At 31.2% G+C, this 72089-nt stretch overlaps 4 protein-coding genes across 9 annotated transcripts in view; 1 reads left to right on the forward strand and 3 right to left on the reverse strand.

Annotated features, from left to right (window-relative positions):
* Window positions 1–7901: 7901 nt before the first annotated feature.
* Window positions 7902–45308, reverse strand: LOC123014305 (protein embryonic gonad-like). The gene is made up of 3 exons (XM_044413358.1): window positions 45186–45308; window positions 33995–34072; window positions 7902–10010 (listed from the first exon to the last, which is right to left on the reverse strand). Exons 2-3 carry the CDS (start codon window positions 34070–34072, stop codon window positions 9189–9191), a joined length of 900 nt encoding a protein of 299 aa, XP_044269293.1. The 5' UTR covers window positions 45186–45308; the 3' UTR covers window positions 7902–9188.
* A 4314-nt stretch (window positions 45309–49622) lies between these two features.
* LOC123014132 (U1 small nuclear ribonucleoprotein A) lies at window positions 49623–50730 on the forward strand. The gene is made up of 3 exons (XM_044413041.1): window positions 49623–50073; window positions 50167–50414; window positions 50465–50730. Exons 1-3 carry the CDS (start codon window positions 49837–49839, stop codon window positions 50622–50624), a joined length of 645 nt encoding a protein of 214 aa, XP_044268976.1. The 5' UTR covers window positions 49623–49836; the 3' UTR covers window positions 50625–50730.
* Window positions 50670–53529, reverse strand: LOC123014131 (oxysterol-binding protein-related protein 11). 3 transcript variants are annotated; one of them, XM_044413040.1, is made up of 5 exons: window positions 53234–53529; window positions 53134–53181; window positions 52691–53026; window positions 52385–52647; window positions 50670–50877 (listed from the first exon to the last, which is right to left on the reverse strand). In XM_044413040.1, exons 2-5 carry the CDS (start codon window positions 53134–53136, stop codon window positions 50832–50834), a joined length of 648 nt encoding a protein of 215 aa, XP_044268975.1. In that variant the 5' UTR covers window positions 53137–53181; window positions 53234–53529; the 3' UTR covers window positions 50670–50831. The 3 variants fall into 3 exon arrangements, with proteins under 3 accessions (XP_044268975.1, XP_044268974.1, XP_044268973.1); XM_044413039.1 differs by having other exon boundaries at window positions 50671–50877; window positions 53134–53256; XM_044413038.1 differs by lacking the exon at window positions 53134–53181 and having other exon boundaries at window positions 50672–50877; window positions 53234–53528.
* Window positions 53530–68863: 15334 nt separating this feature from the next.
* The window catches only part of LOC123014687 (frizzled-2), a 48474-nt gene continuing 45248 nt past the window's right edge, over window positions 68864–72089 (reverse strand). For all 4 annotated transcript variants that reach the window (XM_044413918.1, XM_044413919.1, XM_044413917.1 and 1 more), the window contains one exon: window positions 68864–72089. This exon is cut by the window's right edge and continues 283 nt beyond it. In XM_044413918.1, coding sequence (XP_044269853.1) covers window positions 70401–72089 — 1689 coding nt within the window. In that variant the 3' untranslated portion in view covers window positions 68864–70400.

The following is a 72089-nucleotide window of genomic DNA, read 5'->3' on the forward strand; positions in this document are numbered from 1 at the left end:
TCTTAATCAATCACTAAGATTGTTTAAGTAATTTAATCAGTCGTGAATTATTACTTATTAGCAATGCCCAATTAGAGATTGGACAATAAAATAACCGCAGTTGTCAAGTTAGTCATTTTCTTACAATAAAGCTAAAAGTTAATATGCTTGAAACAAAACCTTTGGAATATAAAATTTCACTACAAAACGTTCCAGTTTTGTAACCTTCCACTGAGGAATCTGAACCTGTCAAAAAATTTTGTCAAGTATCATAAATTGAAATCATTATCGTACTAGCAGGACCACCTTGTCTTGTAACGTTTTCGTTTTATAGTTGAACCAGAAAAAGCCAATAATTTATTCAAGTGTCAGTTTTATTGTGTAAGCCAAAATTTCATCAGATGATTTAATTTTCTAGTCTAAAAAGGAATCTGTAACGCATACGTGCAGGGGCTATGTCTGGGGGAGCCGAAGGTAAGCTAAGTCGATGAGTAATGTCGCCGCTCCTACAGATCAGGCTGAGAGAGCAGAGCAGATCTTGTAGACCACCAGCATCGTCCAGCCAGACACGGCGTATGTCCTCTGACCCCGATACCATTACAAATACCCGAACATATCTCACGCCGTTATGTGAACCGGCTGTCACCTATCGTGCCATCAAACCTACCATAATCGGTACCATATACAGGACGCATTAACCATCTATAATACCAATACGCACTGTTGGCAAATCGAAAGATGAAACATGGAATTACAAAAATTTAGCGCTGGTGATTGTTGTTTTCCAATATTATACCCTAAACAGAATTTGCAACACTGAAGAGGCTAAGGCTGACTTACCATATCCTGGGGACACTTAATGCAAAACTGTTTCATCAGATGCATATTAATACATAATTTATGTACATACATTAAAAAACACATACTCAACTTTCAATAAACGCGTGTAAGTGGGTGTTAAGAAAAAGGACTTGTGGATACCTACTCCAACTTCTTCTCATGTAAAGGGCAATTTTTTGCAGAATTTTAAATAAATTCTAGGATTACAATGAAATGTTACAGATGAACAGAGCTGAATTTTCAGTTTTAAGTAAGCATGAGTAAATAACAAAAAAATCCGTATCAAATCAGTGATTTCATATTCGGAATCGAATTTAAATTAAAAAGCAAATAAATGCCTGATTCATTTAGGGATTGAAATCTTATTTTCGCAAACGAAATTTTTATGTAAAATGTAAAATTTTTATTTTTACTTAAACGAACATAGAAATATGAGTATTTTTTACCATTTCAGTTTTACAAGAAAACCTTCCAGTGATTTTTGGTTGCAAAATAATATGAATTAACTTAAATATGTACACCCAGAAAAGTTGAAAATGACGTGTCCATAAACCGACCCTCATTATTTGGGCTTTTGGGGTACGTGTAAATAAACATGTATTTAAAAATTTACAAAAATCTACAACGGAAATAGATTTTGTAAATAGAGTTTGTAGGTACTCGTAATTTTTTTTATTCTTCACTGTCAAAATTTACGGTTTTTCTCCCGTGTAAGGAAGTTTTGACACCTCTTTGGCATTTCTCAATAAGAAACATCAGATAATTTTTAACAGTGTAAATTGAATGCTTTATTCCACCTCGTGGATGATAAACCACTCGTTACACTCGTGGCTTAATAACCCACTCGGTGAAATAATGCGTCCGATTTACACTCAAACTCGTAGAATAAATAACTATTACACTTCAACAACAAATTTTTAGAAATTTTTTACTCATAAAATTACATAGGTAAACCTGGATAATTCTAAATGATATGACAAATCATTATTGTTTTCATCAGTTTTTTTATTTTGTTTTGTTTGTACTTGTGCTATTTTTCTCAATTTGGTAGTTCAAAAATTGTAACGATGGAAATCAAAAAATAAAAACTGATAAAAGGTGTAGTTTTTGGTTTATTTTAAAATATAAAAACTTCAAATTAATACTATTTTTTAACTTGTTACATGTAGTTAAGAATGTTAAGATATTTAACTATATAATCATTTTGTTTTCCAAAGCTAACAGCGTTTTAGCTAACTCAAATAATGAGTTCATGCGCGAAAAATTTCTTCTCGCAGTTGTTTCGTACTAAATAACGTAAAGGATGGATTAACTAAAAATTTTTATTACATTCAAATTTTAATATTATTTTGATATTTGACAATGCAAAGTAAATCCAACTTAATTCAACAACTGAATTTAATTATTTAATTTATACAGAGTGCTTTAACTTAAACGTATAATTTTAGGGTATGATAGATTATGCCAAATAATAAGAAATAGTAAAAACAAAACTAAAAAAAGTTTCTTAGTCCCGATTAAAAACACTACTAGACTTTAAAATTTTAAATAATTTGTGCTAATGATTTGTCAATAGCTAAGAGAATCTATTTTCTTTTTTTTGGATGGGATTAAAAGTGGTATTTTTTATTATTGACATTCGATAAAAACAAAAAAGTTTTACTTACCTTATTTTTCATATTTTTTATTTATTTATTAGTGATCACTGATCAATGATCATAATCCTTCATCCCCGAAGTTTATGCATATACTCGTAAGTTAAAACTCACCCTTTATTTAAAGAAAAAGATTTGAAAAAGTATGGCAAATTTTAAGTTTAACTTTATTGCAAGATTTAATTTCAAATACTAGATACTTTTTGTGAAGGTATAGGTACATAATATACATAAATATAAGTAGTTATCAAAAAAATATATACAGTGTGTCACAATTTATCCAAAAAATTTTAACAACGTGTACAATAAATTTACATGTTATAATTAGGTAAAAATTTGATTTCAACTTCGAAAAGTACAACATCTGACATAGCTGCTTAATGAGCTTTGAAACCATGAATCACAAGAAATTATTGACACTTTCTTTTCTTGATAAAAAATCAAGTAGACGTAATGAAAAAAATGTTGAAAACTTCAATATCTTAGAAAATACACCTATTGAAGAAAATAAAAATACTATGGTACGAAGTGTGAACTTAAGACCTATGGTAATATGATCACACTTTCTTACAATGATGAATTTGCAAGTGCAACGATCGTTGGCAGTTAATAAATAGACATCGTCGGTGGCAATATATAGGCAACAATCTAGAGGAAAGATTGTAATTACGAGTATCTTTAGAAAGTCAGCCACAAATGGTAACATCAAAGATGCTACACTTAAATTACTGTAGCATTTCCAAGACGTAAAGCCACAATAATGCACTCGTGACACTTAAATTACCCAGTAATTTTTAATTGCAAGCCAACACACAATAGCTCCATAATTTCCATGATTTTTCTTTGGAAAATTAATATTCTTAACACGCGCATAGAATAATAAAGTTGTGACGTTTCTTCTTCGTTTAGTTGGCAATACTCTCGAGGCTCGGTCTAAAATGGCTATATGAATAAGTAATAAATCCTGCGGCGATTTAGACGCATCGCATAAATAAAATGCTTAGTTACCAAATAGTGTAATCCGCCTGAATAGAAACTGGCGTACCTATAAAGTACGGTAGAAGGATTATCTTTTATTGCTTTATGAATACGGTAATATATTACAATCAAAGCGATGTGTATATGTGAGAAGAGGCCAGTCCACCTTTGGCTATAATATGTCAATCGAGATGAATCTGCGGTTAAAACAGCTCTCCTTAACTGGACACGCACGTTCTCCGCAACCCGCGATGAATGGAACGAAAGTACACACATGCAACCATAAGGAATGATATAAATTGCATATTGGAGATGTGCATCATCCTAGTTAATTGCTTAATCAACTCTGATCACTTCATTACTAAGCACAATCAATTCTTTATTTACATCACGCAACAAAAAACTTACGCTAATAATTGATGGCCGGGCTTATAAATTATTTATTTTTACGCCTATTCAAAATAATTAATTATTAAAAAAATGGTTTTAGACGTACAGCACTGGAAATAAAATATATACTCCTACATAACCACATACCAAGTCTAGCTTATGTCTTTCCCTTGTATACTTCAGTAAAAAGTATATAAAAGCACAAATTGTTTACCTGCTTTCAATCAGTAACTTGCAAAAATAAAAAATGTATACACGTACAGTAGAACCTCGATAATGCTAGCTTCGATGAATCTGACTTTTCTGTAATCCCAGTCACCATTTAGTTTTTTTGAACAGATTCACATAAATCGCGTAATTGTGAAAAAAAGACAAATTGGGCATATTCTTACATTATTAGTTCGATTTTCGAGGACATCCTAGTCCCATTCAACTTGGATAATTAAGGTTCCACTGTACGTGTGTTAGATTTCAAAAGCTTTTGCTCTCAGTCGGTTACAATTTAGTACAACTTATATTTTTAATATACATGATGTACCAGAATGAAATGAGACAACTTAGTTTTCCTACGACACTATAAGAAAGGTGTCAATTTCAAACATGTGTTGACAATTTTATTCATCAGTCAAAAATTCGTATACGTTATTATAACTCACGGTTATGACGTAATGATTTAGTGTTATCAAATATGTTGCTATTTTGTTTATATAGAACGAGCGCTCAGAAGTCTGAAGAGCAAAAAAATGTAAAAAACTTTTGGGCAAATTGTAAACTACAAACGTATTTTGGTAAGTTTATAACACTTTTCATGGGTTTTTCTGTTATATTATTACAATAATTGTCATATCAATAATCTAACCATAAAAGACTTTTTTCAGTGTCGTGGGAAAAATAGTGTACAAAACTCACTGGAAAATGGCTAAGGAACTCGTGGGGCTGGCTGACGTCTCGTGCATGAGACTTCTCACTTGTGCTCGTTATGTAATATACTATTTAGTGATTATAAGTTTGAAAACAAAGTATTTTGAAATTTTATTTGGCAACTCTGTTTTCCATAGAGTGGGTTCAAAAACAGGTAAGTACAAGAAAGTTTCTATATTTGTTGCACAAAAAATAAGTACTGAAACTGAAGTCTATTGTAACTAGGTTGAGTGATTATAAGATAAAATAGAGATGAGCTGTATTTTAAATATTTTTGTAATCGTAATTGCAGTTGTTGAATATTATTATTAATTATTATTAATGAATTTTAAGTTTTCTTTATTTATTTATTTCTGATATAATCTGTACCTATATAAACATTTAGGAAACATTGTCCATAGTAGCCAGATGATATAATAATTTACAAAAGATGTACAACAAAAGATTACAAATAAATTTGTATATCGATTTCTTTAGTTTTAATTAGTTAGACAAATGGCGTCTATTATGTCTTAACGAGTCTTCAAAAGATGCCTATACGGTGGCCGATTACATTGACCGTAATATTCTCTACATGACTTCAGACCTCTTGCTAGCAGGATATATTGTTGTATATTACAATAAGACGGATTAAAAATGCTTGGATTATTTATGGCTCAAACACGTAGATGTATGAAAATGAACTCACAAACTTGCATCATACATTGTTGTGGCAATTATGATAATCGAAGAAAAATCTGAGCGAGATAAAAATCGAAAAGAAATTTGTTTTACAGTAAACATGTAGACTCATTTTTAACACCTGCAGTAAAAATTTTGATTACATTTATGATTTTCAAAGGACATTAATAAAAGATTAAAAAATTGGGTATGCAAAAATAATTTTTGGTTTCTCAATTTAATTTACAGCTAAAACAATATAAAATTTATAAATATGTTTGTTAAAGCATCTACAAATGTGAGACTCTATCAAGAAAAGTCATTAACACATCATTGGAATGGTGATGATTAAAAATTGTTCAAATTTAATTAATTGCCGAGGTGAGTTAGTTGAGCAAATGGTCGTTTCAAGAATTTTCTTGACACCAGTATTTCACTAAATAGTGGCGATTAATATCCTTTAGGTATCCCGAGTATTGGCCGCGGTTGGTCAGACATGGTCACTAACAGCTCGTGTTGAATAGATTACCAATAAAAACAGCCGTGAATAATAATACGAAGCGCTTTTTTTAATTAAGCGTTTTTCTGGTCGTTTCGCAGATTAAATAATTCATAGCACGTGTTTTAGCTCATGTCTAAGCAGATATTCAACGTGCCGAGATAGTAGAAAGGCATCTGGGGACATTATAGCCAGTTTGTTGTCGAAGCACGGTGGTGGTCTAGTGCCAAACATCCATGTATCCAAGTTTTTGTCCTAAATAGCGGTGTCTTGTTAAAACTTTGTCAGTTTATCGGGAAATAATTGTGCAATAGATCAAAGACGGAATTCGATGCGCAGACGAACCGTATGATGTCTTGGCATTTCAATGTCAGACAAAAGAAGTTTTGCGAGCAAAAAATTTTTTACATGTTTCATCACATGAATACTAATTGCAACTAATACCAAACTAGAAGTACTGAATTCCGATAAATGCACACAGCAAACACCAATTACCCCAAACTTGACTATTACAGCCCGTTCCAATGATTTAATTAATATCTATTTAGCATACAAATTTACATAAACCAAACTTATTTTCCAATACTTCAAAAATTAACAAACAACGTTTTCTATACTTTTTCACCAATACTTGACTTGCACGAAAAAGTAAAAACAAACGTACTAATTTGTAATTCGTAAATTTCGAATATTTGACCAAATTATATAAATTAATGTATTTATTTTTATTACGTGATATATAAAAATACAAAAAAATGCATCAAAAGCAACAAACAAGATTTGTACAGCTTCTGCAGTTTTTTCTTTATGGAAAAAAATGGAATAAGGAAGTCTTAGCACATTTCATTTTTAATAAATATAAATTTTGAAGATTATTTTAAAGAAACAGTATATTTTTAAACTTTATCATAAATGAATAAAACTTACTTCATAAAAGAATAAAAAACTCTCAAATTCAACGTAGGTTATTTTCAGTAGGTACTATTTTCTCTGATTTGGAATAACATTCCTTTGCTTTCTCCTCTTTAGCTTATAATAAAAAGTTTTGTGATTGTTTGCAGTTAATTTCAATCCATTGAAATTTAAAACACCCAGGAGGTATGCACATAAACGAACACATATTTTGTTTATTCAGAACAATAAGGCTTGTTGTTATTTTGCTGTGCTCCTTTGCTGTAAAATTTTTATCGCTTAAATTTTAAAGTTGATACGACCAACTTTTAACAAGTAATAACTTAGGCGTTATCACGTAAAAAATATGATAAAAATCGTTTAGTTGAAGCTTTTAATGTCGGTACAGCACTATAATCCTGAAACACCGTTTTATTTTTCCACGTAATGTTGCAGGTCAGCTTTCAAACGTAAAGTTCAATATTTTTATGCGCGGCTTGAGATGAGTATTCCTAACATCGCGTGAGCACAGATATGTAGTTGATATAAAAGACATGTTGGTATCGGTCGGTGTGGGCGCAGAACAACTGTAGCGTTCTGCCACCCAAGGTGTTAGGGTCACGCAACACCACTGACCCTTTATTTGGTGTCATTTCACACCCAAAACCTAAGTTTTTATTGAATTTCAAGAATTCAACGGCTATGTTAATGGAATGCGGATGATACGAAAATTCTGTTTCATTTCGCGCTTTATCTTTTTTATACGCGTATACGCACATAAATAACCCAAATGATACAACATTTACGTTATTTTCTTAACATATTTCGACCACGTTTTACGAGTTTTCGCCTTCACAATACGAAAATTTTTATATGAAACGTCATAAAATAAAGGCTCGTTTTAAATTTTATTTATAAAAATGGGATCAAGATAATTTTAAAATCGTACTAGAAAACATACTTTTTATTACTTGTAATATTTTAAAAAACTTTTAAACAAACGCAAGTTGAATAAGAAACCGTTAATTACTCTACTTTTAATCGTGTTGAAAAGTTGGTTTAAGAAGTAAATAAAACACAGAGAGGAATTCTTTTTGTAAAACATAACATTTTATTTAAAGCAAAAATATAAAATTATATAACATTATAAGGCACATTTTTACTGGCCGGATACATTTTAATACTTAATTGATACAATATAAGTAGTCTGGCAATTTATACATCGTTATAAATAAAATGTACAAAAAATAATGCTATGAATTGTCTACCCACAACTGACCTTTAACATAATATAAATACATACTTCAATAAATATCTACTGTTCACAGAGAAATAAACTGCTTCCTATTAATCAGTTTGAGAAAATAATTCTGAATTGCAGCATCATCAGGTACTAATTTATAACAATATTATTCGAATTGTTCCCAACATTAGGAATGTTCATGGAAAATTTCTCACATAAGATCCCTAGAGTAGCTTTATGTACAAAAAATTATATATTACTCTTTTTTGAATATTTACAAATTGTCGAACACACATTGTAAAAGTAAAGATTTTATTGCAATCAGAAAAAGACAATGGCATCATATTAATGATTTTTTTTAACAGTTACAATGTAGGCAGGTATATTGTTTGAAATTTTAAATTAAAAATTAGTCTGCATAAAAAACTCTTCAAAAATTCATTGATATTCATTTTAACTATTATGTCGTTATGGTAAAATATTGAATTGCATTGACAAACTTAAAGTACATTATTAAGACCCGTTTACATTAAATACAACAAAAATTTGTTTTAGTCCTGATTTTTACATTTTATATAAAATTGTATATTATCAAAATTTACTTTGTGTATACATTTTCTATAAAAAATAACATGTTTTGACACATTTTAATGCTTTGTATTGTATCGACACTAACTGTAAATGTTTCAAAAACAACAAAATACATTTTAAGTTGTGAACAACTTCAGATAAGTATTAAAATAATCAAATTATTTCACATACTGTTCAACATAGGTATTTTTTTCTTAAAAAGATAAAACAAATCACAAAAATTCATAAACTGGCCTTGTTGAAATAACTTTCAAGTCACAAAATTACTAAAACTAAACACTTAATTCAAGGAATTCCATTAATTGGCGCCAAAATGCTTGTCATTTGAAAATAAAATGGGTGCAATATTAAGACTTGAAGTTTAATATTGCATTTTATTCATTACAGGCCAATAGAGGCTTTGCTAGAGTTCATGGCTGGTTTATTCTGAACAAAAACAAATTTGAGCATAAACTTTCGATTCAAGATACTTCGAAAGGAACTATTAGTTTAATACAAATAACAAAACAAGGACTAAAATCACAACCTGCATGGAATGAATTCAGTTAGAGACATCTGTAGTTTGTCTATCTAAAGTCAAGTCTAAAGGCACAGGTTTGAGTGGCTCGTCGACACCAACGTCTATACAAAGTTCTTGATCACTATCGGAAGACGGTAGCGTCGTCACCTTGGGCGGGCTCTTCACCGATAAGTCGATGGGCTCGACCTGGTCGGGGGCGGCGGCAGCGGGGGTGATGGGCCCGCGGGCCCAGAGGTCCCTCCAGGCCGAGGGGTCGTTGAAGCCTTGCAGCGGCGGCAGCCACTTGGGCAGGAATCCTCCGCTGGGCGAGATCGATGGGAGCGAAGCCGGCGACACGGAAGGAGCGTTTACTAATGCACTAATAAATTTCCGCCTATCGAAACATTCACTATCACTCGCCGGAGATGGCAGTTTTTTCACGGAAAAGTAATCACGATCACTGGACGGTTTTATGTAACTAAAGGCACTGGAAGAGCGGAGCTCGTCCTCGGGGTCGGCCGACGAGGCGCCGCTGTCCGATTCCGAGCTTTTGGTCTCTCTGGAGGCGGTCCTGGGGGCCGCGCTGTGGAAGAGGGGTGTCAGGTAGGGGTGCGGACGAAGGAGGTTAGCCGCCGCCGCCATGTTGGCGCCGGCTTGCTGCTGCTCTTGGAGGAGGCAGTGGATTTTGAACCAGTTTGATCGACGACCGTAACGAGATCCACTTTTCGACATACCGACCAAAAGGCACTTTCTTAAGCGGCATGCTTTGCAAGCTGTCCGATTTTTTTTGTTGATCACACATTCGCCGTTGTTTTTGCATTCCGATATTGAGCTGATATTGTTGTACGTTCGGCCGAAGAAGGACTGCAACAAAGACAAAAAGTTACTGATTTGCTGAAACTGATTTGTGAATTATATCACTACATATTTAAGCCTGAAAGGGACCACATATCATTGGGGTATTTTTAAAGTACACAACGTGATACAATCTTTGCTTTGGAAACTGAAACGGGCTTGTTTCCACTCGTGCTACTCAGAACTTTTCAATTTATTCACTCCTTTAATACTCATTTCTGATGATAACAATTGTTATAGTACTTTTATTCAGAAAGAACACCATTAATCTAGTTTTTAGAGATATTGATTCATAAATTTATAACAGGTATTTATCATAAATATTTATGATATTTGTTATAATTGTAAATGTTATTAAATCTAATATGATTTTCATTAAGTAATTTTTATTCTTGTCGGTGTGTTTTTATATAAATACAAATAATAAACGATTAGACTAGCCATTACAGAGCTACAACTAAAAAAATGTGCTTGCAAAGTAAATAAAAATTCTAACAAATTTAATTCCAAAATACATTTTTAAAATTTTTGAGTAACTACTTATTGATTTTTAAAAATCCGGTAAGATTGAAATAAGCTCTTCTTTCAATATATAATTTTTTGCTGGAAGAAATTCCAAATGCTCGAAACCTTGAAAACTCGTATGCAACATACAAGGGCAATTTTGCATGTAGTTGCTTGCTCATTGCCTTTACTAAAAACATGGAAACATAGCATCTATGCATAAAGAAAATGTTAAATTTCAAGTTTTAAGTTCCATCTTAAATACACTATTTCAATGAATTATTTTTGTAAAAACAAGAGATCAAGACCACCCAAATAAAAAAAAAACATTTAGAATTCAAATATTCTGAATCTGAAGCATAAATTAGTTTTAAGACCTACATCATCAGAAGTATTTTGTTTCAGCATCATTATAACAACAGTAGAAAGCAAATTTTGTACAAATTATGAGTGGTATCACAAGAAGCAAAACTTATAGATAAAAATACCAATAAAACAGGTTTTTATTAAATTAAGAAACAAAATTTGTCATGTCTAGTGTTACTTAAAAATTTATAAATCTATTTAAATATGCTACTCACATTTTCAGTTTTTTTCAATCTGCGAAACCTTACGTAAAGTTAGTGTGATTAGATTTTTTGATTTTTTTTAGTTTAATAGTGCAAACAGAAATGTAGTTTATAAACGAATAGTTTGAGTTTATCAATCAAGGAATCAGAAAATAAATACATATCGCTAACAACAGTCCTTTAAAATTATACCTGACTCTCTGTTAAGGCAGTTCTTAAGGAATCTACTGCTAATATTAGACTCGTAATTGGCTAATTAGTGATATCCTTAAACTCAGATAAGATACAGGAAGTCGAATAGCACAAAATCAAATAATCGGGATTCGACTATCTAATGATTCTCCTAAAGAAAGTACTTACACGTTTATAAACACGTAAATAAATTTTGCATCTAGATTATTTGAGATAATTATGAACTGTAAAAATTAACCCTTGCATAAACAAAATTAAAATTCAATTTTTACTACATTATAGAAATGTAGTGATTAATTTAATATTTTTTGCGGTAACATCTGAAATTGAAAGAAAACTATGTGAAAAACACAAACCTCAAAAAGTAGGTACGGTTTAAATGTTCGGTGTAACTTACAATGGAACAGTGTTCTAAATAATCAACTTTAATTTTGTTATAATTGTAGACCTACAAGAAGTGAGTTAATGGTTGGGAAAGATCTACACAAGTCACTCATTTCAGTGATATATTACATTAGATTGCTTTTTTTTATCATTTCTCTACAAAACTTTCATATATCTTGGAGAGAATATAAAAAAGTAAGAGCAACAATAATTTAAAAAAGTTAAAATCAATTAAGTAACTTTTTTTTTCTTTATTTGTAAGAAGAAATAATACTAGATCGTGCCAAGCTGTGACAATAACACTTCCATATTAGATTTTTAGATGCGAAGTTAAGGTGTCATCTTCACACCATTAACGCTCCTCTATAAGGATTTTAATTTTATGAGTTTTTTCAAAGAAAACGAAAACAAGTTTTTTTACGTAATTACCATTATTTTTAAATCCTTAATTACTCTTTATCGATAGTTTATTTATATCTACTTGGAAGAAAATGCGGAAACGGATTTCGTGTAAACTGTTTTATACATAAATCCAGAGAAAATTTTTATACATTGATCAGTCAGGCAAATAAAAAGATATTAGTCCGCAATAAACGGCTGCCATTTCGATAAAATTTTGGTAGGTGTATAGAGTTTCGTGGTTAGGTAGATAACATATTGAATTTCCGCCGTGCACACAATATAAAAATGTATTTTATTGCAGCAATTAAGTGCCTTTCATTAAATTTCTGGATCATTTAAATAAATCTCATGTAAAATAAAATAATTGTCACAATTAATTTTTATTGAAAGCATTTTATTCCCAAAGCTTTAACATGTGGGCGGAATTTATTACAGTAATAATGTAAAATTGGTTTATTAAATTTAAGAATTGAATTATTGCAACACAAGATAAGTCTGTTACCCATTGAACAGCAAATGTAAATAGCGTACATAATCCCATACGTACTTCGCGATAACATCTCCACATCATTAGCGAAGGCAGTTGACGTTAGGTAATAATATTTTTAGTGGATATGTACTGAAATAAAACTCTTTCTTGTCTATCCAACATGAAGGTGATTCGCATAAGTCACGATGTGCTGACCGAATTAGTGGCTTGTACTTTCTACACTCAAGAATCTAGACCTAGATCGAAACCTACTAAGATACGTCATATATTTGCTGGGACAGGTGGATGAGTACGAAGAGACCTCAAAGAAAAGGTCACTCTTCCTTTGAAATATTTGCGTTTTTAAGGCGTGGAAGTGAAGGAAGTTGTCGTCTTTCTTGTTACATGCTGTACTTGGTGAAGCGCAAACATCATCGACTGTTAACATTTCTTAGAGAATTGCGGATGCCACAATAACAACATTATGTCTCATCAAATTGATATGTAGTTTACATTTTAGATGATTTATGTAGCAATGTTACAGGAAGCTACTGCGTCAAAATCTGGAGCAGTTTTGCAAAAAAATATTTGTAAGCTCATTTTTCAACGAGATTTTTTGATTTTCATTCAATATTTCACCTACTAACGTGTGTATAACTTCAAATTTTTCAATAAAAAAGCTGTCTTTAAATAATATTGTTTTGTTTTCTTTAATTTATGGTTTCAAATGAAAAAAAATAAAGAAACGGTATGTTTTAACGATTTTTTATTAATGTTCTATCACAATTAAGTCTATATATGACCCACATTAACCCATTTTTACTCTTCTTAATTCTTGTTTTATAATAAAAACAAAAATCAATTCATAATTTTAGCAATTAAAATTAAACAAAACAAATAAAGTTGCCTACGTGGGATCAAGATATATTTTTCATCATACTTACAATATTTAGGCGTTATGCCATCACTATTACTAAAAATGTTTATTGGTTAGCGTCTTGACAAAATTTGATTCTAAGCTGTTTTATTTATGTAACGACGAGCAATTTCAATACTATGGAAGACTATTTTCAACGAAATATATTAGAAAATTATTAATTCAATTAAACTTTACTGCATTCATTACAGTAAATTTCAAAATAATAAAGGAGCAGTAAGGCGTAATGGTCACCGACATTTCCTGATTCAAAAATAGAGGTAACGGCCATAAAATGTTGTCATTCCAATTGTAATTTAGCGTTTTATGGTTAATTATCTCAGCTATTTTAAATTACTTAGGCGAAGTGACTTTTTATTTTTATTCAGCAGCCATGTCATATATCATCTTTTTATAGGAGAACGTTTTCTAAAACAAACAAAGTTAAAAAATTAATTAATTAAGCGTTTCGGCAATTAGCTGCTACATGGAGCAAAATTTATAACCAAATATAAAAATGTGTTAGAAACGTGGGTATATTACCGATAATATGGCGTAATAAAATCTGAGTAAAATCATAAAGCATAATGTAAGTCATGTGTAAAGTTTATCTGTAGTGCGCGTTTATCACTCGTAAGCAATGCAAGAATGATTATAATATATCACAGGAAACACATAGTTATAAAATAAATTATAGGACGAGTTTAAAACACAATTTTAGTACATCTAAGATTTTACATTTAATGTCTCTTGTAGCTTACTGCAGCGACCATGAATGTCAGCTTTCCGGATGAATTGTAGCCGAAGATAATTGTCGTTGTAGGACACAAACGCATGCAAGGCTTAGATTATCTTAATATACTAAGCTTTTAGCTTTCAATGTTATGATTCATAAAGCAAATGCACAGCCGTTGTAAAACCTTAAATATCTGCAAATGCAGCGCCGCAAAATAATTATTCTCTTTAAAAGCACAAATGAAAAACTAGAAAAAATACAGACGTACAGGTGTCCTCCGATAAAAGCTGCTACATAATCACGGCCGACCAAATAGGCAAAAACATATAATTTACAACCCTCTTAAATATAGATTAATATTTTATGAATGGAGAATGATGGAGAATTTGTGCTTGATTCAGTTTTAAAAATTGAATTCTTTCCTTTTATGATTAAAAATAAAACGCGTTTCGCACCTGTAGGTGTGCTGCTTTTTTCAGGAGGCTAAAGCGGTTCTAATGACTTTCGAGAGGAGTTACAAGTGGAATAATTATGCAGTTATATAATGCGTAATAATAATGTTAAATCGAAGATAAACTGATTACAAAATCGCACAAACTGTTGTAATATGAACGGGGCTGTGGCCCGCATAGGATCCTGCACAATACGGTTCTTTCACGCCAGTTCCCACGACCCGGACAGAGACGGCTTCATTCTGTTTTGCGTGGGTCAGACGGCAACGACACAAAATACTTTCATTTCCACCTGATCGGTCACAATTATAAAAGTTTTAAGGTCAATTACAACTATTTTAAATAGCAACAAGTCAACAAAAATAATGTTCTATTATATCTGAATCGATAAATCATATTCAAACACCTTCCTATTATTTCGCTATTCTAATTCACTTAAATGAGATCCCCTGAATAATTTTAAAATTAAAGTTGTGTGACCTTTATTTAAAAAGGTTCAATTCAATCTTCACCAATAAATTACAAGCGAATTTATTGAAAACATTAAGATTTTATTTCATTTTTATTGTATTAATTAAATTTAACATTAAATAAGAGAAAGTCAATTTCATAACAACTGAAGTGTTATGCTTTTTGCTACATATTTCATCTTTAATGTAACACCGTTATCTCTTTGACATTATTCAAAATGACTATAAAGTTTCCAAGCAATTTTCAACACCTCGGGTTTCAATTTATCATAATACCACACGAGAAACTTTAAAATTTAATTAACGACAAAATTATTTAAAAGAATCCTTACTACCCACTCGATTGAAAACAGAAAGGATAAGACGCATAATCGAAATATAACAAGGTCAAGGCGTGCTTCACTCTAAATGAAAGCATTTTTGATTCAATGAATGCATCTTTCCAAGGTGAATCAGCTTTATTGAAGCTGAACTGTTGAAGTCTGAAAATGTTATTTATTCAAATGCCTACACATTTTTTAAGTTGATAATTTCAGATAATTAAATGTGTGTAATGGCTAGCAAAGCGTAACAGTGAGGCGTTTCCCAGATCTTATCAGTGAGATTTTAGTTGTTTAAAACGTTTTACAAATTATCATTTGAATACACTGATTTTCTTCAAGAGAGATATGGAAAATGGTATTTTATTTTTGTTAACATTTTTATTGACTCTCTTTTTTAATTTCTTGCTATACTCAAGATGAACAATCCGGATAATTATCCACTGAGCATTTTCTAGTACTTCACCGGAAATTCTATTTTATTTTCAAATTCTTTTGAAAGTACCACCATTCGCTAAAATTAAAACTGAAACATTTTTGCCTTTAAAGCTTTCACATAATTTCCCTAAATTTAGTTAAGTCAAAAAAATTATAAATTAACAAAATGTACAAAATATATACAGAGTATCCCAAAAACATCAGTCTAACACACACCAGTAGATGAATTTTGGTATAAACGTGTCCAAAAAAAAAAACGTTGAAAGATTTCGGGGAGTGGTTTCTATGGATCTAACTACATCCGGAAATGCTTCCTAAAAGAGCGATAACTCGAACTTATATGAAAAAACTTACTAGTGGTTTGCTTTTTTGAAATTAAGGTCCATACACGGTTAAGAAAAAACTCGTATTTCTCAAAAACTGTGCACCGTACAAAAAACACAAGATACATTTTTTGAAGAAAATTACCCAATAAATCCGAATCTGTCAAAAAAATCCAAAAAACTTCTTCCAAAGCAAAATTTTTACGTATTAAATAAATTAACTTTAGTGCCTTCGCCCTTCTACAGTGCGATCAAAAAGTCTTTCTATCAAGTAGGCGTCCTAGTTGAGGACGTATGTTGCATGTCAGTTCGTATGTTATCTAGATGTCAAAAAATTATTTTATAAAAATTAAAACATTGAGCTTAAATTGAATTATTCTGTGAAACGTCTCAAAATATCCTAAAATGAGATTTTGTTGGTGTTTATTCATAAAAATTGTTCACCACGGTTTCCTGTTACAATTTACATAAAAATTATTTTGATATTTCCCATTTGTCATTGTGACATTTTATCTTCTACAGACATACGTTTTAAATTTCTAAGCTTACTTGATAGACAGACTTTTTGATCTCACTGTAGTTAAGGTCCACAATTTTTGTTATCAATAAATTCAACACCAAAAAATTTCTCCGGGCTCAAACTTTTGTGAATTTATATCCATCGGTTATACTGAGATAAAAAAAGCCTTGTGTCCGCCATATTTAGAGGGCTCTAGCTTTCGATCAGAAAGGTCCATAGGAACGTCCAAAACTTTTCAACGTTTGTTTCTGTATACTAAAAAATTAGAAAATAAAAATGGTGACTTTGAAATTAAGTTGGCGGCATTGAAATATAAGGTCAGAAACATAAAGACAGAAGATATTACTACGAAATTGATATCACTCATAGATTAATCAAGTAATAAAAATATTTGATATGTTGTAACAATTCTTTCAGATTTTTCGACAAATGATATTTATTTCTTCTTCTTGGACCTTCTTGGTATGGAAACAATGAACAAAAACACGATTAGCCCGTCACACCAAACTTTTATTTAAAAACACAACGCGAGAATAAAACTTATTCTCACCTGAGGATGACCACTTTGTGGTTGAAACGCGTTGTGTTTTTAAATAAAAGTTTGGTGTGACGGGCTAATCGTGTTTTTGTTCAAATGATATTTATTCACTTAATTTATTACTAAATAAATTGTAAGGAGAACATCACAGCTTTCTGCTTAGAGTTGACTAAGAGAAGTAACAGCGCAAATATACAAAGATTTTCTTTGTTGTACCACTTGTAGTCTTGCCCTAACACCATTTCTCCTTCTTTGAGCAACAATTTAGCGAATTTCGTGTCGTGATTAGTCCCTAGTGGCATTGCTCTACTTCAAGCGCTGCGTTAGTCAATAACTACACCGAGATATAAATTATTGCTGGGAAGCCGTTAGTGAATGATTAATAGCCGGGAGTTGCATGTGTAATATTTCACGATCGAAAAGCAAGTGCAAGGACTTGGGTTTCTCATGACTCGTGATGTTAAATCGACCACGGATACATGGGTACATCATACATTTGTCGTGTTCTGTGTTGGATTCCTCTTCCTCTGCATGTATTATAAAACACGGAATAGTTACAACCTACAAGTTGCAAGATGTTCTGGCAGTCTCCTACATGAGAATACATGAGTCCTCGCCTCTTGATTCACCACTACCGGGCGATCACTGAATCAACCTTAAGCCCATCACGCACTTCCACCACAACAGCTGGCTCCTAACATGATAACAGAAAAGCTGTAATAATTAATGAATAATGAACCGATAAATAATGGTTAAAAGTCGTTATGAAAAGAAACGGATTTAAAACCCGAATCAACACGCATTAAATCAAATTAACATTTCCAACATGTGCATCTGACTCGAGGCGCGATGGAAACACATATTTTGAAACTCGTTCGGTGAACTATGAAATTGACAGGTTCACCTTTCACGTCAGCGGTACCTTTATGTAGAGGCGTATTAGCAATTTTACTGTTATTTTTGACACAAATGAAAAAACGAGTACAGCTATCTCTAAATAAGAGTGAACATTTGAGATACAATTTTTATAACCACTTAATAGCTTCATTGTGAAACAAATAAAATGTCGGCAAAACACATGTTTAATATAGTGTTTTTGGAAATAATTAGAATTACCACGAAACTCAACAAAATTATTTTACTTCGAAATTAATCCATTCCTACAGAGGAATGGAACCGAAGTAGATACGATTTGATAATTATTACTTTCATTAGTTCTAAGACTATTGATTAATCTAACCTACATCTTCAAAAAAAAGATAAATAAATGTTAAAATCAAAATGCTTCATTTAATTGATAATCAACGTAATTTTTACAACTGTTTTTACAAGAAAAAATACTGGAAAAGTACTTAAAAATTTCTATAATGTATTTGTAGAGCTAGGCCCCCAAAGGTGTTAATGCGCCACTGATGATCCATCACCGTCCAGTAATCTAGAACTGTAATCGTGTGAAAAACCACTGACTAGAAGTTTCGCTAAATTTGATCCGTGGTATAATTATGAATTGACTCACACCACATATGCTATTAAAATCCGAAACATTTTCCAATGATCATTTTTCCCAAATCACAGCGAGAGGTGAGAGTATGACCTGGGTCGTCGGGGTCACAATGACCGAGCCTAAATACCACATTTTTATTAGAAAGGTTATTTTAATGAATCCCATATTTTCACCAACTTTACTAAGGTAAAGACGAGCGTACCATATGTGTTAAATATTTATGTGCTCATTCTATACTACCTAGGATAATAAATTCTCAGTTTTTTTTTAAATATAAATTAATAATCTTGGACAAAATAGGCAGTACCGTACAGGTGGTCCAACCTATAAGCCTATAAAAATTTCAGACTAAATTAAAATGCTCATATTTTCAGAGAAGCGTGGAAAAAATATTGTAATAGAAAAACCCAAGAAACCACAATGTAATCACGCATTAAAATCAAAAGTAGAACAATAGCTCCAATAAATCAAAATGCTAATTTATAAATATTCAAAATCTGTAATTTATCGTGTTTCTGTAATGAACATCTTATTACTACATGTGTGCGATACATGTCCATTAAGATTACCCACTTATACACTTCCTAATTAGTAATAAGCATTAACATTCACATGAAGGTCAAAATCACTTTTAATGTGTTTACGTAAACAAAATTATAACCAGGAAATAAATTATTACCAATATAAGTGATGGAGCTGAAGATATGACTGATTAATCATCTCCGTCAGAGGTGAAGTTCAGAAATCAAATTCGCGAAGAAAGCTCGTTCCGTACCTACTAAAATTGTAGCTTTTATGAGGTTTATTACTTTATTTATAGTTTTTTTATTAATGTGAAAATTACATTAGTGTGAAATCTTAAGATAATAAGACACCTTGTGTTGTTTTGCTAAACATTCACTTTTTCTCCAAAACCAGATTTTAATAAATCATAAATTACAAAGTGGATGCGCAAAACAACATTTTTATTAGGTCAAAAAATTAGCAAAATCATCGTTTACAAGTGCCACCTATGATTTCTAAGCCTATTTTAAATATGTATATACATACAATTTACATACTCGTGTATCTTTTTACATAATCGTATTAATTAGTAATTATCTAGAGTACTAATTTTTTAATGAATTTATTAGATTACATTATCATATATTACAGGAGTATATTTTTTTTACATGCATGTTTCAAGTTTCTTTCTAAATACTTACAACAAATTTGCAACAAATCAAAGAAAAAATGTTAAAGCAACTCTAGAAGTAATGAATCTTGGCTAATAATGTCATTAGGATCGTTTCTTAAATTACATGAGATCGCAACAATTTCACAGGATGTAAAGAAAATTCTTGCTAAATCCGTACACGTAACCAAAGCTCAAAGGATTCATTAAACTAATACAACCACAATTAATCTTAATTAGTATCAGTTGTCAACTTAGCAGTGCACTTGACCATTAGAAAGTGAATAATTTCCTACCGGCTTTATAGCGATTTTATTGTGCAATTGTATTCAGTGAGTTGCTTCGCGTAGGTGTCCCTTTTTCAACATAACAAAAGGATTGATGTTTGCTTATTATGCGACGCCATAGTTCCTTTCATATGCATATTCTTTGAATTAAAATAAATATAACACTTTCGCTTGTATTATTATTGGGAATCTAGTGGATATTTATGAGTCATTAAATTCGACATTCTGCAACATTACCTACATCGCAGGATGCTTTGATTGCAAAAATATTTGTTTACAAAGCTGCTCGAGTGATTTGTTTCCTTGTGAACACTCGTTGACACATTTGCTAAACCGCTTTTCAACCGATTGTTTATATTACATACAAGATAAACGTTTTTGTATTATGCTAATGAAAAAATTTCAGAAAATATTACTCCACAAAACTTGTGTTAAAAAAATTTATTCTTGCCCTCAATATTTGTGTCATTAGCGAATGAAACTAATTCAATTTCTAAACTACCCAAAAAAACACAAAATCAAAATAAGTAAAGAAAAACCGAAGTCAAGCGAAACAAAGTTACCCTACTTTACAATTCGCTTCGTGCTAAGGCCGTTCTATTACTTTAATTAAAATAAATACTAATCTATAGATTAGTGGAATAGTCTTCCACTTGTGCCACTTGTGCCGGATATGCCTTGTTCTAAACTTGTTACAGAATATACTATTCTTTTATAAGAATTTGATAAAATAATTTGTCTTCATGGTATATGCTAACTAGTAGCAAAACACTGGGATTTGATTAAAATTTAAGAGTATTTAACTGACTTAGGACTTAGGCTTCTAAGTAATACTTTTTATTTTTATATGTAAATAGATACAGGGGTCTTTAATCTAGTTTGGATATAGATTGAAACAAAGTTTTAGCACTGTGCAAAATATGCATTTTTCTAACGAAATTTGTAGCTTTCTATTTAGAAAATTTTTATTATGGTTCCTAATAAGTAAATTAATCACAAAAATATTTGTTTTAACCAAAAAAGCTTAGCTAAAATATCTGGTATCATTCAGTTTGTTTTGTTTGCTCTATCGTAGATATTGACTACATAAATAAAAGTACTATAGAAATGATCTTCGTCAAAAAAAAAAAATCTAGGAAACTATTAACTCATTTTGTATTTGATAATTGTTATAGCGTGTCTCTGCTAAGAATTTCTAGCTCATTAACATGCCAAATGCAATTTTTGTTTCCTTTTATTATTTTCTCTTTCAACGTTTCAACTATAATTTAAATTGTAGTGATATCGTAGTTTGTGGTACATCAGAAATCTGATTTCAATTTTCTAATTGTGTAATTTGCCTCGTCACATTTCTACAATTTTTACTGCAATTTAAATTTAAAAAAATGTAATATTTTAACGGTTGTAAAATTTTATTTACTGATTGATTTTATATAATTATTTAATTTATATAAATTAATGTTTTGTATAATTACGCAAAATATTTCAAAGTAAGTCAATTTTCATTTTTTGAGAGATTTAATTATTTGTGAATTTAAATTTGTTAGACATGCACATAAATGTTTATTTTGACGTGAAAATATTTGCATAAGTAAGAATGAATTATTTAAATCTGTTAGTTACTTCATACATTATTTAATTTTTTATACCAAAAATTGTTTTTCTTTAGCACTGTTTGAAATCTAGTACGCCTTCATAAAAAATGGTTAATTATTTTGCTTTTACCTTTGATCCATTTAACAAAGATTTAATAAATGATACTTTCAGGTTACAGGTTAATTACATTTTTTAAGGGAAGCCACAAGAGCTAAAAATATAAATAATGGTGGGGGCAGTTATCTGTTAAATCAAATTAGCTTTTCGTTTGATTTAAATTTCAAAATCTCAAGTTAGAAGAGGCGTAAATCAATTAAGAGCTCAGCTGATGATTTATTCCGACAGTTATGTCACTTTCTGAGTGAGTTGTGAAAATGCAGTCAACATGCATTATTCACATAATCCATATTGGACGCGTTTGAAGTGAGTTTCTAATGAGGATTGATTCATAAACAAAAGGAGCGGGGTTAATTACAGACATTAGTGAAAAGGTTGAACTCTACCTGCTGCTCATCACTACATCACCACAATCGACAGGTGCCATGACATGCAATCATTTAGGATTTACAACTCCGTTATCCAGAAAGGTGAAGAACGATGAAGGAAACGATTCAACCGCATTTAACATTAAATACAATGTATTAGAGACGCAGCGGTAATTACAGGGCAAGCGCTAAACGAAAAATTCTCGATTTCAACGATCGATCAGGCAACATTTCGGATGTTAAGTTGAGTTTCCAAACCAGGAACTAATCAATAAAACTTAATTTGTTCCATTGATGAAAGTGACCGAATCTGCGTTTATGCAAATTTATTCAAATTCACGATGACACATTCGATACAATCTGTGATGAGCGCGACATTTCGGAACGTGTTCACGTTACTTAATTACTGGATATAAATTTTCATGTTAATTTAATAATATGTGTACACATGTGTAAACAGTGACGGACCGTCTGACAAGCTCAAATTAATGTTAAGTTGCTATTTCTAAATTGACTGTAATAGACCCCCTGTTATTTCCTCTTAAACTATCATGAGGTAAAGATTTCGACGATGTAGCGGTAAAGTCTGAATTATTAACATCCATGACCTTTTGACTTGTGCGAACTTGGAAATTCTTATAATTAATCGTTATCGGGTGATCTGTGAAACATAATTTTATCGACTTCAGCTAATAAGGTAAATTTATAGCCAGCAGTATTATTGTTAGCAGCACAAGCCTCTAATATACCAATATGAATAAATCATGATTCTATCACTAGCCATAAATTTCTGTTATGATATTTACACCGGTTGCACTTTTGAGCACAAAATCTGCGATTTGTCCTTAATTTACACGAGATTGTTCCAATAACCGCACAGAAGCACGACTTTTATTTTACATCAATGATCTCCATCTGCGCTCGTCAAAATGCGATGGAGAGATGTTAATGAGCAAAATATCGAGCGAGGAACCTTAATAAAGCCACGATAATGAATGAAATTGTTACAATCTTCCTAACAGTAAATCTTTGTTTTATAACAGCAGAGAGAAAAATTCGAACAGCATGAAAATTAATTATGCGTTAAATCAACTCTAACAGTGAACAATATTCACAATTAACGTAAAACCATTTTAACGCGGAGGAATAATTTAAAGTGTAGTGTTTCCATAATTGCTGTAATTAACAGAACGATATCCGTGAAATATGACTGTTTTATCGTTATTGAAACGATTATGAACAGAAGATGGCCTTTATGCAGCCGATTCGTCTTGATTTTTAATGAAAGAGATCATGTTGCTCGTTGTAATAAGCAATTACTCAATATATTATCTGTTTGTATGCAAATGATCAGCTTGCATAACTTCGCAATTAAATATATTGCATTCATGGCATATGCTTTTATAAATTGTCTATTGAAACGTACATCTTGGGGTCAATATAGCGTGTTATGAAATAATAATTCAATAAAACTATGAAACTTATTTGCTGTTGTGAGCTACATTAATCGAGAAATTCATCAGTGAGGGTAATTCAAAAATTAAAAACACACAAATACTCGTACAAGAATTTTTTTTATAAAAGTTATTTTACATCAATATTTGTTCTAAAAGTACACAAACACAAATAGAAAATAATATAAGAATATGTTAAACTATTTCATTTTCTGAATTAATTTCAGTATTTTTTAATATTTTGCACAGGAAAACTAGTCCGGTCAAATTACTCATAAAAATAGTGGTCAAATAACGAAAATTCCGACAGAGCTAAATTTTGGTGGAGACCTTGGGTACACCATTAGAAATAAAGTGTCAAAAGTCCCCATCATCGGATTCCATGTGTGCTAAAAAAGTTATTCGGGGTCAAAGGTCAAAATTTGAGGTTTTTTGATTTTTTTTTCGAAAATGGTAAGTTTAATCAAAAAAGTAGCCCCGACAAAATTTATAAATTTTAAAACTATCTACAAAAATTGTCTTTATACTTTTTTTTATAACTTATAACCATAGAGTAACTAAAACAGATCTTAAAATAATAAGCAGAGAAAGAATTTAAAGAAGAAGCAAAAAATTATGAACTTATCACCAAGTGTCTACAAGCTTTGATGAACACTTTATAAGTGGGTTTTCAAAAAACTAATGATTATTATTATTCGCTTCCTGTCATAATCTTCTCTCTGGTTATAAAGTTCTCAACAAAGGAAAACTGTACGAAATACAGTGGAGCATCGATAATAATCCGCATTTTGATTTTTTCTGAGCAGTAAATTAACTTTTATTTAATGGGTCCACATCAATCCGCGTTATTTATTTAAATATTGGGAAAATGAGTCAAAAGCTTAGAAGATTTTGTACATCATGTTTTGCAGAAACATTTTCATTGCATCTTACGTTTCCAACTTTATTTACAAATTTTTATAATTTCCTACATTGTTCGGATAATACGAAAATCGAAAGGGTTCCAGTTTCATCGAACTCGGATATCAAAACTCCACTGTAATGTCAGCATATTTAAACATTCTTTAATCTTAACATTACAAAAAGTTCCGCAATGACTTGATTAGAGTGACATCATTTTGAAAAATTTTCAAATTTTTAACAAAAATATTATACTACGATGGAAGTTGATGTCCTCCGACCCCGAAAGTGAGATAAAGTAATGTAAGCAGTAATTTGCATTGTTAAAAGATAATGTCGATACCGGTACCTAATGTTAACTCAACTATCTGTTCCGCATGATGTAAATTATGTGCGCCGCTGAAAGGTGTTATACATATCGTGTGAAATACACTTCGACGTGTAGAATAGATTAACATGATCACAATGTCTTTATCTCCATAAACGTTTAATTTGCTGACCTGACCTTAAATATCGTTATTTGGCCATCATGTATAGAAAACGTTCCTGAAAGAATCGAATCGAATGTAATGTGTTTCTCGTGAATTCAAGAGTAATAGTTTTTCAATTGCATAACAGATCCATTTGGTTAATTTAGCGTACCAATAAACTACTGCTTGGTATAAATTATAGGAGGAAAAAAAGAAATGCCTAAAGCTGTAATAGCATGTGTTTCGAATAACATGAGCATGAATATGAAAATGTTGCATAGTCAAAGCTTGAGATGATCTGCTAACCTATTTCTCAGGCTAACTTTCTTTGGGTGGGTGTATGGTCGTTTATCGGTTTTACACTGTTATGTATGATATGTTGTACTGGTAACAAGGACGTAGGCAAGGTATGGGTGTGGAATCTGATTATCTATGATTTAACTCGATATAATATTTTATGTGTATAGCCATCTTCTTCAGAGAGAATAATGCTTTATGTCGAGAGCTTTTAATTATACCAAACTAATTTGTATTAGCAGTTACTTTCGTGAGAACCTAGCACAGCGCAACACCCATAAAAGTCCTCATTTTGTCATAAATATATTGGTATGCGTCTAACAATATGAAGCAGTTAACAACATTTAATTACCTCGACCTTTTGCTCCAGACTCGTCTTTTATTCTCTGCATATAAATGGCCCAAGATAGCGAAATGTCCTCTAATCTAGCAGTCCAGTTTGCATTTCATTTCACTCAAGTGTCCACCTTGCGCGCCAAGAAAGAGCCTTATTGACCGGCCGTTCTAAAGACCTTACACGAAATTCGTGTTTTCTGTGTACAAGAACCGTGACATTTAAATCGCGTAAATAACGTTAGTGTGAATGTCAGAGATGCACCTCTTATCGAATCTTATACAGAGGAACCGGTTCGATAATCTAATACGGACTATAGACTCGTGCCGACTACATTTAGCCTCAAAGAACTGCGTAAATTTTATACTTTATTCATTCAAAAAAGAAAAAAACAACCTATGTTCACGTCGGCTATTAGTTAATCTCCGATTTCACATAATTTAAGCGAAAATTCTTATACTAAGAACTATACTTGTAATAAATCCATTCCAACACAGCGCATTTAAATAAATTTCACTTCTTTAATATAGTGACTTTTTGAATTCCATTAAAATAATTTATTAGCAAAATTATTTCAATTATTGCTATAGAAATTAAACATAGCACTACACTCTCTTATCTAGCTTCCTTAGAACATCATTTAGAACACACAACTCGCAATGTCTAACACTTAGACATTTGATATTTATGGCTAATATCAATTCTGTTAACCGTTATGGTACTTAATGTCAATATTCAATAGTAAAAACGTATTAGGTAATAAAAAAACAAATTAAAAGCATCTTCACTAAAGCTCTCCCAAGTTTAATCAGCTGAGAATGTAGTTTTTCGCGTGGTTTCCATTACCAGCATTTGCTTAGCTTCAGATTGTACACTAGTAAGGTCAAAAAGTAAACACCATTGAGTAATAATTTAATATATTCTGAAAATTGTAGCTTTCAATAGATGTTGAAACATTTGGCAAGTCATTAAAGTCACGTTTTATCTGATTTAGTTTGAGTGTGTTTTCATAAAATTTTAATGAAGCGCTATGGGTTTCATTAACATCTGAAAAGAGCCTACAGATCCAATCAAAGTAGGTGTTCAAGTATTGAGTCATAACCCGAAATTCGCAAGTTGTTTACAAATTTCGAGGACACTTGTCAACTCTGAACTGTTACAAATGTTTTCACAAGTCAATCCATTTTTAGAAGCTATTCTTCGAATCAAATTAATAACACGTATTTTCCACGTTCCCGAGATTGAAAAACCCAAATTTACATAGAGAAAAAAGATATACCTACTCGTAGTTAGGTATCAGTTTGCGCAATTGTTCAGGAATAATGACATAATAGCAATCTAATTGGTATCGCTTTACGAGGTCGTAAAGCTCACCCACCTACAACTTTTGAGATAAATACTCCGAAAGATGAAACTGGAGGAATTAAAAATATAATAATTATGTAGTTGGATAAAAATTATCGTTTTTAAATTTATTAAATATAGATTTGTCCTGATTCGATTACAATCGTAAACTTTTAATAAATCGAACCGTTTTTAAACCGATAGAAGATAACCAAATATAGCATATTGTCCAAGAAGTAGCTTAAACAAGCTTAATCTATGATCAGTTCGGAACAAATCCTTATTGAGTGGATTATAACTCCACAGATTGATCTGTTTTATCTCGGTGCTACTGCTGAATCTGAAGATATTCGATCTGATAGAAAATTGATGAGCACTGTTCATTGTAAACAGTAGCTAATCTCTGAATTCATGCTTCATTCGTCTACACTGAATTGGAGAAAAGGCATGAGCATAAGCGCATCAAACTAAATATAAAATAAAGAATGGAAATTAAATGTTTTTTTTAAGAAATTAGCTTCAATCTATTCTATACTATCGGTTTTATTCCTAATTATCAGATTACTCCTTTTGGTAGAGTATCTTACTAAATCTAGATTTCGACATTTAATTAAAACAATCAATAAATTCTAATGGTAACAAACCAGAAAACATTTACATTGTGAAAATGACAATACTGCCCGAAATATTAATTCCGCAACTATACTTTTTGTAACTATAATGTCATATTTACATAAATATAATTCAATATTTTTACACAAAATCTAGAATTCCTATATTATTTATAGTTTTGGTTTATTATTTCTTCAAGAGGGTTCTTATTACACACAATTTGTAAGTTCCTGTCAGAGAATTGTTCAATATTTTTTCACTAAGAAATATATATCATACAACTCGGTACGATAAAATACCTTGAACTAAAGAGGTCGTAATAGAGTTTTACATTTTTCTTAAAAAACGAGGAAATACAGAAAAATTCCCTAATTTTTTCAGAGGATATTCTGCTTTAATAAAATCATACATTTTCATAAAGAAAATAGTCAAAAAACTTAATTTAAGACTTTTTAATACCGAATGTCCGGAAAGAACGTTGAAAAATTTTGGGGGTGGTTTCCTAGGTTAAAATAAGAAAACAAATTTCTATGAACCTTTGTCTGGAAATGCTTCCTGAGGGAGCTAAAGCCCTCTAAACATTGCGAACAAAAAGCCTTTTCCTTCAAATATCTCAGTAACTGGATTTATAAAAGACTGCATCTAGAGTAATTTTTTGGCTCTGAATCTAATGGTGATATTAAAAATTATGCACCCTAATCAGTGCGAGGGAACTGGAGTCAATCTAACTGAAACGTAAAAATTCATTTTGGAATAGTTTTTTGAATTTTTCGGATTTATTGACTAACTTTCTTCAAAAAACGTCTCTTGTGTTATTTTTGTACGACGCACCGTTTTAGAGAAAAACGATTTTTTTCTTAACCGTGCAACGACGAAAAAGCAACCCACGCAGTGATTTTTTTATATAAGATCGATCTATCGCTCTAACATCCTTAAAAAGCATTTCCGGTCCATAAAAACTTTTTTTCTTATTTTGACTTAAGAAACCACCTCCAAAATCTTTATAAATATCATAAACTGTGTCAATTTTAAAACTTGCAATTGGGAATATCTCTCAACTGAAAAAGTTATTGAGAATCACTCAAATCCGTTTTGGTGGTTCCTAGGAGGAATCAAAATGACATGGTAAGTGACGCACCTCCACCCACCCTTAAATATAACAAAAAAATTAAAAACTAGAGTCTTCGTGTTTGAATAATTGGAAAAACAGCTTTATCAAATTGGCTGTTGTATGCATTTTTGAAAAGCGTTTGTTATGAGCTTTCCAACGATATATCACAAGTAGGGTTGTGCCATTTAAAATTTTCAATTTGGGCTGGCTGTAGCTTCAAGGGTGGGTGAAGGTGCGTCACTTACCATGTCATTTTGATTCCCCCTAGGAACTACCAAAACGATTTTGAGTGATCTCAATAACTTTTTCAGTTCTAAAGATATTGCCGATTGCAACTTTTAAAACTGACTGACCTGTATATACTATAAATTGATTAATATTTATTATAAGACATAACAGAAAAAATCACATTCATCTAATAATATATTACATAACGAGCACGGAAAGTGATAAAAAACGTAGAAGCGGGAAAGTTGCGCACTTTCCTGCAGGTTTTGTACACTATTTTTCCTACGACCATAAATAACTTTTCTCTTTCGAACATATTTTTTTTAACGATTTATTTTTTATAATGGATACAAAAATACGTTGAATAAAAATTTATTTTTTATAATGAATACAAAAAAATACGTTGAAGGAAAAAATACAAAACATTCGAATGTGAATTGTGCGTTAGATTTCTAACACACAGCGCGAAAACAAATCGCACAGGTTTTTGACCTCGAACGATATTGCCACTTTTCGCGCAAATGTAATGATATAGGATTAAAATATACTTTTACCAAAACCCTGTATACTAACTATATCAGACGTAAAGGAAATCATTTCAAAATGTCAAAAGTATCCAAGTTTTATAAATTGCGACTTTTACACCAATGCTTAATTACTTGTAATTATTGATAATAATTCATTTACAAAAGACAGCTTTCCCAGTGGCATTAAGAAATTTTTGTATCGGCTGACGCTAGGAAATTCAATGTGATTTATTACATCTGCTGTTAATGAAAGAAAGTATTATATCCTTTTTCGTTCACTATTTTTACTCTGGATTAGTTACTTACCAAATTATAGTCCGAGTTTTGCTAATTATTGCTTACAAACAATTTCTCCACATTCGTGATTTCATATATGATACGCAACAATGTAAATGACTTGGTATCTATGGCAAAATATTTAACATTGTTATTAAGCCCACGCGTCCGACTGAATCAACATTTATACCAACAGAATTGTATTAAGTTCGAAGAGTGTATCAGGATTAAACAATAAATAATGCCCTGTTAATATTAATATATTCTGCAAGTTCTTATTCGATAATACGATTACGCTTACAGGGGCCGACTATAAACAGAAACAGTTTGACTCACGCTGCTGCTAATAAGTTGAAATATGCGTAATATCTGTCCATCTTACACAAGTTATTGGTTTCCTGCTGATAAAGCAATGATTTATATTTTCTCTAAAAAAATCTGCATATTAATATTTGGGTCTTGTTTTATTTTCTTGTGATTACGGAAACTCCAAACAAATGATCGTGTTATTATTTCCAAAGTCACAGGTAATTTTCTTTCAATAAACATTCCAATTGAAACTAAAATATGATTAAAATTTTAATTAAATTTTTGATAAAGACAGTATCGTCCATACTAAATTGAATTCCACTAGAAACAATATAAATCGAAATTTTCACATCGTGATTTGAAACATCAATCTGACTTATCACTTGTTTAAATTTCTCGCATTTTGTTAATTTTGCATGAAATCACTGGAAATCTATCTACTGATTGGACAAAAAAAAAATCAAAACAGAAAATATTGTCTCAATTATTTATTGAAAACCACTTCAAAAGTATATTTTACAGAACTGAAGTTAAGTATTAACATAAAATGCTGATAATTCAAAATAAGCATTTTCTTAATTATTTAAAATTTATTAGTCTTTCATCGAGCATGCATGAAATATTGGAAAAGCCAATGGTACAATATCTTCATCAGTATCGCCGTTAGTTGTTGAGTAATCCTCCTAAAGTTGAATCAATCACGAGGAAGAGTGTTAATTGCGATGCCTTTGAACCCACAGGACGTCGACGTAGTGTCGTGGTTTATGGCTTTATGGGCATTCGGTTGCGTCACGGATATTAATAATTGTTTCCGTGGTCGCCCGCATACTTAATTTATAATCTAGCGGTTGAGAATTGGGAGCGGTCATTAACGATACATTGTTGATATGTGGGAGAATTACCAATTATAATTGAACTTGCACATTCCAAAATAAAAACGTGGCACACGTTTGTGTAGCATTTATTTACAAATAACAACCTACCAGTCGTCGGTGGTTGAATCTATTGTTGTTACCCACATTTTCTTATGTTTATTCATAAGTATTTAAAAAAGTTTCGTGCAAAAAATGGTAGATATAACAGATTATACCTCTAATAGTACCACGTCCAAATGAAGCTATTTATGTACAGCCAGAAGCAACGAAAGTGTCCGCCTTGCACTGTTGATCCTTTAAATTATAAAATATATAAGAAGATTTATTTTTTGCTGTTAGCGCAACAACCCACACGACATAAAATGTCAAGACAAATCTTTTATTTGGTTATTTAAATCATCCTAAAAGACAAGTCTACATTTTATGTTATAATCTGTGGTTATAGTCTAGAAATATTAAAAATAGGCTACAAAAGCAAGTAAAAAAAGCTTGCTAAACAAATTTTGTATTGCACCTGCCGGAAAATTGTTGTTACCAATAAAATTTACGATATTTTATAATTGGAAGAAATATATAACAAATTTTTGAGCCATGTTCTTAAAAAAATACCTGTCACGATGCTATGCTCATCTCACAGGTGTAGCAACAGCTGCTAAAGCTGCCGAGCTTTAGGCAAATCACTCGTGTATTTGTGGAGGAAATGGTAGTTTTTATAGAAAAAACACATAAACAAATAGATTTATTGTTTTAATCCTTCATATGGCACAAATTACAAACTTTTAAAATCATTTTTCTTCGTAGTGTTTTTCATTAGCTTTTCAACATTTGTGGCACCTATAGGTGGTTGAAGAAAAATTGAGCGAAATTAAACTAAAACAAGAAAGTAAACAATAATAATTCAAATCGGTCGCATGTCATCTGTTCTTCTATTTTCACCCCAGGCACAAACTTTAGAATTAGAAACTTTTTTATTTATTCAAAGTATTTTTTATCAGAAACACTTGGCGGTTTATAAAATTTTTTGACTACTAAATCTGACAAACTAATGTAGCAAACATAAATCAAGATTCTAAAGAATAATTTAATTAATTTATTAGGTATCTTTCGATTTATTTTCTCTAGTTGCGAAACACTTATTCTATGATCGGTTATTTTTCCTGTTATCAATTATACAGAGTGGTTATAAATGATTTTCATCTAGCCAGCTGTGAATTTTCCATGTAAAATAAAAAAATGCCGCTTTACGAAAATAGGGGTACCTACTTGTTGTAATTCAAAATTAAAAAATCGGCGTTTACTAAGCGTCCACTTCAAAAATAGACTTCAATTATAAACTTGTTTTCTTCCAAAGTATACATTATTATCAATTGGTATTGGAAATTAGTTGAAACAATAAAAATTTAATTAACAACAATTTATTATTAATTAATAAGTGACACTAATGACAGAACTAGAGCTTTCAAAAAAGTAGAGCGGCACAAATAAAGTTACATGCAAAAAAATTCCAAAGCTGGTTAGATGAAAATCATTTATAACCACTCTGTATTATAAAAAAAAAGTCCTTTCTAAACTCCTTAATTTTATAGTAGAAAAATATACCTAAAGATTTTTTAAATTTCATATCAACAAAAAAATAAATACGTAACTGAATATCCTTTACACAATATGTATATCTACCATCATATTCTAGAAAGACAAAAAGAACATTGGATCCAGTACATTTATACTTAGTAAAATGTTTTTTGATTCTCTATACAAACATTTTGTATCTTTTGATATTTTATATTACTAATTTGTGTTTTATAAAAACTATCCTGAAGATTTTCTCAGCAAAAAAATGAAACGTCCAAAATACGTGTTTGTGATACTGAATGTAAAGGAGTAAAATCAACGCAGGATATAATAAAAAGCAAAATAGGTTACAATTATTGTGACAAAAATGTGTTAATCAATGTTTTGCCTGCTGTATGTACATAGGCTTAAAAAATGATGTTTATTATATTTTCAAAAATAATAAGACATGGCTTTGTTTATAAAAGCTCTCTAACTCTATATGCATATTATTATTATTTATGTATTTTTTCAGAAACTGTTAAAAAAATAACTGAAATTCTAAAATTAGTTTTCTGACTGGACTATCATTACAAATTTAAACGAGTCATTAATTTTTATCCTTACATTAATATAACCGATGACTATCTATGTAAAATACTTCATTAAACAATTTACACCTAATAATTTACAAATATTATTCGTAATGGTTCATTAATTTAACTAACTACTGTTTGATAATTTTACAAAATGCGTGTTAGAAATTATTAGCCATTATATTACTTGTTTATCAATGGAAAAATCTGACCAAAAAGTGAGTAACCGGTTTTGGATGTTTTATTATAATTTTCGCGAAACGCAATTACACCAAAACAGACTGCTTATTGTTCATAGGATCAACAAAGAGAAAATTTTGAAACAATATAAAAATTGCTAAACGCAAGTCATCATAAGCATAGACAGAGTTTAATGAAAACACATATCGCGCAACATGAATTAAGTACAGTTTCATTAGTGAAGTATCCAAAATTTCTTACACCTAATTACGCTTTCTACTTTTCTTTTGTTGTAGTGTCCCCAGCAAAAAAATCCGAAATATCAAACAGCACATTGATTCCTATTGTTGTTAATTAAATCACCATCTGTTTCGAGTGCATTATTTTACTGTCATCCTTATAACTTTAGAAGCGAGTGTAGTTTAATTATCCTACGTACTTAAAGCACCTTGTCGGTGTTTCTAATTAAAATAATATAATCCTCGGAGATGACAGTGTAATACGCTAGCCTCCAAAGCGTTAATGATTTAATTATGTTAATTTCGGGCTCTTAACTGGACCAAGAATTTCGCGTTGTTTGCCATTTGTCATTTTATTCAGCGACAAGCTCAGCAATTATAAATATGGTAGAATCAAAAGGCGATACTAACCTTGCATCCCTCGCAGGTAAAAGCACCAAAATGGAATCCGGCCGCTGGCTCTCCGCACACCTTGCACAGCTGGTTCATCTAAAATTTGCACATTTTAATTACCAATTTTAACATCACTTACTTGTTTGTGTAAAGACAAATTACGTAAATACATAAAATGTCATTCTCAGAACGAGGACCATTACCCGCGAACGTTTTGCTAATAACCAAACAAATCACATTTATTATTAAACACGTTACATATTCATAAAACCTCTCGAGGAGTCCGGTCAATTTTAACAGATGATTCATTCTTTATTTAACTGAATATTTACAACATATATGGACAAATCGTGTTTTGAAGTGCTCCTCGAGAGTATACAGATCAATAGAAAAAGAGATAAAATTGGTTTTACTAATCTTGTATTTACACATAATACAAAGAAAACTCTACTTGATGGACTTTGAGTGCTTTAATAGCCATAAAAAATGACATAAAGGAAGAGAATCTTTCACTAAATATCGTGTACAGTACTAATCTTAATGTCTTGGTAATGAAACTGGTTTACTGGCTTACTACCTGGTTTCCATTACCAAAAGCAAAAAATTACGTTATTTGTGCGATGACACTTTGCTAGAAACATGTACTGCAACATTTACGCAACATAAATCTGAAATATCCGTTACCGGAAATATTTTTTAGTTAGTTTCTTTTCGATTTTCTCGGTACTTACGTTTATTCAGATTCAAATAAATAACTGAGCAACAATGATGTACATACCTACCTTAAATGTTTTTTTTTATTTGACGAGTACTTCAAAGTTTTTTTTAGACAAATATGAGCCGCTACAGCTTTAGAATAATATCGTGGTCACCAATAACAACAATTAAAATTACATCAAAACAGAGATGTTCCTTAGGTATTCTATTTTTGAGGAACCAAACAAGCCTGTGATTCTCATTTCACATTTTCTGACTCAACATCAATGCTGCCAATTTAATTTCCAAGTCACTTTGATCAGGAACCACATTTGTTACTTCTGCTGATCATTGTTTTCAAAAATGAAATTGATGCAGTGAATATTGAAACTGTGACTACAAGTGCCATCATATTGTTATCTCTAGTGATTCTAAACCTTACTCGCGAATTTATGATGCTCGACAGTGCCCTTAAAGGGTAGAGAGGTAATCTTGCATTTTGCATTTGCTCTTTTTCTATACATATACACAATCTAAGTTTTTTCCCTTTTAAATTCCCTTCCAAGAAAAGAAGTGCGTTTTGTGTATCTATTCTGTTCTACTTTATAAAGATTAAATTAAGTAGATAAATAAATAAGTAGATAAACATTTTTACAAAATTTGATCATTTATTGTATATGACACTCCTCATTTGTACTTTTTCATAAAGTTTTGCTCGCGAGAAACAATTTTTGTAGGTATTTTTTTATTATTTTCTCATCAACTTTTATCGTTTCTTAATATTTTGAGTAAAGTTGATGTTAAATAATATACACTACTCAAAACAAATAAAGGAACAAAAGTATTTCCTAAATTTTTTGATGATTTCTGAAAGGCTGTATCGAAAAATAGTCGTATCTAGATTTTTAAAAAACCATTCTAAGGCTTTAAGCTCAAGTTTTGAGATCTTTCCACAAAACATTTTTCTGTGTAACAGTTTTCATATAAGCGGAGTACATAGCGAGAGAAAAAAAATTGTAATTTGAAATATGTAATGCATCATTTCCATAATTCGGAGAAATAATCAACTCAAGGCTACTTAAGCGGCTAAAACTATAAAGACCTATAATTTTGTTTTTGGTCCACGGACTTGGGAATTTTTTTTAGTTAAATCAATGGATGTGCCGGATAGCCTGTTCATTCGTCACTTTGTCGTTGAGATATCTGACTTTTAATGAAAAAGGGTTCTTTTGTCTTTGATCATCGATATCTCAGCAAACAATTACCACACAGAGAATGTAATGGTAGTTCCAAAAACTGGAATAAATGTCTTACAAGATCCTTTAATTATTTTTTCAAAAACAATTTTTTTCTCTAAAACATTGACTTGAAAGAAAGAAAAAAAAAGTAACTTTCTGCATTGTTTTAGTAAATCTATTATTCACAAATATTGATGGGGAGATTAATGTTTTTAGGTGGTTTTACACCTTAATGTACCCCCATTGCCCTGTAATTTTTTAAGTTGATCCATCAAACCGTTTTCTCAGACCGATTTAGATTAGTTTTGCAAAAGAATTAGAGGAACAGTTGCACACATTGTTTCTAAACATTGCTTAATCTTCATCAAAATAAAAAAAAACAATTTTTTTCGACTTCTTTTACAATTTTGCATTAGTTTGCATTAGTTATTTGCTATAAATAAAAAAGTAAACAAAAATTGTTTTTTTTTTATTTTCATTTTGAAAATTTGTAAAAAAATTCAAGAAACAATACTGATTACTTTTTGAAAAAAAACACAAATTTTTTTTTCAACTTATGCAAAATTGTAAAAAAAAGCTGAAAAAAATTGTTTTTCTCATTTTGACGAAGATTAGACGATATTCGGAAACAATATTACAATTGTACAATTGTTTCATTAATTCCTTTGCAAAACTTTGAACAATTGGTCCGAGAATACGGTGTGATTGATCGATTTTAAAAAGTTACAGGGCTATGCAGGGTATGTATGTACATTAAGCTGTAAAAACACCTTAAAACATTAATCTCCCCATCAATATTTGTGAATACAGGGTAGATTTACTAAAAAAACAATGTAGAAAGTTACTTTTGTCTCTTTCTTTCAAATCAATGTTTTAGAGTAAAAAAAAAATGTTTTTGAAAAAATCATTAAAGGATCTTGTAAGACATTTATTTCAGTTTTTGGAACTTCTCTTACATTCTCTGTGCGGTTATTGGTTGCTGAGATATCAATGATCAAAGACAAAAGGATCCTTTTTCATTAAAAGTCAGATATCTCAGCGACAAAATGTAAGAAAATATAAAAAATGCAAATTAAAGCCAAATGAACAGGCTATCCGACAAATCTATTGATTTAACTAAAAAAAATCCCCAAGTCCGTGGGCCAAAAACAAAAAAAAGTTACAATTTTTTTTTCTCGTGCTATTTCCTGCGCTTGCATGATAACTGTAGCACAAAAAAAATTTTGTTAAAAAAATATCAAAACTAGAAACTGAAGCCTTAGAATGGTTTTTAAAAAATCTAGATACGACTATTTTTCGATGAGATACGGCCTTTCAAAAATCACCAAAAAATTTTGAAAATAGTTCCTTTAATTGTTTTGAGTAGTGTATGTAAAATCTTTGTACATTTCAATTAGCGAATCTGTAGTAATTAAAGCGAATTGAACACACCTTGTTCAAAAAACAGACAAGTTATGACACTTCTTGTTTCAATTTTGATATTAAAGTACACTGCAACAACATTCTTACATAATTATAGTTATAAACATTTATTTAATCATTATTTAAGCAATATTTTTAAAAGTTTTTTGAAAGAGTATCTTAAATTGTGTGTTTTTACATCGGAAACGTACATACAAGCTTTAAATAATATTTAAATTCAATTCATGCTAATTTCGCTCTTTTTAACGCAAACCATTAATTACGCTAATTGCAAAATTTTATTTCACGAATTTTGCAACACAGTTGCAAGTCACTAGGTATTCTTCACCTCCCACGGTAAGTGTTCAGAGGGGAAAACCGGTCAATGGTGTGACAGCGACAAGTGTGCAATCTACCGTTCTAATAAAAACAGTAATTAAATAAAGGTATGTCTGTAATACTTTTGAATCTTTTATCGATGCAAAAATTTAAAACAAGTACTTAAAAGTCAGTAAGAATGACCAAGTCGACTTAAAATTTCCAGTTGGTCAAATGTCTGGTATGTACTTGAATATTACACAATTAAATTAAAATTACTAAATACCACTGTTTCCTAGAAGGACAATATATTAGAAGCAGGAAGACATAAAGTTGGTATTATTGGTGTAATGCTAGGAATTCAAATCAGTAAATTTGTTATACAATTTTCGTGCTACACATTTGTAACCTACTTTTTTTGTATTTACTATTTGTAGTAATTACTTACGAGTAGATACTTGTATTTACCATACCTGCGATAAGCTAATTTAAAATTAATTTCTAAAGCAGATAATTAAAGCAATTAGAAACAAGAGTTAATTAAAAAAGAACTACTTAAACAATCATTAATTATATTACGTATTTTGATGCAATAAAAGCAATTTCTTTTCTAATGGGCATGGTTGTTCAAAAAAACTCCAACAAATTCCTCCCTTCAATTTGTTGTAGATTTCCTTGAGGCAAATAGTTTTGTTTCTCAAAAACATTTAGAAACATTTTAAACAATACCTACAATGGAGAAATAAAGTAGCTAAAGGTAGTTAAAGCAAATGTGTGCTTTCCAGACCTCAGTATAAACAATTCAGGATTCCAATGCTTGCTGCATTTGTTTTCATAGTGTCAAACATTTGATGGTACTTGAAATATACCCAATGTTTTTATACCGTTGGTTTTTTATTATAGATTAGCTCCACCTATTTTGGTTTAATTAGGTAAGTAAGAGTGCATTTATTTGGCAATTTTTGAAATATGTAATGCATCATTTCCATAATCCGGAGAAATAATCATTTCAAGGCTACTTAAGCGGCTAAAACTATAAAGACCTATAATCGAATTATAAATCAGTAACCTTGAAAAACCTGGTTTTTGCCTTACTCGCTCATCCAAATCCTTACTTATTAACCCATTTTGTCAATCCAAAAATCTCCTACAAGGCGAATTATTAAAATAAAGTGCTTACAGTTTAACGTAAATTACCACACCACTTCACATTTGCAGTTAAGATTCTTGAAAATTTTAAAACCAGTTCTTTACACAGATTGTTATTATAATTAGGTGTTAGTAGGAAAGCTGAAGTAATACATGGTGTTTGCGATATATTTAGCCAACTAAACCAAGTCTCCTACTGGTCATATAATATTTATCAATTAGTAACGGGTAATTACAACGTTGCAGCCTCATTTGTTAAATTAACACTTTCATTAAAGTCGGCGAAATAATAGAAAACAAGAGAGCAATCTCACAAATTCTATATTAGACCGTTGCAATTAATAAAAAAATACTCATTTGTCTTTCTACAAATAGTATAAATAATTTACTCGTTAATAATAATTAGTTAAGATAGTTACTTTAAAATAAGTAAATAAAAAGTGAGATGTGTGCGTTTGAAATATTCCTATGATTAAAAAAAACACCTGGTGTATCAATATGCGAAGATGTTTTTATTGTACCTAATGCAGATAGAAATTAATAACTGTCGAGAGAAAAGTGAAAGTGTGGTGTAAGTTGGCAAATATTTATTTATTATTTTGTATGAAAGAAATTGTCGTTAACAATTTTGTTTATTAAAGCCACGAACGGTAGTTCACCTTAGAAAGAATTAGTAGCAACCCAATGAATTTCACCTAAGGCATAAGGAAATACCGAGTCTGCTGTAATTTCACTTCAGTCTTGACACTGTGCTAATAATGGAAGAAGCATCTTCTAATGGTAATGTAAATAAAATCCCGATTAGTGTAAATCTCTTCGTGATATACAGAACGATCTGAATGTTCCCTTTCGAAAGTTTTCTCCGACATTAAAATAGTCGCATGTTTCCAAACAAAACCATACACATTATGCTATTAAAGAGCAGATTTTTTATTGTATTGTGCAAAAAAATAGTAAGAGTATTTTTCTCCATTGAAAACATTTGGTTGTGAGATGGTTAATAACCTCGACACGTATGCTTTGCGACAAATTCGGAGCTACATAAGGAACCGCAGTTCACAATCGAAAGCTTTATATTAAAAAGTGCTACTCATTTATCTAGGATGGAAGCAAATAATGTGAAACACTGCATAGTGATGAATACGTTCCATATAGGAGTAGTTTTTAAACGTATTACTGCCATAACCAATAGACCATTTCAGACACCAATGTACTTAAATAGTAATGATGGCATGTGGACAAGACTTCATCGAGATGGCCAGCGGTAAAATGGTAACTATTCGTAGTATGACCATTAGAGATCATCCATCCACAAGACGCGACTTGAAATGTCACTAAATGAGTCGCTTAAAGCCTTTAATGTGCGTATTCGCTAGCTTTGAAACTTCTAATTCTTTACAGTATAGATAAAAATCAAAAACATAGTTTAAATATATCAGTTTTGCGGTTTGGAATGTTGTTCGGAAAACGTAATGTAGTGGGTTTAGATTCTTAATTTTTTCAACGTAAATAACATGACACCAATAATTTCAACAACAAAATTTTGATGATTAAATTAGGCATATTTATGGAGCCGGCCTTAACCAATTAATTTAAATGTGGACGAGGTGCGTAACGCATAGGCATGAAATTTTATTTCGAAATGTATTTGAATATTTCAACACACTTCCAACAGAAGCTATTGATAACGACAAACACTAAGCATATGAATAATAACAATTTTAATGAAGCTGGAAATTTTCTTTCTTATTTTTTTATAGTTGAAATATAAAAAAATCCAAATTATTAGTTTAATAAGTACCTACTGTCCAAAAATAATTTCCTTTTCCCCCCTTTCGTTGAAAAAGGGTGTAATTAATTTTTATTTAAGCGATTTTGCGAAAATCACACTTGAAATTTTAAAAGTGACATTTTTTCAACTGTTTTCATGGAAACTTTTTTGAAAAAAAGGAATTAGATACTTTCAAACAATTTTAAGGTGATTTACTCAAAATATTATTTTTTTAGCTAATTGGAAAAGATAGTTATTCTAATTGAGTTAGCTGAGAAGTTAAGTACTTGGGTAATTTGAGCTCGCTTTACTCGTAATCATTATTACAATTGTGTAAGAACCCTACAACTAGCGTTAAAATATCTCGTGCGTGGTTGCTGAAGTTGATAAATTTTAGTAATATTTCACAGGTTATTCTGGATGTTAATCACTAACGGATATAACTTTTCAAGCTATGTCTTAAGTTCAGTTAAGTAATGCAAGCGTCACTATGAATAATGGATACAAGAGAGCATAAAGCATAAAATAGATACTTACCGCCCAACTTCTGACTTTGTAAAAATTCAATATTTCATCAAATTATATAAAATAGGTAAGTACTCGTAATTGTAGAGCTTGAAATTTGTATTAATTACAATATTGAAATACATACTTAAAGATGCATCTTCTAAATTAAATCCTTATTGTTGCAATTTGTAAGATTGATACAATTAAATTTCTCAACAAACACAATTTATACAGCATCAAGTAGTGACTGGTCAGCACTTTTTACATCTCGTGTATAAAAAATTTCAGAATTCTTTAAATATTCATATTTTCAAAACTACGCGGCTCAGAAAAACTACAAAAGCAAACCTGAGCTTCTATTAACTTTTTCTACTACCATGTGAGAGATTATCCGACCCTTTTATAACATAACAGCATCTTTAGCACCTCTCTCATATTTAATGTTGCTAAATTAGTTCGGTTTTCTCCATAGACATGTAATTCTTATTTCAGACTTTTTTTTCTCAAATTTTATAACGTTACAAAATATAATTTTTGATACCGACTACATCTAATTGAAAATAAACTTTTTCAACACGTGGTGAAGAATCTTTTCCTTCACACCTTTGACATGTGTAAATTACTAAAATTTCAATAATATTGAAATAATATTGTTTTAAATACAAATGTTGGTTGCTATTATATATTTTCCAATTATGTAAATTCAAATTAAAGCCAATTTATGAAAGCATGTTTACACATTAAAAATTAAACAGTTTATGGTTATTACATTATACATAAGCTAAATAATTTACTGAGACATTTATTGGAAGACTTCTATTTAAGAAATATTGCAATATAATGTTGATACGGAGAGCAAACGACTATAAAACAAGTCACTTTGGATTATTTTTTGCTTTTTGTGGTCCATTTAACTACTTAAAACCTGTTTTCCTGTATCATCCTCTTCAAAATATTGACTTCCACCTTCTTCACACCGCAAAGATAAAAATATCAGGATTTTGTTTAAATTTGTTGTAAGTTTTTTATAAACATTATGTAAACACGGTGATTTTTTTAAAACTATACACCCTGGATATCTCAGAAAATAAACAAAAATTGGAAAATCTCGAGACAGGTAATTTTTTTTTGACATTTCAATCCTGCCAATCAACGCAGACGACGTTTCAGAGCTTGCATTTTTATAGTAATTTGTTCTGCTAGATCTTGTTCAGCATAACGTAAATAAAAATCTACTCAAAACTCATACAAACTCAAACAAAACACACAGCCGAGTTCCTGGAAAAAAAAACCTTTCATTTGAGGTATTACAAAAGGGGTGGTGCCGTTTGAAATTTTGTTTGTATTACAAAGAGGGTTGATGCTATAACTTTCAAAAGTACACAAAATAAAAATTGACCTGTCTCTCATGTTTTTTTCTAATTTTTGTTATTTTTATGATCTTCTATCCAGGGTGGCTCGTTTTAAAAAAATCACTCTGTATATACTCGTACATTCTACTTATTGAGAATAAATAACAAATATTGTATGCTCTATAATGAGTTTCATACGATCCAATGGCACAACCAGAAAAAAACTTGAAAAGAGAGGATACAATACAATACATAAAAATTATTTAAATAACAAATTATGTACAACTTACAGTTTTTCGTTTCTCTATGACAGATGAAAACATATTTTTAAAAACATCTTAGTGCGCTCGTGTCAACAAGTAGAAAAATTTAATTTCTGAATTTTTAGTACCTATTATATTGTAAGGTCATCAACTCATCACACACAAACTTACCCTATAATACACACATTTGTTTATTACTTGTAATTATTTACAGTGGAACTCCTCTATAGTCCCGGTTATCCCGAAAAATCGACTTTAACGAGTAAATCGTTTGGTCTCTTGCCGTTTTGTATACTTCTCCGTTTATAGCGAGTATTATTCTGGAATTGAGGTTGATACAACAAAACTTTTATTTTGTCGAAGATCGGTAATAGCGAGAAATTCTGAGAAATTTCGAAAACAGATTGATTATAACGAGAGTTCCTAGAAGAAATAGAAGAAATAAAAATCCTGCGAGTCTCCATTACGTATTGTGTCCTAGAATTTTTTTGGAAATGTTATTTTTGCGTGATAATGGTCTTATATTTCTGACTTTCTCAGTCTTGAATAACTTTTCAAGCAGAGAACACTTCGTCTTTCTGTATTAATATGTCGTCCTCAAAAAAAAAATTTCTATCAAAGAAAAAATATCAATAATAACAGAGTTCGAAAGTGGTAAAAGACAATCTACAAAAATTTAGCAGTTCTACATTGGCAACAATTTTAAAGAACAAGGATAAAAGCCTTGAACAATAATTGGAAAACGCAATTGATAAGATAAAAATGCTTCATTACATCAAAAACAAACAAAAATTACAGACTTTTTTCTTAAATATTGTTTTAAATTTCTTTAATATTCGTTTTTAATATAATAATTTGCATAGTACATGTTTAAAAACTTTTATTATACATGACTATAGCGAATACGTTGGCCCCTTGAGTTCTCGTTATAGAGGGGTTCTACTGTATATATTATTTTTTTGTTTATTATTTTTTATTGTTATGAACTATAAATAAGTAAATTATCCACCTTTCATACGAAACAGTAAGTAAATCAATAAAACATATTTTTTTGAAACATCATTCAAGACTTCACTTCGAAATCACCTTTAGCAAGTTTTCAACATCTTTTTGCATGCATCTTAACGTTTATTTGGCAATAAAACAGATTTTCCAGTTTATTGCCTTTATATCAAACAATTTTTTAACCTCTTGACACACTTTTATTTTAATTGTTCAACTTCAATTTTTGATTGCCTACTTTTAGGTATCTGCTACTTGTATTATGTATTAAAATTTTAAAAATCTTTCTTGTTAACAAATTTTTGATTATATGCCCAAAGAAAACAAAATTCCATATTAAACACGGTCAGCTATAGTCGTTACATTACTTAATTTGTATTCATATTTATGTCTGCAACATTTTTATACTCTCCCATAAATCTTAACTGATTAGTAATAAACCGGATCTTTTAATCTTTGATTAAATAAAGAAGCGTATCTAGATGCATACTTTATCATTAACTTAATTATAAACAGATATTTCATGAAACAGAATACGTAGATATTGGATAATAACTTGTTTACTATTATAAATGCGAGACTGCAAAAATTTTGATAAAATGTTAGAGTGATCGAAAATTGAAAAATCTAACAAATTTAGACTTATACAATTTCTGCAGCTTATATTCTTTTGAAGTGGATTTTAAACATTTTTAAAACACTCTGTATAGTTTATAAAGTAGGTATGACTTCTTTATTTTGAAACAAGTATAAGTAAATGTCGTAAAAAAGACGTTTCAGTGAACACTAATTAAAAGCAATACCTACCAATTACTTCATTAAACCTACTGTGTATCAGAATCAGCTGCTACATATATTGTAATAATCTTATTATGCATCAGCGGCGTTGACAATTTAATGGTAGTTATATATTTCGCATTTCATAAGATAAGCTATACATTCCTCTCCGGAAGTAAATCTTCTTTGATAAAGCCAAAATAATGACTCGTAAATAAAAAATCTAAAGCAGGAGAAATCACACACATCATCCAACCGATCAAAAAACCTCTCGACTCTTCAACAGCATGATCGTCAGAAATGGTGTGACCGTGTTGGAGGGAATGCAACAATGTTGTTATTGCGGAAGATGACAGTTACCACGCGGTGAAGTACACCACAAATCAATCAAGAGCATCACGCATTATGTTTCTTATACAAACCGTCTTCAGCACTAAAATTTTGTTAATGGACATCAGGTCGGGTCAGGAATGTGGTCTTGTAAAAAAGATTTTTTTCTCGAGATAAAATTATCTATATCGTTCATGTTTTTGGCTCAGGGTAGATAAGTCCAAGAAGTAAAAAAGATCTCGATTTGAATTAAAATAAACGTTATTATTTCTTTGAAAGTTTATTTTGTTATTACGTATGGCTATTTAATTTCTGTCATAATTTGTTGTTTATGTTTTTTTTGTAGAATTTATGTATAGTCAGTTTTTTCAGATCAAGATCCATAAGAGAACTAAAATGACTAACCTTTCTGTAACGATATGTAGATCGGGCAGCGCGGCATTCCGAACTTCACAGATCGCGATTCATCTCATCAGCGAGCAGTAGGTAAGTCGCACACACAGGTACTGATCAGCTTCTCTACACCTGTACCACAACTATAATTGTAATTCAAGATAGAGCCGCAAGTTGTCGCTACCTGCCAGCGGTGCCCCTCTATTTCCCCCTCAAAAGCTTTAAACAACACCTACCAGTACATTTATTGGAGCTGCTTTAATTCCCTTCACTATTTCAACTAATCGGGGCAAGAAGGAGGATCAAGGAACGCCCAACATAGTACTGATAAGTTTATCATCGGGATTTATGGTAATGTGGAAATAGATTCGAATGATTGTTAAATTTCTCTTGATCTTGATTTCTATTGATCTTGATTTCTATTGATCTCTTATAATAAACTAAACAACATGGGCAGTAATTTCAAGAATGATGAAAGTATATGTATACAAGAATAACTTACAAACAGCACAGCGAAAGTAATTTTAGGGTTTGCCAAATTGCAAATTAAAGACAAAAAGCCAAAATAAATTTTAGTACGTATAGTTAGGAATTTGTACAACTAGCTTTGAAAGTCATACTTTTTTTCACGAATTTGCAGTTGATTAACAAGGGCTCTGCCCGATTTTTTTGCATAGTGATAACCCCTAGAAGCCCAAAGACCAAAAAGATATCAATTTAATAAATCAAATCGTAATGTATCGCAAGCTCTTTGTAACGAACTCTATAGGTATAGAAACTATTATAGAAATCGTTTAAAAAAGTATAACTTTCTATATTTACGATTAATCGTAAAGAAAATTCAACTTTCATAATCACTATGCAAAAAAAAGCTTAGTTTATTAATTTTTTCAAAGAATATACCTAATCAGGGAAGTATTTTTTTATAAATATTTCGAACATTAAGTACCTAATTCAAAATCTATAGTAGGTAAATGTAATAATGTATATTTTTGCATCCCCTCTTTACCAATCAAAAAAAGACGGTTTTGACATTTTGGTTATAATTTTCGTGATGTTTTACAAGGCACAACACCTGAGGCAATTTGTAAGTAAATCAGCAAGGTTGTAATTATAAACACAAACACAATTTACATGTTAAAATAAAAGTTTGATGATGTGTTGGGTTTAAGTTGTATTTGTGTTCATTGTTATTCCCACCATATATACCATTTATACCACGAAGATCCAACAAGAAGTAGGTAAAAATTGTAATTATTATTTCCTATAAAACAGATTTTAAAAACTTTTGTGTACTGATAGCAGTACACATTACACAAATAAAGTATTAAAAAATAGGTAAATAATTTATTCGTAGATTAATTAAAGAAGAATCACTTTTAATTTGTTACATACTAGGTAAAAAGATTTAAAAAACGTTCTTGTGCTGAATAATAACGAAAATTAAGAAGGAGAGGTTTACATGGCGAAAAATTAATGACCATCATTAATAAAATTAAAACTTCTTAATTTTATGGACCATAACATCCCACTGATGGAGCAACTTGAAGAAAACAATTTTGTACAAATCTTCATACTTATCATACTCTTCAAGAGTTTTAAAACTACTTTCTTATATTCATGCCTTAAATAACTGAGGTGCTCTATTTTCTGTACAATCACCGATTTAAAATAGGCATTTTAAATTTATTTAATAAATTGGCAAATTTATCAACCAAAAACTTTATACCTTTTCTCTTGTTTTTTTTTTTAGTTAATAATTTAATAATTTTTGTCCATTAAAGATAAAGTTTTTGAAATGGATATTTAAAACTTTTTTAAGGGGTAACAGTTTGACCCTGTAACTTAGTTTTACGTTTTATACACACAATTAATTTTGCTAAGAACTTTATAAATGAGATATGTCTATAATAGATCAGGGATAATCCATATAGAATCAACCTTAAGCCACATAAAAAAAACGTTAAAGAAACACGATTCATATTATTTTTCATTAATTTTAGAAAATTAGTCATTGATAATTTATTTCTCTGGGTACATTAATTTGTTATTCACACAAACTAGAACGTATAACAAATACTTAAAACCAAAATAAAAAGAAAGAATAACAGCTAATAGGTATAACGTAGAGTAATGTTACTTGAAAACTTTTACATTTTGTTTGAATGGATAAGAATAGGGGTGAGTGGGGCAAATTGATGACAATAAGGGAAATCAAATAAAAAACAGATATCGTACTTTTTTAAATGTTAAAAACTTGTAAGTTAACGCAACTAAGTATCCATGTTATCAACACAAAAACAATTATACGTAATACAACAAAAATATAGATACAAAAATTAAAATGAATTCATTCATTCATGTTAACGATTATAAACAAAAGTTGCAAATGCATTTTTCTCTTCATAGCTAGGTACAGTCTTCATGCCACCAGCAATTACATTGAGAAACTGAATCTAATAATCCTGTGACGAAGGTTCAGTGAAATAGGATATACCACAACCTAAACAATGGACATCAATGACATCATTAGATAAAGAAAACTTTTCTTCGACAAATAAGTATTTTGTTTTGCTTTACACTTCCATTTATGTTTATTATTTTTCTCTCTTAACTCAAGTTCTGTTTTAACTGGCGGCGATATCAGTACTGATGCCTCTTGCCGCTTCCTTTTATTCTCTCCATGCCCGTTTAATTTTTGGCATTGGCCTGAGATCTGTAAATGATTTTTTGCCTGTAAATGGCGGTCGATTTAAGCAGACATTTAATGCGAATTTAATAAAACAGAATTAGTCAATTACCTATTTAAAAAAATTAAATACAAAAGCTTTTGGTCTGACTACTGTGAAATACAGAAAGCTCGTCTACGAATTTGTAATCCAAAACCAAATCTATCATCAAAAAATTATCTACAGATCACGGGCCAACACCAAAAATTATCCGGGCACAAAGAAGAGAGAAAAATAATCAAAATAAAAAGAACTGTAAAGTAAAACAAAATATATTTTCTGAAGAAACATCTTGTTTATCCCGTGAAATGCAGATTGTAGATGAAGTAAACAATGACCATTGTCCAAGTTGTGGTATATCTTATTCTGAACCTCCGTCAAAGAATTGGATTATTCAGTGCTTCCGATGTAATCGGTGACGGCATGAAGTATTGTAGGTATACTACCTATACCCTACACGAAGGAAAAAATGCTTTTTTTGCGACTTTTCTTTGTAATCGACAACTTGCCTCTATATGTTCATCAGCTTGCTCTACCTAAGGGGCAAGTTGAAGACAATTTTAAAAATGTAGTTTAATTTTTTTGTTTTTGTATTTGTTGTATTACGTATAATTGATTTTTTGGTGGATACTTAATTGCGTTATCTGATAAGTATTTTGAACATTTAACAAAAGTACGATATTTATTTTTTTTATTTGATATTAGGAGTATTATTTATCTTCGTCAATTTCCACTCTTTCCTCTACATTTAAGATTTTTTTCTAATTTGCGTTTATAATACGTTTATTAACGTCTCCAGTAGGAGTCGTTTATGGCTATCTATAAAAGCACACTGTACTTTAATGAATTTAGGGTTATTTAGTTTTTGGATGCGCGCTTCTGACTTGTCAGGTAACAAATTTTGCGTTGTTGCTTCGACAATTTCGCGAATTTCGGGCGGAGTGCAAACTAAATTCTGTTTCTCATATTTTATTTATTATTATTATGTTGTAACACTAATAACTAATAATTTGTAAATTTTATTTTTAATGACAGACGGCAGAAATGACTCAAAAAAACGGGTGGGCGCCGAGTGTTACCAACCGATACCGACTAATAAAATTGTCTAGGCGACAAAAATATATATTTTTTTAATTAATATAAGAAAAAAAGTGGGGGCAAATTAGAAAAATTGCATAAAATACTCGTTTTATAATGGCATTGGCGCACTCATCCCATATAGAAAACTCGCCTACGGCTCGTTTTTTAACTTGGGATTCGTACACCAAATCAACCCTTATAAAACTTGTTCTTTAATATACTATTATGGGATATACAAACTACAGAAGACTGCAATTTTTTAATAGCTGCATTTTTTAATTTTTTAATCCTGCAAATGTACTGATTGCATTTTACAGGCGCTGGTCCCGTAAAATTATTTGAAATACCTTGAATTACAGAAATTTTAATTTTATTAAATGGAATCACTTTATTTTGTACAAAAATTTGAATTTGTTTTTTTTATTATAATATTTAAAACAATATCTTTCTTGTTTGTATTTTTCTTTAGACAACTTTATTAGAAAATGGATTTTACTATTATGCAACCAACAATATTGAAAATAAGTGACAGATTTTATAGGTAGATGTCGGTGTAATAGCAAGCAGGAAGTTTATTGACGCCATTTTTACAGCCGACCATCTAAAGTTTAGATGTGGAGACATCTAAATTCAATTTAAAAGATTCCACTAGTTTATTGTACAAAGTTTGGCGTTTGAATTCCAAGTGTCGGCGTCGAAACGTTTGTGATTTTTCCATAATTTTGACCGTAGTACAAGACGAATTGAACTAAAGAAGTTTAATTCCAATAACTCGTGCTAATCCGTTAAGATTTATATACCAAACTTTGAATAATTCTAAAAACTAGCATCATAAAGTGGTCTAACCTCCAACCATGGATATTCGACCAAATAATACAATCTACATCAACAACCTAAACGAGAAAATCAAAAAAGAAGAACTGAAAAAATCCTTATACGCAATATTTTCCCAATTTGGACAAATATTGGACATCGTAGCCCTCAAAACCCTCAAAATGCGGGGACAAGCTTTCGTGATTTTCAAGGAAATTCAAAGCTCGACCAACGCTTTACGTTCCATGCAGGGATTTCCATTTTACGACAAACCAATGGTGAGTATTACGTTAACAATTTCAAAAATATTTTATAAATGTAATTATTGTGCATTGCACTAGGCACAACCTTAACTAACTCCCCTGTTTCAGCGAATTCAATACGCCAAAACAGATTCTGACGTTATTTCGAAAATGAAGGGTACTTTCCAGGAAAGACCAAAGAAAATCCGCCCTCCACCTTCCAAGGAAGATGAAGCGCCTAAGAAAAAGAAGAAGAACAAGGATCCCAACAGAATTCCAGGAGGAAGTAATGCTGAACAACCACCAAACCAAATTCTTTTCCTTACGAATCTACCTGATGAGACAAGCGAGATGATGTTGTCTATGCTATTCAATCAGTAAGTTTACGTTAAATTTTGTTTCAAATATTCTTACACGATTCTTACAGATTCCCTGGATTTAAGGAAGTGCGTCTTGTGCCAAATAGACATGATATTGCTTTTGTAGAGTTTGAAAATGAGTTGCAATCAGGGGCTGCAAAAGACGCTTTGCAAGGATTTAAGATTACACCCACGCATGCCATGAAAATATCCTTTGCAAAGAAATAAGACTACATATGTTATATAAATAATTATAAGAAAACAATTTGGTCATTTATCAATCATTTTTGTAATGGTTGATATGTAAGATGAATAACAATTTTTCAGTTTTGTTCTTAATTTTTTTCGGTGACAACTTTAGATGACCACTTCTTGGATATATTTAATCTTTTTAAGTTTTAAAGTTTCCCCATGTGTCTTGGTCGTATTGCCACGTCAGACTTTTTTATGAAATTTATAACGTTTTGTTATTCCACACTTCCTAAAAAGAAATATTTAGTGCTTATAAAGTAATATTTCACCTTTACGTAAAAGATAAATCTAAAATGGGAAAAAATTCGTGGTGTCACAAATCATTTAAAATAAAACCAGATTATATGTATGATATAATTTCCTTAATACAAACTACTTTCTTTGTATCACTATGTCTATGTTCTAGAGCTTACAGTTAATTTAAAATATTTACAAATTCTAATGGAATCAAGATGTGGCACAAAGTAAGAACTTAAATGAAAAATTCTCAAAGCTATGTATTTTAACAGGTAAGCGAAGGAAAAGTTATGACTAAGGCTCGGATTATATGCAAAATGCATATTTGTTATTAAGTATATCAACAAAATTGTAAGTTTTCTATGCATATCTAATGTTTTTTTAATTAAAATAAGCCAAATAAAAAATGCATATTTTGGCAACTTGTTGCATATTTTAGGAAATATTGCATATTTGTGCATATTTCCGTCAAATCACTAATTTCCGATTAAAAATTTCAGTTCAAGTTAAAAATTGGACAGTTTATGAAAAATGATCCGATTGCAAAATATTGTAAAGAGAAAACAACCGGTAATTCGTAAGCCAAACTCAGTGTTTCCTTTTTAAATTGTATTGAACCAAGCGGTTTTTTTTAAATCATTTGTTTCCAAAAAATAATAATTAATATACATTAAAGTAATATAAAAAATGATCTTATTTTAAGAACAAAATTTTGTTTTTGAGTTATTCGATTTTTGCTGTCTAAATTGCGATATACAGGTGCGCCAGAACTCGCGTCCCAGAGAAAAAGGTCATATAAGGTACCAGGAACATGGAAAAAATGTTTAAAATTTTTTTCCATGTTCTTGGTATCTTACCTTACTTGAAAATTTTCTCTGGGGCGCGAGTTCTGGCGCACCTGTATGTAAAAAAATAATTTAATACAAAGTAGGTAGTTGTAATCCCTTAGATCATAACCTTCATGAAAAAAATGCTTTTTTTTGGTGGGTTCCCATTTAAAAAAAAAAATTTTTTTGTAAAACACAAAAACGTAAATAACAAAAATTTCGAAAAATTTTATTTTTGATAAAACATCACATTTTTATAGAACTTTATAATTCATCAATTAGTTTTTTCAAAAAATAAATACGTTGACTTTTTATTGTTCAAAATTTTACATATCGATGCATATTTGGCATCCATTGGAGCATATTTCTTAATATTTTGTGCATATTTTTGTGAAAATATGTGCATATATATGCGCATATTTTACGATTTTTTCGTGCATATAATCCAAGCCTTAGTTATGACCAAACGTAGTTTCTAAACTACTAAATTACAGTTACTTCTTTTGATGTTCCTCTTTCGTGTCACTTTAGCCGTTAATTCATTATCACAATGTTACAAATCACATTAAAATCAATTATTACTTAATACAACTTAAACAAGCATTGAAATGTGTAAAAACATTTAAATATTGCCTAAAGGAAAAACAATATTAATCATCATCAATTACAAACCCAGTCCTTGCTTGTTGAGCATGCTGATTCCTCTGCAAAATATTCATACACTGAGTTAAACAATGCAATGACGCTGCTGAAGTTGCTTTTAACAGAAGTAAATTAGGATCAACAAAAAAGTTGCTTCCGGCTGATTCAATCGCCCGACACAAAGCCAAATCTGCTTGTTCAGTTTGTGCTAATTGTGTTCGCACACAACCCATGGCGTCCAATACTGCTAGGTGTTCTCTGGGGGGCAAAGGAGGGCTGTTTGCGCTGATTGCCTAAAAATTGTTTTATTAGTTGTCACGAATCTCATTTCTGTACCTTGGTGTGTGATTCTGCCACAGCCCTTAGCCCGTTGACCCACTCCTGGCGCGCCCTGGCATCAGCAGCTCTGAGTTTCAGCATGTTTCCTGAAGCACAATTCACTGTAAAAGTTTTCGAGTCCTCGTCACTGGGGCAAATCACAGCTCCTGCTAAGTGAACTGAGCCTCGAGGGACACTTCCATCTGGTTTTTCCCCTTCGCACAGGTAGTAATGCAAAAGCCCCGCATTTGCATCCACTGTAAAGTACCGATACTGCCAGCCTTTCATTACATTAGTGTATTTGTACAGTTGACCTGAGAATTGCCTCTGTTTGGTGTGCAAGTCCATAACTGACTGTAAAAAACGGAAAAATATTTATTTGGTACACTTTGATTATGCATAACTATTAATAAAATATTGTTTTAGTAAACTGGAGATAAGGTATCTTGTTCGTTGTTTACCATAAGTTTGCTCTATAACATCCATTGAGTTTTTTGTAACTGCATTTACTGAGAATTTAGTGTAAATAAGTAATATTATTTAAAAATAAATTGTTCTAACCTCAACCAATTTGTTGTTGGCCGTCATCAAGCCGTCAAAAATGTTTATAACCTAGAAACTTCAAATGTCAAAAACGAACTTGGAAATGGAAAATTTTCAAGTATATTTTTATGAAAATTAGTAGAAATATTGGAGAAATGTAAAAATCGACAGGTGGTTATTATGTAAATCAAATTTTATAGTAAATGGGAACTTTTACAGTATATTAGGGAAAATCGTAGGGTGAGCAATACAGGTGGATTAGGTAACACTGCTCGGTGCTGAGAATATTAGGAAACATTGTAAAATGGGATGGGATCGTCCGCATCGACCTTGAACTTGGGAAGCACCCAAAAACTGGAATCAAGCACAAACCAGGAAGTAAAAAAGAAAATTTATAAAAACAGTTAAGTAAACCTACAAAATACTACAATATGTAATAGTGACTGTGATACTTTATAATTTACTTTTTTAATGAAGAAGTGTAATGTTTTCTTAATTTTATACACAGGAAGATATTTTGTCTCGAGAATAAAGTGCAAAAAACAAAAGTAATGTTCTAATGCTATACAGGGTGTTTCACGTAATTTTACGAGGCCTGCACCTGTAAGATGCAATTAATAATACATATTCCGATACGAACTCGATTACAAATTTTGAAAAATTGCATAAGCTCTAGTTTGTTCACCCTTTAAAAAATTACAACGTTTTTAGTTAGTTAGTGATTAAGATAGATAAACTAGAATCATATTCATGTCGTCTCTTGATAGAACAACTGATAATTGTTTCTGAAAAACTGCAGTTTATGACTATTAATGAAAAAGTAATTAGTGTGACAACTACTGTCATGGGTTTCCAAAAATTAAATAGTTAGAAGTGTATTTTTTGTATCCAGTGTTTTGTGACTTTTGTATATTTGGGTGCGTACATTAGGCGTAAGCCTCGTAAAGTTGTGTGAAACATCCTGTATTGTAAAGAATTGTGTAGTGTGTACGCACAAAAATCACTAGTGTATTGTTGGTTGCAGCATTTTCTATGAATCGCTAAATTTTGCTTTTAAAATCCATATTAACTTTCATTATATTTTGGAATCATAATGCAGGTTATAAACGCGTAATCGAAAAAAAAAACAGTACGTAGGTACTTTTAGAATGTTTTAAGAACCAAAATAAAATAAAACGTTTATTGTACAATACCACGGGTAAGTAAAGTCTATTTTTTTTTTAAATGGAAATGCCAAATATTTTTAACGTTGGCACCACTAGTAAATTTATTCATGGTAATTTTAGCAAAGGAAGTTGGCAATGTCGATTTTTTGAATTAATTTGAAAACAATGTCATCAAACGTCAATACAAAAATTTGTCTTAGAAAATTTAGGGACGAAACAACAAAAAAGGAACAAATTCAGTACCGCTAACAGTTTTTAGAAATTTGGAAACGAATAGTTCGCAAGCAGGAAGTTAGAAAAAGGGCCCGTTAAAATGTAGACGCAATTTGTAATGCAGGTTTCTCAATTTTTAGCAAAAAAATGAAAAGAATACAAAATAAACATGAATGAGAAAGAACCTCGGAAAGAACGCAATTAAATTAGTGTCTTGTGTATCGTTTTTGAGGAATGAGTTGAAAAAGTAACAAATGTGAAACTAAAGCTGAAGAAAAATTTATAAAATGCATGAACTTTGAGTTCATTTCAATATAGTACACAAAATGTATTGCCAATCATTATAATACCTACTTGTATCTTTTGCTAAATAACTTTTTTCTGTATATAGATCCTTTTTCTTCAAAGTTTTTATAGCAAAAACCTCATTTTTGTCCACAACATTGTACTTACTTGCGGTGTGTTTCTATCAAAATTATTAGCACTGAATTTTGTCTTTAGACCTTAGGTAATGATGTCTGTCCTCAGGTATTCAATTATAGCGCTTTCAAAAAGCAAACAGGCACACAAGATTCATAAAAGTCAAAATTTTGACAACACCTCAATTTGAAAACATAACCATAATTTTTTAACAAAATTTCTAGGGACAAAAACAAAGAGCAAACAAAATTTGTAGCTATGGAGACAATCTGCTACCAATTTTTTCACCAAAATTTTAACTTGGCAATTTCCATTTAAAGAAAAAACAGACTTTATATGTACCTAACTGTCGATAATGACCTTCGGTAAATAAAAATAACAAAAATAACAGTACTTCCTTCGGTTGAGCTTTAAATAATGTCCTGGACCCATCTCTTGATTATGCTCTTAACACATAAATAACTAAGAAAAAGTTGGAAGCAAGCGGTTTTTTTTAAATCATTTGCCTATTGCTGAAAAAATGTGACCTTTTTTTGAGATTGACATTTTGTTTTATTTTGAAATTTTACGATTTGTTTTTGTCAAAGTAGCAACTGATAGGAGATCCCAGTTAGATCAAAGCCTCTGTAAAAAAAGGTTTTATAGTGGGTTGCCATTAAAAAAAATTACAGGACTCAAAAACAAAACAAAATTTCGAAAATTTTTATTCTTGCTCATTTGTTGATAAAACGTACTGTAATCCACTAACCGTCATCAATTGGTTCTTCCAAAAAATAAATACGTTAAGCAAAAAACGTTTGCTCCATACTTTTTATTCAACTGGTATATAATTTACTTGGATTCTTCATCCATGAAGATATATTTAGTATACTTTTGAATCAAAATGTCCCTATTTTTTATCGTTCTTCTGTTGAATTATCATAAATAATTTATTTTACCATCTCTATTAAAAGTGAAACCATGCAGAGCGCTTTGAAACTTACATTTCATGTTTTCATTTTTGTTATAACTTGCCATGCGGCTTTTAATTTTAAAAAACGTGGTACCTACCTAACATACCATCCCAATGACAAAGCTAAAAGATTATTTGAACCAAAGTCAGAGAAAGTTACAAACTATATATAACCCATTGTCTATTTAGTATCGAAAAATGTGTATGGTAATACTCGTAGGTATTAAAAAGCCATAAATGAAAATTTTTCCATTAAAAAAAAACAAATAATATTTTTTTGTTTATTGTTTTGTCTTTGAGGTAATTTCTTACTTTTTAGGAAAACTGCTTATTCACAATTTTAGGGACAATTATTACTAAATTTAAATAACTTTATCGTTCCAGTGGGCACATAATGTCCACATGCCTTCTGAAGAGGCTTGCGGCCACGACGGACGCAAAAACATATTTTACAGAGACCATAAAGGCACACAAACAAAGGCATAAGCCAGACAAAATAGTTGAACATATAAATCTTGGAAAAAATGAAAAGAGTACCCGCACAGCGGTGGGTTTATGCTGTTTGAACAGTTACAGGCGCATTTTCATTTGAGCTTGTCACGACAACTAAAATTTTTTATTGTCTTTTTTTGATAATTAAGGTTTTTCAGTTTTAATAGGCACAATTATTAGGTATAGTGGTTAGAAAATGCAATAAAATTTGAACAGATTTCGATGACTCATTAAATCCTGCACATGAATAATTCATACTCTTTGATATCCATCTGTTTGTTTGCAAAATTAAAAAATAATAGAAATGCAAGACCCAACTTTCAGAGATCCGACTGTTAAAAATGATTTATGACCGCGACAGTCACCACAAAATGTCTGCAGTATTATACCTGAAAACTGGTAGTCGTTGATGGTTCCCTCTCACATCTGGTCGAAAAGGTCCACTTGTTTATAGTTATATGATATGAATAAATACGCGAATTTTTGTAATTCCTTGCTCAGGCTTTTAGGCCAAACAAATTAGGAAGTGTCACTTTCGGTTCACTTTCGCACCATCCCACATACTTATTATAATTTTTTTGGAGGTATCTACTAATTTCTACTACTCACTGTTTATCTACAATTCGCCTTTTTTATCTGAAAAAGCTCTCACATATCCTTATTCATGCAGTGAAATCGCTGGAGAGTAAGCAACAACTTTCTAAATTTTACTTATTTGCTAAACATCGCAAATTAGAGCAACATTTGCTGGTCTATTTAATTAAAACTAAAAAGGTAACAGATGTTAAAAAAACGTAAAGTTATCAGTTTTCACTCTTGTCGATAAAAGATAAAATATGTAATTGTTGTTACGTAGGTACATTATGTAAAAAATAAGTGTCACTTCCTGATAAATCTTAACATAAGAGGCTGTTCGATTTTTGCAAAAATTTTGATTTTACTATACTTACCTATCACATATATGTTTAAACAGCTTTTTATCATTGAACCTTCAGATAAAATAAATCATCTTCACAATCTTATCGATTATTGACACTTTATTTGTAAATTTATTCGAAATTTATAAAGTGATGGTCTTAAAAGATAACGTATACTTTTATAACCACACATGTCAAAATCAAGAAACATATGTAAGTAAATATCTGTGATTGCTTGGTAAAGTAAATAACATACTGTTTGCTTAAATATATCCTAAGCAAATATTAAGGTAAGATAAAACTATCCGTGGATTTAAAAAAATGTTTTGAATAAGAGTACTGTATGAATTATCATCATCAGGGCGCCTCCATCTTTGTGGTAGAAGCTTTCGCGTGAGACTTCAAAGCAATACTACACACAACCACAATATTATACTCTGTTTTATTCATACAGTTCAGTATTTCACTTGAATTTATTAGACAATGCTATAGAAAAAACATAGTACCAACACGCAGTGTTCTAAAAGAATGAGCCATATATTAATAACAAAATAGGTATACTATTACTACTATAAAAGATACAAAGAATAAAACTGAGTGCTAATTCAAAGTGTATTGTCTTTGAAAATAGCTATACTTATGAAACTAAAAAGAAGCCAAAAAAAAAAGATTTACCAATCAGACAAAACTTTCCACGTTTTTCCCTTTCTAACTGTGATAAATATTCCGTTAAACTAACATAAATTACAACATAAATTAATTTCAGTTTAAATGGTACTGCAAGTGCTCTTTCTGCAAAGACCAGAACACTTTTTCTCCCACTATACGAATTTTACTGTAAACATGTTCGTAATTTCCTAAAGCTGATGTTTGAAAATCTTTTCTAGCTAAAAGACTGGTCTTTATTTTTTTGCTTCTGTTTCTTCTAGTTAATTAGAAATTTAAAAAATAATTACACCTGTTTATACGATCAGACGTTTTAATTCCACAATCTTGAGCTTCAGTCGCCACTTTTGTAGCCTGCTCTTTATTCAACATTCTGCTCGTCCTCATTCAGTTTTGTGTTTACAACAAAGTTGTGTGTAAATTTTATATGAAGAGTTTATATCACTCTATTTAGTGTGCGAAAAGTCGTTTTAAAATTCTCACAATAAGTGCTAAAACCCAGTAATAACTAGAACATATCTCTACAAACAGTTATTGACGTAGTTTATTATACGAGGGGCACTAGAAAAGTAATCTACCTAGCCATGAAAAAAACAATTGAAACGCACAAGCATAATTTATCCAAATAGTGTATGTATTCTAACATTACCTGCAAAATTTGATTTAATTATGATAATTAGTTTTCAATTTATAAAGAGAAATGTGAGGAAAAATGAGTAACTCAAAAATTTGTAGTAACGCAGTGCCATAAAATTTTTGACAAAAGAGGGCCATTAACCGAAAACAATCCGTGAGAGAATGAATGCCGTCTATAAGGATGGTACTCTATCACATTACACAATAAAATTTTAGCCGAAACAATTACGATGCCAATTTCGCAGCTTCGTTAAGACAGACCATCCTCCCTATAGTTTGGATTTGGTTCCATCTCTCTTATCTTTTTCGAATACTAAAGAAAAAATTTCAAAGACGCCGTTTTGACTCTGATGATGGCCTAAAAGTAGCTGACGACGAATTTTTTGAGAGTCAAGAGAAAACATTTTTTATAAAAATAAACTTTTACTGGAGGAAAAATGGCGCAAGTGTATTGATGTATGGGGGGGATTATATTAAAAAATAAAATTATACCTCTTTTGTTTCACTGCTAGGTAGATTACTTTTCTAGTGCCCCTCGTAATTATGATAATAAATTGGGCAGCAATTTTTTCGCATTATAACGATTCTAATCTCAATGCAATGTTTAAGTGTTCTGAGAATCAGAGACTCAGTCAATACATTTTAAGTGATCCGTGATATAAAATGAACTACTCTAGATTTGAATGGATCATAAATAGAAATAATCATCAACAAAATGAAAAAAATATGCCCCTATAAATTTAATAACTCTGATTATTATTTCCTAATATCACTTTGTCCTATGAAAGTTCACTGCTATTATGAATGGATATTTTGTGAGACATATTTTACACTGGTTATCTGGATTTTTACCAACGCAAATCATTTGGTTTTTATTTACGATTCAGAATAGCTGCATTACAGTGATAACCCTTAGTCACTTGACCGCTTTTATCACGTCCTGGCTTCTTTATGCGTAATAAATGTAACGTTTTTTTAATTAAAATGGCAATTATTGAATGATAAATTTTTATTTATGTTTTCCATAACAGATGCATGTTAAAAATTAATTTTGATAACGATAATTATAAGTATAGCTAACGTATAAGGCCAACGCATGGAGCTATAAATCAGATAATGCACAGGATGTATCAGCTCGTGGAAACCCCTTAACATTTAAAATAAAAATAAAGATGTTATAAAAATTCACTCGTGTAATGACGCTAAAGGATACATTTTCATCGTACAAAAAAACATAAAAATTCCTTTGACTTTTACTGTGTAATAAAGCAGTTTCACAATGTTATTCTTCACCTTTTCACAGGACTACAGCAGCATGTCATCTTTCATATTATCTTATATTTTCTAATATTTTATAACTATTAATATAAAATCTAATTGTTCTACTCCTCATACAAGTACATCACGAATATTCATAAAAAGGATAAATCTTGTCGTTTTTCCGCTCACTTGACGCTGACATTTTACCATTACGATAACCTGCCCCATAAAGATATCCATTTAGAATACAGTGATACAAAGAGAAAACAGAATGTTATATTATTTCTAATATAGAAGTGACAATAGATCTGATTAATGTATTAACGGCAAGAATGATTTCGGTTATATTTAACACAAAGACTAGTGATGAGAAGCTGCAAATTCTTGTTTTAAATAAATGTTCCGACGTTTATGGGACATCCTGATGTAGATTTTATTTCGTGGTTCATACTAATCAGAACTCAGCTATTGCGGAATTACATGTATTACAAATTTTAAATTGTATCTGAAAAGATTTCTAACTGCTGTAATTTTATTCTGACGCATAATTCCGTTTTGGTTCAGGGGCGGATCCAGGAATTAATATGGGGGGGGGGGGACTATCTAAAATTTTTTAGAATGATTAGGGTATATAGTGAGCGGCAAAATTATAGAATAATCTTATTTATTAAAATTGAAAATATTTTGTTTTGGAAAAATGCTCGAACAGGTCAATTTTCTTTTTAAAAAATACAAAATTTTTATCCACAATCACTCTATAAAGAGACTTTATTCCACACTTTAGATGCGTAGTGTGGAATAAAGTCTCTTTATAGAGTGATTGTGGATAAAGAACTAACGTTCTTGCGGTTAAACATTCTTGCGTGGATAAAACGCTAGCTAACACACTCTTACAATAAATAACTATTAACTTGATTTAAAATTCTACCTTTGTTTTTTATTGATATTATTTAACTTTTTGGATATTTTTTTTGAAAACTTTATGTAATACATAATATTTTGGTGTTGCCATTTCGACAATTAAAAAATCTATCGAATTCGCTAAAAAAATTAGAGGTTTCCATTAAACAAAAAATGTCGCTGCTGTCATTACCCAAAAACCAAAAAGTGTAGAATTTTAAAACAAGTTGAAAATTGTGTATAAGGTGTTCTAGCGAATTGGTAAAGTTCATTATTAATTAGATACCTAATATGTGGCCCAAAGAAAATTACAATTGATGATTTCTTTTTAAATTAGTAAAAACTAAGTAAGTATCGAGAGATCAAAATAATTTGTCCTTGTATCCGAAAACGTATGTCCTGTGCGTATGTCTGTGAAACGTCAAATAAAATGACAAGTGGAAAGGTAAAATCCCATGATCAAAAAGATAAGTAAATTTATGATTTACCTTCAAAAAAGAACGGTCTTATTATTATACATTGGCAACTAATTCCAGCGCATTTTGCCGTTTTCGACTTATCATTTTATTTGACGTTTCACCTGCAGTTAGTTCAAAAACAGACATACGTACAGTTGCGGAATTAAAAATTCGGGCAGTACCTATTTTTCTGTCACTTTAAAAAGTTCACTGTAAACTAACTACCTTTTACTGTCATCATGACAAGAGTAAAAAATGAGGTTATTAATATAAAGGTTGTTTTAGAGTTTACATTATGAAAATGACAGTAATGCCCAAAATTTTAATTCCGCAACTGTACGTTTTCGGATCCAAAAATGACTCGATTACAAATTACTTTGGTCTCTCGGTATATGTATGATTTGTATTAATAAGTGTGATTTAAAAAGAATTCTAATGTTTTTATTTAAAAAAATTTAGGTTATAAAGTTTTTATATTAAAATTTAAATATAAAAAATTGAAGCTTTTGGTGGCAAGTTTGGGGGGGGGCCCTGGCCCCCTGTGCCTCTCCCCTGGATTTGCCCTTGTTTTGATTTATCTACATTTGCGCATCACTTAAGGAAGTAAATCCAGGGCAAGATTCATCTAGTAAAGATCATTTCGATGAGCAAAATTGAAATGTGTGCAACCTAACAGATAATGTTTCCAGTCGAATGATCTCTCTCAATCACCACACCTCATTACCCTCCCATTTACCCTTTCACCGGCTCACCCTCTGTCATCGACATATGTAATCCGGAGCAGCTGATGCCAACACCACGCAGACGGTTAGAGAAGGCTCCACATTTTCACGCCTTTTGACTTAAAATGAATGAATCTGTAGATAATATTTCATACTGTTGCGAATATTTCACAGAACAAATACCTTCTTCAACGTTATCATTTTACACACTAGAGGCGGAGCAAATTTGGCTCAAAGCAAAGGTAAATAATGATCCGGCACACCGCAGGTTCCCGACCTAAATCAGTTTGGAGTTTGAACATTTACCCTTTTTTAATATTTAATCACGGGTGGTGCCGTGAACACACAAGTAATAAATTTATGTACCTATTAGGGTTCCTATCACTTTAGAATTTATAATTACAGTTTATTAATAATATTTTCATATTATAACATATGCATATACAGGTTGTTTCATAATTCGCGTCTCAGAGCAGAATGCCAAGTGAAATAAAATACATGACTTTTTTATGTCTATTTTAGGCTTTATTGTTACCGATGATTTTGTATATGAAAATTATTTAGTAAAGCTACAAAAATTTTGTCAATGAAAACCAGAAAATAACGTTAAACATAGTTACAATTCAGGACACAGCTTCTTTGTTTACTCTTATAATAACTTGCACCAAAAAAAAAACCTAAACCCAGACTTTGATTTTAATTCCAAAAATTCTGTCTGAAAAAATAACATAAATACAAAAGAAGAAGGTTGAGAATTGAAAAACGGTGAAATTTGATAAAAGATCGAAAGGAAGAACAGAATGTAAAGTACAGCAAGGAAGTAGAATTGCATATAAAAAGAAGAATGTGCTGTATAAAACGAGAATATGAAATAGAAGAGAATAATGTCAAAATTCTGATGTGCAAAAATATACAAAGAGTGTAAGTTTTGATTGCAACCAGTTGCGATAGTTGGACATTTACTAAATGAATGTGATATCCTTATTGAAGGGAAGCAAGATAACAGTGGAATTTAAAGTTACATTTTTTTAGATAAATTTCTAAACATTATTTCTTTTTATTGGAAATATTGGAATCTTTGAAAAATTCGTTGTAACAATGGCAAACTGCTTTTTGTTCTCTTTGAGTGAGATAAGGTAAAGATTGTCCTGGCATTGTTGATCTCAAAACTTCGCTTAGTAAAAAAAATATCCAGAAAAATTTGTCTCGAAAAAGACAGGTTTTCTAAAAAGAATAAACGTGGAAGAAAAGAAATAATAGGAGAGAAAAAGCACAAAATCTATTAAAAACAACAATTGTCACAAATTTTGAAATTGACGTACCTTCAACCTCATTGGGTGCAATCGTACAAAAAGGAACAACCTATAGAACTCTCAAAGTATAATGTTATCACCTTAAATTTGAATTTCCATAATCTACCGAGATGTCAATCATTTTAAAACGTTGTATATAACAAAAATAAATAGGGTCAAAGTGCAAAATTTAAACCCCCATAATTTCGAAATTCTTATAGATAGATTTTTTGAACATTTCTTTTATGTTCCTGGTTTCTTATTTGTGTGTTCTGAAAGAACCTGTATATGATCAGAAACGGAAGTAAGAAAACAAACTGTCTATAGTATACAGGGTGACTTTAGCAGTTGTGCAGATCTTTTAAAAGGTGACAATTAATGCGAAAAGAAGTTATAATATTATTATACGTTATTATTTAATAAATAACTAATTTAAGTAATAAATATCATTTATATTTTTTACGCGTGTGTATGTGTATGTATTCTGTAGATGGTTAATGTTTTCAATTTTTTGAGTGACAACAATGACACTTCCTAATCAGACATCAAAAAATAATCATATTCTATTCACACATCACTGTCATCATGCATAATTTATTGCATACTTTTCCAAATGTAATCACAAAGCTATTATCTTTTCATTTGATTACCATTTTATGCAAGACACTTTCATTGATTTATTTTGTAGTCTTATGGCATAGGATTTTATAAAGTTGCTGCCAATCAATAGCAAATTCTACTTACAGAAAACTATTAGCACTTTCGTTGTCATTTTTACAAAATTATACTTTGTATACAATAGTTATTTGTGTTCCAAGGCTGTAAAATGATATTTAATGTGCAAATGAATGAAAATCGCATTCCTCTTGCAACAAACATTAAATGAGGCTTTGGAAAATAGATTTTATTATCAAGGTATTTGACTTTAATTTAATTAAAACTCATGTCAAAGTAGTGAAAATCTGAACAAAAATTACAAAAGTGTATAGGTAGATTTTATTTTTTTTTGGTTTGCATTACTAATTTATTCTAAAAATCGTTGCTCCAGAGTTTAGTAACATTTATTTTTGACTTACGGAAGCGAAAAGTTCACTACATATGCTATTGTGTACACATGTTTAATAATAGGAGTAATAAATTAAAAAAGAATACTTATTTGGTCATTTTCCTCGCGTTCTTAAAAGTAAGTAGTTATTAAATGCGTATTTGGCTTAATCAAACCCCAATTTAGTAAATTATTCATACTCGTTTTCCAACCGAATTAATTCCACCGATCTCGACAATATTTAGCTGGTAAAATCTCGAGGGTGTTTCCAGCATGAACAACCACTTTCTTAGTCGTAGCATGCTTTGATAGTTTACCGAAGCAATCTATTTTGGTGGTGTCAAACTTACAGTAACACAATTTGCAAAGTTTAGTGAAGTTTTGTTTCGATTAAATGCTTTTCATCAGGAATTCACCAATAATGCGCACGATTGTAGGTATACAAATCGGCTTTGGAAAAAACTGTTAAATTCAATTTAATTTAAAACTACTCAGTGAACAGTTTTTCACAAAGTTTTCAAATCAATTGTGAAGCCAATTCGAATTCATAAATGTATAAATTCTAGTTAGATCCGTTTTAATTGAATATGTACATTTTTAGCGATATTTCATTCACTACAACATGCTATAATTTGGTTAGTTAAATAGACAATGTTTTAAAAAAGCTTTTGAAGTATTCGCACATAGATGGATATAATCTGAAATTGAATTTTGCATGCAATTAGTCTTTACAGTAAAAAGGTACGCGTTGGTAATTTAAAGCTTTTTGCAATGAACATTTTCAGTCAGAAATTGCAATCAAAGGATATCCTTTATTAGATTAAATGAATAAATTACTTCTGAAATGTAGCTACCACATATCTGGATGATTCAAATGTGCGGGAATACTTTCCGCTTAATATGGCTCATACTTTTATCCGATTGAAAAACTTTATTTACATATAAGTCAATTTTGTCTGTGTTCTCACAAATGTTTCAAAGGAAAAAATTCAATATTGGAAAATATTCCTGTTTTTCAATATCTATTCAGGTAAGTGCCCCAGTTTCAAGTGACGTTTCATCATCCATCAAGAAGAAATTTGAGATTTTATTAGAGACGAGTGATAGCACGAATATATTAGAAACAGTTACATCAAACGCCGTTTGAGACTGATGCTTAATTGCATGTCTCTGATGAGACCTGCGACGGGTTGTAATTGGAGTAAAATGATTGATGACGTGTCATATCTGCAAACTTATCATTGTGCCACTCGTTACATTAGCATACGATCATGCTATAAAGGCAAGTTTGTCAACCGACCCATTAAAAAATCAATAACTCACAAATGGTATTTTGTGTTGTTACTATGGTCTTAAATGTTATCTCTTAAATGTCTGAAATTCATATTCAACAAAAACCTAGCAGAACGTAAAAAAATATTAACACAAAAGAGTGCAGTTTTAACATTTAAAAAGAGTGATGGGAATTTTAAAAATTTGTGTTTCCTATTTAGTTACAAACGCTGATACAAATGATGTTATCGTATTGTATGGTATAGAGAAAAGTTAAAATATTTGTAGAGCTATTTTTCTCATTTCTCTCATTCTTTGCCGGGCACAAAGCATTTAAGTATTTAGAAAATATGAGATAAAACTTAATTATAATTATAAAATTTTAACCTATACTTCGCAAACTCGAGGAAACATTTTTCATAGTTTTTTTTTAATAGAATTATACTTTATTTTTAACTACTTAATAAAATATTGATCTTTGTACTAATTTGGATATAATTTTGGATTATAATACTTTTGAAGGGGGGTGCAGTTCATAAAACGATCACTTCCAAAACTCCTTTTATCAAGCCCTGCTAAAAGTCGTCATTTCTAAAATTTAAGCTGAAATAGCTAACTTGTTATTTCTAGTACAGTGCAATCAAAAAGCCTGTCTACCAAGCAAGGCTAGAAATATAAAACGTGTGTCTGCGGACGATAGGATGTCATAATGACAAATGTCAAAATAATTTTTATGTAAACTGTAACAGCAAATGGTGGTGAACGATTTGTATGAATAAACACGAACTACATCTCATTTTAGGGTGTTTTAAACGTTTTATACAGTAATTCAGTTTGCGTAGATCAATATTTTAATCGTTATAAAATTATTTTTTAACGTCTATCTAACATACGAAATGCCAGGCGACATACGTCCTCAACTAGTACGCCTACTTGAAAGACTTTTTGATCGGAATGTATTATACAAAAAAAGCCTTATTTCTTGCAAATTTAGCGGAAAAAGTCGTGGTGATATGTAAATTGCCTTTGATTGCATATCTCAACTGGAGAAAAGGAATTTGTAAACGGACAACCAGGATAATAATTATGAAAAAACAATTTCAATTTTATTTGATGTCTGCAAGAATAAGCTAGTAAAAATTATTAGTCTAAAATTTTTTTTCTTAAAAAAGAAATAGGAAAACAAAGAAGAAAAATCCTCTTTATTCAAGAAAAGTATAATAATTTGTTCTCAAATCGTAACCTGTAATTTTTAAATAAAATTATATTTATCTACGTTATAATTATACATCATAATTATACAAAGTTCTTAGCAACTATCGGTCTATGAGACACCATGAAAGTGGTATTTACTAATAAGATTTCAAAACAGATGTCAAAACAATTATGAATTTTTTGCCTCTTGTTGTGAAGGATTTGATTTTTGATAATTTGCTACACAAAGTATGACGTTCCAAAATAGTCAGTTTTAGAAAATGCAAATTAATATGCCAAAATTGGGAAAGTGATGAAGTACCTAGCGCAAATTACAATGAACATGTTTTTCACTTATTATTACACTAGTTTACACGATTTTTGTACCATAGTTGAAAGTTATAATTTCTTATAGATTTTGAGTTCAAAAAAATATTTAAAAAAGCCTACCACGTCACGTTTAAGAAATATGTAATTAACAAAAATACTAAAACCGCCAAACAATAAATTAAAAATTAGTTATTTACTTTGTTTTTACACTTTTTCGATCAGTTTTCTTTATAAAGTCCAAGAGTAATATATTCATCTCAAAAACCTTTATGCTGATCTTTGAAAATCCTTCAGATCTTGATCAGAACGCTCGCCCTGTTCGTTACTCATGCTGTCTATTAGTTTTTAGAAAAGAAGTCCAAATGCGATTGAATGAAATGGATTTTAAGACCCATCTGGTGATAATTTTGCAATAATTCAGCAACAATTTGAATTTTAAGTAGATTTTAAATCGGGGGCATTGTGCAGAAAGCAGGAAAATTATCGTTCCTAACAAAAAACTGTACGTGAAGAAAATTTACTATATATTATTTTTGTTTAATTAAAGGTAAATAAACATAAAAATAATAATTTTATTAAAGGTATATTAAATAAGTTATTATTTGTGATACCTATTCGTAGTGTTAATATCCTGTTTCAAAAAGAACTGAATAGTATGGCTCGTTTTTTCACTTTATTAATGCCTAATTATGCATGAAATTTAGAATACACTTGCACACAACCACAACAAAAATGACACTCCTAAATGCAAACAAAAATCGGGAATGAATTGTATCATTCAGAACAAGGAAGTAAAATATAAAGCATCATATTTAAGCTATGAAACGGTCAATTTAGTATCGTTTTACTGGTACATAATAATATTATTTCTGTTTAGTCTAATTCTAAATTTTAGCTTGTGAGTAGGGAAAAAAAATCAAATGCTGCTTCTTGCTTCCATGATTTTAAGATGAAAATAGTTAGATAATTGAATTACTCACTCTCAGTAACGCGTCCACCTATGTTCCTCGCCCATTTAACTTAACTAGAGTATTATGCGTAAATTAATTAAAGATTTTGCTGAAAGGGTCTAAATATACTTGACACTGCACTCCAGCGCAACTCCATCTTCCATGCCTATTTAACCGAATAGTAATACCTGCAGGTAATTCAATTGATTTCCATCACAAAAGTCGTAAAACATGGAAATAAGAGGCAAATATCCGATAAGTGTTCAAGCAATCTAATTAAAAGCGGCTTGTAACTTGGTAAGTTTCAAAGAAAAAGTACTGCACTATTCATAAAACTTAAAAGGGTTAAAAGGGTTAACGTTGGTTTTAAGTCAGAACCGGACTTCACAATGCGTTTAGTCACGTAAAATATGGTGTGAAACATTACCGTATGAACATACAGCTATTACAATTGGAATGGAAAGAGAGTAATCGGAAACTCACTTCATTCAACAGCCATATCTGCATATTTCATCGTAAAATATTTTATGGCTAGTCCGGGTAATGTTAATCAAGAAAGATTTATGAAAGGCGTAAATTTTAACTTTTAATTAAGCACTCGTGTGAGGATATTTGGTTAGAGATTGAAATTGGAATCAATTTTGTCTAGGTTTTGTAGGCATAGACCAAACTGTGCATAACACTAAGAAGAGATGTTTACTTACCTTGGATTAAATTTCTTCATTTTCTGAGAGTTCTAAGAGAGTGGATAAATAAGAAGCAGTTGAAATTTAAACAATAAAATATAATTAAAATCGTATACAGTTTGAAGCATACAGACAGTTTACATAACTAGGAGTACTATACACACAATTACAAATAATAATTTGCTGTACACGGTCAGGAAAAAATATATACAAAACCCATTTTGTGCTTGTGTAGTTCTTCAACCAAAATAATTTTGTAATGGCAGTATCCACAAACGAAAAGTAAATATTGTGCATTTATAATTTTTGTTAATATAAAATTTGATATGTTCTACCCTATATATATCCTTTTTAATTTATTATAAAGCTATATTGTTTTTGGATACAAATCATCACTGGATGCTTTAAATATTCATCCATTTTTAATGAATTAGCATAATGTTGCTTTACATCTAACAGCAAACCTTTTTTGTCGTATTTCATGAACTGCACAGATATATTTACATGGTTAAATAGACAAAGATAAGTACAAAAGATTATTGGGGTCAATGAATATTTCATATAAAAACCTACAGCTATTCGAAAACTACAAGAATATATTAAATATTTTTTTACAAATTGTCAACGAAAAGAGTGCACACTTCTGTTTGATGGTACTCTGAGAAAAATTATTAGATGGTCCCTACACGATTATTACATGGCACAAAATATGGCTACATTGAACACTGTGAATAAGTAGTTGCTTAAAGAGTATACATACAGCGTCAATAGCGACGTCAATATCACTGTTATAACTTTTTTCGATGAAAATTTCAGTCAGAGTACCACTTTTAAACATTCATTCATCTAATTAACGTACTCATAGAACGTACCTGATCACATTTACTACCAATGTAAAACTTCCAATTAATTTAATTACGTATATAAAATCTCACTTTCTATATTTTGACATTCACATGGATGTACCATGAAATTTTACGATAGACAGTATAATACGTTGTTGAAGGTATGTTTTACAGATAATTGCTTGTAAAACGAGCAGTCTGTTTACGTTTATATCGTGGTAATCAAAGTCCAAATAAGTATTTTTTGTTTTTAACAAACAACCGTTTAAATACTTCCTACAAACGAAGTATTTTTGGCATAAACGGTCGCCTGCATAATTAGTCAAAAAAAGATAAAACGGGCATTGACATATCACTACACTATAGTTTTACCAACCAGAAAATCAGATCATCAAGTTTAATGTTACTTACGGGTTGTATGTCGAATGAAGTCCTAAAACCAAAAAATTGGTTCATTTACGATTTTTCGTGTCATTCGTTGTCACATCGACTAATTTTTGAGTATGCAAATGAAGTGAAAATAGTCTCAGAATAAGTTTCCACATTTATACACGTTTAGCAAATAAATAAATACACAATTGTCAAAAATCGTCTGTACAGTAAAAGTGTCCACCTCGAACATACTGATGGCATGCATAGACTAGAGAGCTGTGACCGAGTGTCGAGGGGCCAAGGCGGTCACTCAAATGGGTCCGTAGTTGCTCAACGACGGTCCAGAACCTTGTGCAGGGTGTGAAACAACTACAGGTGTGGCCCCTTCGCCCGCTTGTCATACGTGACTCAACGGAGGTTGTTTCAAAACGTGATGGTGAAGGTGGTGTTGGCTTGCCGATGCGACGCTACCAGCGGGCCCCAACAGCGAGGCGCTCCCAGCCCCGGCGACCACGTATTGAGGTGGAGCTTTTCCAGGCCGATTTTTGATTAGTACGGCGTTGGCTCCTGTGGGGTCGGGCCGGCCGAAGAGCCGTCTCCAGAGCCTTCGCCAGGAGTCGAGAGTCTTGCCCGACCAGATCCAAACTCCAGAGGTGATGCCGACGGCCAAAGCCATGAAGTATTTGAGCATTAGAACTGAATAGATGGGGCGGACTTTAGCACTAGCCATTCGGGAGTCAGAACAGGTGCAAGCTGCCGATAACATCCACTCATTATGGAATGCATTCTCGTATAAGTGACAACCTATTACTATCGATGCTGGAACTGTGTAAAGAACACTGAAGATTCCGATTCGGATCATGAGTTTCTCGAGTTTATCAGCTTTGGAACCAGCGCCGGCACCACCCTGCTTCTTGATCACGTTTCGTATTCGGAAAAGCGACACAAAACCGGCAATGAGGAAGGTGGTACCCAGAACCAAGTAGATAAAAAGGGGTGCGAGGACAAAGGTACGAAGATTTTCCATGTTCATGTTGCCCACGTAACAGATACCGGCAACTGGGTCGCCGTCAACAGCCCCCGAAACAAACACTGCGACGGTTTGTAAAGTCGGGATTAGCCAAGCCGCAACGTGAAAATACTCCGCGTAACTCGCAATAGCTTCATTCCCCCATTTCAAGCCCGCTGCTAGGAACCAGGTGAAGGAAAGCACCACCCACCAAATTGATGACGCCATCCCGAAGAAATAGACCAGGAGAAATACCAGTGAGCAGGAATTTGCTCCCGTGGAGGAGTACCGGATGACCGGTCCTTCACACGCAACCTCTTCGTGACCCACCCCAACGCGAATGAGATAACCTATCGACACCAAAAAATAGCACGCCGATAAGAACACTATGGGCCTCTCAGGGTACTTGAACCGTTCTGTTTCGATGAAGAAAGTTGTAAGAGTCATTAAGGTTGAAGCTGCGCACAGGCTGGACCAGAGTGTTATCCAAACCGTGGTGAACTCTTTTTCGTCCGAGTTGAAGTACGTCGCCCTGCAGGGGGCGGCACAAGTCGCGGGATCTAACACGCTTAGGTTGAACAGTGACGCGTCCTTCCCCAGAGAGACTAGCGGGTGTTGACATTGGCACTTGCAGCCTTTCACCACGCCGCTTTTTCTTCCGTCTCCTGGGGGATTTGTGCAGTTTTTTGACCCTTTGCACTGTTTGGGAGATTTGGCGCGAGGAGGAGGTTTTGCTGTGGTGCTACTACCGTTGTTCTCGTCCATGCAGAGTTGATCCGGAGAAGCCCCATACACGGGGAACTGCTCGCAGTCCATGCGCTCGGGCCATTTGAAGCCGTATTGGGTCATTATGGGCTCGCAGCCCTCACGGGCCCTTTTACATAGCCCTCGACACGGAGGGAGGGGTTTCTTGTAGCCCGGGAGGCAAATGGGGGCATACATCGAACAAAGAAAGAATTTCAAATCCGGAGAACATTTTATTTCGACCAAAGGCCAGAATTGGTGGACTTCAAGGCCGGCTTCTTCTTGCGATTCGTGGTTGAGTTCGTTGGGCATCCGTGTTTGGTTGTAGCCGAT

The sequence above is a fragment of the Tribolium madens genome, unplaced genomic scaffold, assembly GCF_015345945.1.
Source record: "Tribolium madens isolate multiple individuals breed KSU strain unplaced genomic scaffold, Tmad_KSU_1.1 Scaffold_97;HRSCAF=244;Tcas5.2_LG3a, whole genome shotgun sequence".
In the NCBI taxonomy this organism is placed as follows: Eukaryota; Metazoa; Arthropoda; class Insecta; order Coleoptera; family Tenebrionidae; genus Tribolium; species Tribolium madens.

Bases quoted from the DNA above. Each gene is read 5' to 3' on its own strand.
- LOC123014305 (XM_044413358.1), bottom strand. From the start codon at position 34,072: ATGAACCAGCTGTGCAAGGTGTGCGGAGAGCCAGCGGCCGGATTCCAT. The intron at 10,011-33,994 runs GTTAGTATCGCC...TCTTTGTTGCAG, and splicing joins TTACCTGCGAGGGATGCAAG to TCCTTCTTCGGCCGAACGTA.
- LOC123014132 (XM_044413041.1), top strand. From the start codon at position 49,837: ATGGATATTCGACCAAATAATACAATCTACATCAACAACCTAAACGAG. The intron at 50,074-50,166 runs GTGAGTATTACG...CCCCTGTTTCAG, and splicing joins CATTTTACGACAAACCAATG to CGAATTCAATACGCCAAAAC. The intron at 50,415-50,464 runs GTAAGTTTACGT...CGATTCTTACAG, and splicing joins TTGTCTATGCTATTCAATCA to ATTCCCTGGATTTAAGGAAG.
- LOC123014131 (XM_044413038.1), bottom strand. From the start codon at position 53,260: ATGACGGCCAACAACAAATTGGTTGAG. The intron at 53,027-53,233 runs GTTAGAACAATT...CGTTTTTTACAG, and splicing joins CCAACAACAAATTGGTTGAG to TCAGTTATGGACTTGCACAC. The intron at 50,878-52,384 runs GTTTGTAATTGA...ATTTCTTTTTAG, and splicing joins GCTCAACAAGCAAGGACTGG to GAAGTGTGGAATAACAAAAC.